The following is a 70,257-nucleotide window of genomic DNA, read 5'->3' as shown; positions in this document are numbered from 1 at the left end:
TCTCAGGCTCCTTAAAAATCTTAACTATATTACATATTTTATAAAACTGTCCAAAGGAGAACACAGGATTGAGTGTCTTCTGAACTGACAAAGTCAGAGAACCCTTTCTTCACAAAGCACCTTGAGGACAGGTGCTCCGTGGAACACTTTCGGGGGCAGCCGACTCATGCTGTCACCCACGAGCAGCACTGGCAGAAGGGAAGCTTCCAGCAGTATTTTCCCGTCTCCTTTTTTAGGCAGACTTCTTGCCCCAGAGCTCACAGCCTCTCTGCTCTCCCTGCTCCAGCTGTCCCAAGTATCACAGAACGGATGCCGACTCCATCTCTTGTCCTTTTGAAGACTCTTGGAACATTGTCACTCTCCTGGAGCCTCCTCTCTCTCTCTCTCTCTCTCTCTCTCTCTCTCTCTCTGTCTGTCTCTCTCTTCCTCTGAACTGCACATCTGGGCCTTAAGCTGTGTGCTCCTAAAGAGCAGAACTGAACGTCACTTGTGTCTCCAGTGCTTGGTGACAGTAAATGGCTGTTTGATACACAGGTGAATTAAGCTGCCCCTGCTTCACATCTGTCTTGCTTCCATCTTCAGACTTCACGAGTGAGCCACACAACCACGTGTGCTGGTTCTTGAGTTATCTATGGCACCCAATCTTAAATGGCCATGCTTCCTGGGATACTGTTCATTCTCCACATCCAACAACCTTCTTACCCTCGTCCTGATGGGCACTGACGGGCACCAAAGACCTTGACATAGATTGTTCCTTCAGCCAGGATCCTTGCCACTTCCTCCCCCTCTTTCAACTCTCAGATGAAACACCGCCTCTAGAGAGGACATTTCCATACCATTCTCCAGTCACATGGCCCCTGACCTGCTTTTCATGTCTTCATTGTATTTATTGTCCTCTGCCCCACTGTTATCTAGTACTTATCTCCCGTGTCCAGCCTCTGCAGTCACTGGACTCCTGAGCTAGAGCAGTACCTCAGACCAGACACAAGACATTGGGTTAAAGGAACAACTCAGCCCAGTAATCACAGCCAAGTACATCGTTTTACCTGGGACAGCAAAGACACCCCAACACAGATCATCTGGATGTGGCTGTCACTGTTCAGACTCCCAGGGCAGAGGAAGGCTTCAAGAAGACTGGCCTTCTAACATAGGCTGATTCACGAAGGGCGTCCTCCAGCCGCCTGGCCAGATACACGCAGCAGGACTGTGAAAAGGGTCCTTGTCACTTTTTGACTGTGTGGTCATTCATTGGAGTTGGCTCTCCTGCCACAGAATTTTATATTTAAAAAAAAAAAAATACAAACCATGTTGAAACCCGCACCCAGGCACAGGTGGTGGGACAGGATGGAGGGGGGAGAGACGAATAAAGACGTCTCTTTGGAAGGGTTTGGGGGGAGATGGCAAATGACAGGAGCCAAGTTCATTTCTCTGAACCTGGGCTCAAGTACCCTTCTCTGTACTTCCTCACCGAAGTGGTCATGGTTGAGCTCTGGGAGTGTAGGAGAGGTGAGTGTGAGCAGACAGGAAGCAGCTAACAGGGGCTCAGAGGGCACAGAGCATGGTTGAAGGGGTCCAGAGATACAGAGAAAGCTATTTCTCCTTTAGGGTGTTCCAAAGCCCTGGAGTTCTTGAACTTCCCTTATAACTAAGACTTGGGGAGCGTTTGATACCCGAACATTCTACACATCTTCCACATTCCCACATTCCCTATCTCCAAGCTGCCGTTTCTTAAGGCTCATCAGCATACCCCTGAACTGTGGAACTAGCTCCCAAACCAATGGCCTGACTTCTCTGGTACTATATATTGCATTTTCTTCTATTTTTCTGGTCACAAAATGGAGAAACTGTTACTTAAACAGCTTCAATAAAGCATGGTGCTTATAGCTGAAATGTGCCTTCCTGACTGGCATCCAATCTCTCCAAGTTGGGTCCTATCTGCTGCCCCTGCAATGCCTCCCCCACATTGCCCACCTGACTCAGTGTGGTATGTGAAGTCTAGGGAGCTTGTGAGATTCTGCCCAGACCATGCTGCTTCATAGAAGGGAGACTCAGAAGCCCTGTGTGATGGAACTGTGCAATCTGGAAGGGCTTCCCAGAAGAAGTGGTAGCGGAATCAAGTCTTAGAGGAGAAGTTAGTGTTAGCAAGGCAAAACGTGAGTGGTGTTGAGGTAAAATGATTTGCTCAAGGAGTGTGTGGCTCATGAGTGAGAGAGGATGCCGGTGGATAAGACATGGGAAGACAGAGCTGAGCCTGGGATCCTGCAGCCCAAGGTCTTCATGCTTACCTGGGCTAGGAAATGATGCTTAAGAGGGTACAAGCTAACGGGCTCCCATCAAGACATTTAAATAAGTCCAGGACACATGAGTGTGCAGCCTCAGAGCAAGACCAGAGGATGACACACCACAGCTAGTGGCAAGAAGAAATGACAGTGTCAATCTGTCTCCACCTATGTGAGATTTGGACCAAAAAAAACAAAAAACAAACTGTCATACACTTGTAATCCCAACACTCAGGAGTCTGAGGCAGAAGGATTACCATGAGTTGAGGGCTATTGTGGGATATGTGATGAGCTCCAATTCAGCCTAGGATACAAAGCAAGGTTCTATCTCAACATGCACACGCTAAAAAGAAACCTACAAGGAGTAAGCAAATTCCATGCTTCTTCACGTGGGGTTTGACCAAAGTGTTCATGGCCTCTGAGGTCTCAAAATCTTAAGGAATTATCAAAACGAGTTGCCCAAATTAGCATCATATCTAGCAGGGACCATAGAGGAGCTAGTACAAATTTATCCTGAACAGATGTTCCCAAACTCAGGCTACAAGGAATTTCCACAAGACCACACAGAGTCTTGCCAACCAGAGCTGGTTTTTGAAGACTGATAAACAAGGAAACAACCCAGCATGAGGGGAGGGAAGACAGAGTCATGAGGACATCGGCGAGCAGAGCACCAGTCTACAAGAGCTACGGGAGCAAATACCGGAACGCTGCCCAACACATTAGAGCAGGTGCCATGAAGAAAAGAATAGAGGGATCGGAAAGAGAACTTCAGGGGTTGACCAGTATCCCCTGAACTCATGGCCACTGGGAACTTCGGATGTGATCCCAATTGGAGAACTAAGTTCTTTGCAGACAGATGGAAGGAAGCTGGAGATGAAAGCAGGGGTTGCAATGCTGTGGCTGTAAGCAGAAGCTCCAAAAGGAGGACTGATCAGGGCACCTGGAGCTCCCAGAGAAAGCATAGCCTACCAATACTTTGATTTCAGATTGTATGTGTCGCCCTTTCTCCCCCCTTCTTCTCTCCTTCCATCTTTCCCTCCCCCTCCTTCTTCTCTCTCCCTATATACAGGTATGTTTATGTGGATGTGTATTCACACATGTCAGCCTATGTGTGGAAACCAGAGGTCAACCTCAGATGTTGTGTCAGGAATCATCCACCTTGTTTTCTGAGACTGGGCCTCCCACTGGTGGGCTGGGCTGGTTGGTCAGTGAGCCCCAAGTACTCACCTATCCCTGCCTCCCCAGTTCTAGGACTGCAAGCCTGAATCAACACACGGAGCTTTTCTACATAGGTTCTGGGGACTGAACACAGGTCCTCATGATTGCAGGGCAAGCAGTTTACTGAATGATATCCCCCGTCCCTCATACTTTCTTGGGAGCATCTCATTACCATAACATGTGATCCTCCTGCTTCAGTCTTCCCAGTAACATGTTCTACTACACCCAAATGTTTCTGAGGTTTCTAAGTCACTGACTTTGTGGTAATTTGTTGCTGCCATCCTAGAAAAGTAAGGACACTTTCTAGAGGTAAAATGTGTATTTGCTATATTAAAAAAAATACTTTATAGGTCGAATGTTACTCAATTAATTCTTCATTTTTTTTCCTCTTTTTAATTTTCATAGCCTTGGAAGTTTGTAGTTATAGATAAGGACTGAGCTATACTGGGTCTCCATCGATAATGGCATAACATAAAGCCGATGTTTGTTCATGATCTGAGGCCAGACCACACCTCGATATGAGATGTGGGGTAAGACAAGCCCATGACAAACTAAGGGTCCTGGGTGGGGTGAGTAACTTGATTGGGTTACTCACAGGGTTCACTGATACCAAACCATGGGGTCCAGATTACTCTAGAGCCACTTAGATCTCAGAAGCTTCCAAGCAGGTGTTTGGGTGTAAACACACTGACACACTCAAATCTTCACTGACACTGACATCTTCCACAGGCCCTGGACACCAGAGCTCTTTCCTCCCTTCTCTAGGGCCATAGCCTGTCCTTGAGGACAAAGTAGTTGGACCCTTCCCAGAATGTTCCTGGCTCCTGAAGGAGTGTTGTCCATGCCAGGAAGCCCTCTTCAAGGGCCTGCATGTATGTGCCTGTGTGATGTCCTTTATGGTGTGTGGGGTCCTTTATGGTCACCACTGTTTGGGAGGTTATAAACCATTTTTCTGTCTGATTCCCAGCCACAAGCTGGGCTAGACAAGCAGAGAGGCGAGGAATGGTCCACAACGCAGTCGCTTGTACCCTTGCAGTGAAGAGGCACACATTCATTCCTCACAGGTCCCTGAGGAGTCACCACGCTCGGGTCAGGAGGCTCCCAGGTAATGGTCCCATCCCAGACACATCTCATGAGGTTGGTATGTGTTCATTTCACAAAGACCCTATGTCTTTATATTTTCCTAAGCCTCACTGAAGCAACCCCAGATGCCTGCTTCCCTGACTTTGAAGGCTGGTGAGAAATTCCACCTCCCTCCCCTCTGCTTTAGCACAAGAATGCTGAGAAATAGGCTCAGTGTGGGTGCCTCTAAGACCTTCATTGTCCAAGGCTATGACGTGATTCATGACGGCAGCCGCTCCGCACCCTCTCTGCATGGTGGCAGTGAAGGGTCATTTGTCATAACTCCAAAGCCAAGATCCAGTCCTTTCACTAAATCCACACTTATTGCAACCGTCTTGTCATAGAGGAAGTGAAGCTAGACCCGGAGGAGAAGGATCACTTGTCAAGAGTCGTGGTGTGTTTATCCAATAATTCACCTAAGGCTTCCCACTTCCCGGACCATCGGCATTTCCACCAGGCACACCCTACTTACCACCACTACAGAAGCAACATGCTCAGGCCACATTTATGTCACACTCCCTACCCCCTCTCCCCCGTAGATCGTGGATCAAATCTACCCAAGAAGGTCACGTCACTGCTGAGTGAGTCAGATCTCCATTTACAACACGGTGCTGACAGAGCTCCCCTGGGCCAGTCCGGGAGCCCTCACCTTCTTCCCACACCTTCTAGACGCTCTGAGTCTTAAGATCCAGCTCAGCTGGGTGACTTATCTTCCAACAAACTCAATGCCCTTTCAGAAGGGAGAGATAGCAAACAAAAACCCAGAGCAAGTGAGAGGCAGATCTTGGACCCGTGGCTGGGTCTAGGGCTGGGTGCAGGGCTTGATCTATCAGCAAGTCCATGACCAGCTATGGCTGCTCAGTGCCTGGGTCTATAGCTAGATCTAGGGCTGAGACCATGACTAAGTCTGTGGTTGACTCTGTAGCTGGGTTAGGGCTGGTATTAGGGATGGTCCATGACTGAACCCATATCATAGGATGGTTATAGCTATGTTTATGGCTTGGTTCAAGACTAGGTCCATGGCTGGAACTGGAACTGAGACCAGTGATCAGTCTACATCCGAGTCCAGGGTCAGATACACAACTAGACCCATGCTGTGTTCATGACTGAGTACCATACTGGATATGGCTGGGTCTGTGCCTGTGTCCACGGGTTGCTTCTGAGAAACTCTAGTCTGAGTCTACAGCTGGCCTCTGGATAGGCTTGAGGCTAGATCTGTGGCTGATAGCCAGACCCCCTGTTCCTGTAGCCACAGTAACCCTTCTATCTGTCCTTCTAGCCAAGTGGCCTCGGAACCCCACTCTGGGCCTTCTGTTGTTATTGTGAGCAGAGTCAGGTCTGTTCTGCAGTCCCACTTCTCCCACAGCTAATCCTGTGAGCTCCAACCAGCCTTGGTCCTCATCTAAGTCCTAATCTTTCTACCTGTGAAACGATCAGACATTGTGGCTTACAAGCTGTGTCTTATGGGGCCCTAAGTTCTTTGCATACTCCTTCCAAGGCCAAGACAGAGTTTGCAAGTTGAAATGTTGGCCTCACTCACTGTCTTCTCTCATGGGATCAAGCTGGTATAAATCAAGCCTTCACACAGGAAGGCTGAAACAACCCAGCTGTTCCTCTTTACAGTCTAGTTAACACGTGATATTACGGCCACAAAGGGACTACTCTACAGTTGGAAACATGAAGATGCTAAAAGAATGTAAGTATCTGATCAAGATACTCGAGCATTTTATTTGCGCTTTAATAATTTCACAATGTCTAGAGGAAAAAAGAGAAACTAAGACGCTTTCTCCTCCCCCTCTTCCTGAGACAGGGTTTCTCTGTGTAGCCTTGGTTGTCCTGGACTCGCTTTGTAGACCAGGCTAGCCTCTAATTCACCAAGATTCTCCTGTCTCTGCCTCCCCGAGTGCTGGGATTACAGATGTGCACCACCATGCCCAGCTCCAAGATGCTTTCTTAATGCTAATAATATGTTTAACCACAAAGCAAAACCACAGAACAATATATTGTATGTAATTTATTACATAGTAAAATAAAGTAATGAAATGAAAGTAAACATATCAGCACATTCCCAATTTGTACATCAAAACCCTGTGAGGATTTGTTTGTTAGAGACAGAGTCTCCTTATGTAGTCTTGGCTGGCCTAGAACTTACTACATAGACCAGGCTGGCCTACATCCGCAAGATCTGTCTTCCTCTGCCTCTTAATACTGAGATTAAAGGCATGTACCACCAAACAAACCTGGCCATTCAGGGGCACAAGTGCATCTTGCTATGAGGTGAGAGGGGGTGGTGAAAAAAAGGGCCAATGAAATCCAGGTGAAAGTGAGATTTATATATACACCAATATATCTATAGCTCTCTATATACATATACCACTTTATAGAATTTAACATGTGAGCCATGTAAATACACTACTCTTTTTAAAGGCTTGTTTTGAACTGGATAGTTAGTTGAGGATGATCTTGAACTTCTCAGCCCTCCACCTCCAGAATGCTGGAGTTATTAACTTATACCAACATGCCGAGCTTGTGTAGTGTTGGGGCTCAAATCAGGACCTCGTGGTGCATGCTGTGGATACAGCTCTGCCAACTGAACTGTATCCCCACCTTTTCTAATTAAAATTTAAATAAAAAAAATAATAATACACTAGGTCCAAAAAACGGGAGGGGGGGAGTTGTTAGGAAAAAAAAAAACAGTTGAAACCAGCTGACTGGTTTCTAGACTGTCTTGCAGCCTTGATGAACAGCTGGTAGAGGGAATAAAAGAACCTCAGGAAGAGCCGCAAATGCCTGTCACCAAAGGCAGAGGGGGGAGGGAAAGCCTGGGGTTCAGGAATGCTACCTGTGAAGACTCCGGGACCTGCCTCAGCCCTTCTGTACACACCGGCCATGCAGCAATCCTGGTGCCCTAGCCCCGAGAGCTCCTTCTCATCCCCAGCCACCCTCACCCTCCTAGGCTCCGGAGGGTGGAGGCTGGTGGCTGCCTTTCTTCAACCAGCAGGCCAGAAGCAGCCCCACCCACCCGCCAGCAGGATGCAGGCCTGTCTCCAGCAGACGCCAGCTACAGACTGTGGCCTGAGCGGAGTCCAGGACAGAGCCCAGGGCACAGATGTTCCTTTTCTCCCGCTCCCCGAAGAGCTTCTTGAAAAAAGCTTGGAGCCAGCCTTCCTCAATCCACCTTTGAGTGGAGAGAAGAGGGGCCCTTCTCTCCTGCGGCTGTGGGCACCTGGCTGCCCGCCCTCGGGGGCCAGCCACAGGCTGCAGGTCCATGCTACCCTTGTCTGCACTGCTGGCTGTTGGCCGAAATCCCTGCAGAGAGGCAGTGACTGAGAAAGGGCAACACAGATTCCAGTTGGCCTCTGTCTGAAGGTCTCTGGCTGCCTCACACTGGGAGGTTTCTGGCTGAAGTGAGGGGCAGACTTGCAAAAATCCCCCAAGTCCCCTGAACTTGGTCCTACAGCCAGATCAGGACACAGGCCTCCCTCCGGTCTCAGAGAGGAGGGGAAAACTCAGTGTCCACCGAGGTACTCCTCTTACAAGCCAAGCATAACAGAGCACAGGACAACCTAAAAAGCAAGGCTCTGGGTGTTGGAGGTGGGAGTAGGGTTGGGACTAGCTTAGTCTTTAAAGAGCCCTCTGTACAAGCAAGGAGAAGGACCTGAGTTCCATTCCTAGCACCCACATTAAAAAAAAAAAAAAAAAAAAAAGTTAGCGATTGCTGGCGGGGAGGCTCCCTGGCACACGACACGGTGAAGGCACTTGTAACCAAGCCTGATGAACCGAGTTCAAGCCCCAGGACCCACACGGTGGCAGAGCACTGACTCCGCACATTGTCCTCTGACTTCTACACATACACCGTGACATGCATGCCCATAACGCACACATATGCACACACAATAAATGTAATTTTTGAATTCTATTTAATAATAGTAAAAAGTTAAAAAAAACAAAAACAAAACAAAACAAAACAAAAAACCAACAAAGCTTGGAACAGTGAAAGTGCCTATAATCCCAACGCCGAGGAGGCAGAGACAGGAGGTCCCCAGGGCTTACAATGGATCCAGCAAAAGTGGTAGACTTCAGCTTCAGTGAAAGATCCTGCCTCAAAAAATAAGGTGGAGAGACACTCAAGGTCTTCCTCTAGCCACACATACACACACACACAGTAATTACACTTATAAACAAATTAATAAAATCCAGGCTCTGTCATGAGCCGTGTAATCTGGGTTAGGCAGCATGACATAAAGCTCTGAGCCCCAGTTTCATCATCCATCAAGTAGGGTGATAATAACAACATTCCTGAAGATGACGTAGAGATGAGAAAGTCATCTAGTCAGACAGCTGGTGCTGAAAAAAAAAAAAAAAAAGAGAGATTACCCCTCTGCCGCCGGGGTAGAAGGAGCAAGGTTAGCACCAAGTGAGGTTTAAGATTCGGAAGCCAATCACCCTGTTTCAGATTCTAGCAAGCTTTGTCATCTTGGTCAAGTTATTTACATTTTCTATGACTGTGAAAATAGGGATCATGAGTACACGGTACACAGGACTGCTGGGAGGAAAACAACCGTGTTTAGGGCACTGTTAATGCCCTCTTCTGCTCCTGGCTGCCTGGTTCACCCCAGACTTTTCTGGGTCTACTTCTAACCAGAGCAGGGCAGCGGTGGGACCGTCGATCCAAGCTTTCTCCTCAGGATGAGACGCAGGGCCTCTCTTCATCCTCTCCAACCAGCAACTTGTTTTCATGTCTTTAACTCTATGCCTTAGGCAACAAAACCCTCCAAACCACCCATTGTGGGATGGGCAGGTCCTGGGCCTCCTGCTCCCTTCCATCCCTAAGGCCCTCACTACCTCTCCACGCCTCTGTGGAGGGAGGCTGCTTCCTTTTGTACCCTCTGTGGTGTCTGCCCCTCTGGCTTCTGGTTGGCACAACTATCAGCCACATGCCATCCTCCAGCCTGCCAGATGACTGCCGTGGTCGAGCGCATGCTGTGCCAGGAGCCTGGGACCCACTGGTAAAGAACTGTGTGGCCACCAATAGCACAGCTGCTGTCTGTCTGGGGCTGCTCTCCACAGGAGCTCCTTAAAGAAATTGTTTGGGCTGAGGATATAGCTCTGTTGGTGGAGTGCTTGCCTGTCTTGCAAAAAGCTCCGGGCTCCTTCCTCAGCACTGGGCACAGCAGCACACAGAGGTCACTACTCTACTACAGGTGAGCTCAAGGCAAGCCTGAGCTACAGGAGAACTTGTGTCAACAAAATAAGTAAGAATTAAAAAAGAAAAAAAATGCTATGTGATTCTTTCTGATGCGTCGGGAGGAGGGAAAGACTTCTAGAGCATTCTGTGTCTGGACCCCGGTAGAGGCTGGCAGGATCCATGTCTCTTTATCAATCCCCATTGTTTCCCCCTATTCCCTTGGCTCTGCCTTCTCTCCATAGCTGACTCAGTTTAAGAATCACTTTTCATACCACCCAAAATGTACCATTTCTTAGGCAAATGAAGGGGAGCAGCCCCGTTACCCTTTTTGTAGGAAGAATTGCTTTTGCACTGAAACAAGCCCTGATATGATAAGTACGTTGCCCTGGTCCCACATGGAACAGAATGCAGACACTGACGCTCATTTCCAAGCAAAATGTGCCACGAACACTAGAACCTAGATGCCCCAGAGCCCAGGTTTGGTCTGTTTTGTTTATGAATATTCTTAGACACTGCCCACTCTCCCCTCTAACCTTTCTCTCTTACCTAGAGTTAGGGAGTTGGGAGGAATAAGGGTGATGTAGCAAGGTAGAAAAAGAAAAAAAAAAGAACCCAATAAAGCAGCCAAAATTTGTCTGCACAGATGCTGAGAACAGGAATCAGCGCCTGAGGGGGAAGAGGAGAGAACGCAGCGACCCCAGGCTTCTCTGGGGAAACAGCGGCTTCGAGAGGACAGAGAGATACAACCACGAGAGGAGAGGACCCCAGGCTCACCAAACACGGGTGGACAGTGGTACCTACTGTTTGGAGACTTCAGTCCAACAGGACATCCAAATATTGACCCAAGCTTCCAAAGGGGAAAACACTTTTTAATGCCTGACACATGCTCAGCCATGAATCACGATGACAGCAGATTGAGTCTGCTATGTAAATAGTGGGGTGTGTCTGCTTGTTATCAGCCTGCGTACGAGGTCCAGCTCTTTTAGATCAAAATAGGAAGCCAAATAAAAACAACAACAGAAAAAGTAATTGCAGAGCGATCCTTTGCTACAGGCTCAAAGCCATCACTACTGCTTTCGGAAGTTGTTTTATTTTGTTTTGTTGGGATGAGGTCTCATGTAGCCCAGGCTGGTCCCAAAATCACTATATCGCTGAGGCTGGCCTTGAGCCTCTGATCCTCCTGCCTCCACCTCCCAGGTACAGGTATTTCAGGCATGCATTACTATGTCTTGTTCCTTCTTGCTTTCTTCATCAATCCATTTCTGTGAGGAACAGGTTACATCTCCCCTAAGTGCTCTTTGTTTGTTGCTGAGATCCCAAGTTTTCAATAACTATCTGCTGTCAGTGGTTAGTTATGTGCAGCGAAGATAATAATGTTCCTTTTGCTTTGGGACTGCCCTGCTTTATACAGCCACGTGTTTAGGTATGGATATGTTCCTGTTTGTTATTTCCTCTTGCTCTGTTTCTTTCATCAATTTATAAAATGCTTATATTTGCCACCTAAAATTATTTGGTCAGAATTTCAGCTTGTAACCTAGGCCTTATTTGCTTTAATCTTGATGAATATATCTTTCTCCATATTGCTGTTTGCTTGTTTCCTAATGCACCAAAACTCTCTTCTTATTTTTTTATTTTTCTGAGACAGAGTCTTGCTTTGTAGTCCTGGCTAACCCAGAACTTGCTGTATAAACCAGGCTGGCCTCAGACTTGTATTGATCCTCCTACAAGTGCCTCCTGAGTGCCCCCAGGTACTCCTGTGCCCAACTATGGAAATAACTAACATCGACAGCTTTTTTAAAGAAAACGTTTTCATTTTCTTGCTACTCAAAATGATAAAGTAGTCGCTGTAAATAAAAAGACATTTGAGGCATGACAAGATGGCTTAGCGGTTAAGGAGACTTGCTCTTCTTGCAGAGACCTAGAGTTTGGTTCCCAGCATCCAGGTTGGGTGGCCCATAACGGCCTGCAACTCCAGACCCCATGTCTTTGTCATGGGTACCTTCATGGGTACCCACAGATGTGCACATCCACACACAGACGTTTAAATTTTTAAATAAATGTGATATAAAACTGACCCATCAGTTGAAAAGATACATATCCAGCCGGGCAGTGATGATGCACTCCTTTAATTCCAGCACTCAGGAGGCAGAGGCAGGTAAATCTCTGAATTGGAGGCCAACCTGGTCTACAGAGTTGAGTTCAAGGACAGCCAGGGATACACAGAGAAACCCTATCTTGGGAGGGTTTACACATCCAAAAACTTCATGCTGACTGATTCAAGTCCCTTTATTTGTCATTCAACAATTACTTTTCTGTTCTTACTGTTCCCCTATGAAAATTTCTCGGAGGGTTATTTCCTTAAATTCGGTCCCCTCAGTGGTATTCTGAAAAGTGCTCTCCCAAAATATAGCTGCACAAATCCCTGGGACCTGTGAACCTCCTTTGTTTTGAGAGAAGCCCCGTTTGAGATAGGCCTTGATGTGAGGACATGCTCCTGGTTGCCTGTACGGCCTCTGATGTCATTTCAACTCTCATAGGAGAGAGGCAGGAGAAGATCTTCCGCTGTTATCACAAACACAAGGAAGGTCATGAGAAGACTGAGGCAGAGATGCTAGCGATGCTCACAGGCCGAGGGACACATGGAATGCTAGCTGCCACCATAAAGGGAACAAACAAAGCAAAGAAGAGCTCTTCCTGTATTACTTCTTTCTTTTTTTTTTTGTTAGCTGTGACAGGACAGTATAAAAGACTGGAGATTTGCTTTGGCTCATGGTTCCCGTGGGTTCCACATGTGGCTGGTTGCCCCTCTATTCTTCGACAGAACACCGTGGCAGCCGGAATGTTTGGTAGAGAAGGTTCCTCACTTTTTGGTGACCGGGAAGTAGACGGAGAGGAAGGAACTGGGGGCAGATACAACCTTCAAAGACACAGCTTTTTGTCTTCAGCTAGGACCCATCTCCCAGCATGGTACCAGCTGGAGTGTAAGCCTGTGAGCCATCAGGGAAACTTCCAGACTCAACTCGCCACACCCCCAGACCCTTCGAGGGGAAGCAGCTCTTGCCTTCAGACTTCCAACTTCCAGCACTGAGGGAATAAACTTTTATTGTTGTAAGCCCTCAGGGTTGTGGCAGTTTGTTACAATAGTCCCAAGGGGAGGTAAGGAGAATATAGCCCTATAGCTCAACACCAGGACCCAACTGACTTCCCACCAGGGAATTTGTAATTCCTCCACTTCTCCAGACCATAATCCAAGATAGCCACATCCCCACAGCATCCCACTACTCACTTGGTACACTTGGGACTGTCCTCTTTTTCCCATCCCATGTCTTCATCCATGCTCTGTCCCATCACCTACACTCGCGGCCTGAACTTCAGTGGTCCTCTCAGAACGGCATTGCTTCTCAGCTGCTATATAAAAAATGCAACTGAGGGATGCGTAGTAGGGGCAGGCCTTTGTCGCCGAGCCTGACAACCTAAGATGCTCATGGTGGAAGGAGGGAACCAACTCCCAGGACTCTGACCTCTACATACGTGTTCCCACACACATATGCCCACATAAACAAACAAACAGATACATAAATGTATCAAAACTCTCGTTATATATCTGACACACAGAGATGTTTGTCACATTTGTCACCTGAGAAAGTAAACATTATTAGTGTTGAAGTCACCCTTGTGACTCCTAAACTCCACTCAAATACCTTCATTACGACGGCATACTAAATTTTGTTTTTCTATAAACTTAACCCCTGAGCAATTTTTAAAAGAAACTAAAACAATATAACAAATCTCATCACAGCAAACAGTGGCCCAACTCCCATCACCTACAGAAGCCGCCGTTCTGTGGTGAGCATTTTCAGCGTACATAACTCTTTCTTCTGGTGATCACCTCTATTTTCTAAATAGCACCCACATGTTGGGTATTTCCTGTCTGGAAAATCACTGACTCCCTGTGAATAGGTGTGCGTGCACGCATTCCCCACATCCTCCTAAAATAGTTACATCATTTGGGAGTCAGGGCACTAAATCAACATTTAACATTTGTGATATTATTATGTGAAAATACTACTTACTATTCTTGCACAGTTTTTTGTTTCTTGGTTTGAATAACTATCTCTCTCTTTTTTTTTTAAACAGTGTTTTCAATGTGCCCATAATTGGTTCGGTTCCAACCAACCAACTCTCTCCTTTTGGAATGATTCCCTTCTCTATTTCACAAGATCCAGAGCTCCTGACAGCTTCCTGTGCTCTGTGTTGGCTCCTCTCTGGGCTCGGCACATACAGCTTGTTTTTGGAGGTGGCCCTTCCTGTTTCACCTAGGAACACCTTTCACCTGTCTCTCAGACAGCTACATTCCTCATTTTCTCCTTTTGTTTGTGTGAAGCACAGCCCCAACCCCCAATAGCTTTTTTTAAAAAGGATTCTGAAAAGTAAGTATTTGGAAGTACAGATATATATATATATATATATATGTATATATATATATATACATATATATATATATATATATATATATATATATTGTGCTGGTTGGTCTGGTGCTCAATATGAAGCTTAGACTTGCCTTTAACTCACAGCAATTCTCCTGCCTTAGCCTCTGGAGTGCTGGGATTATAGGCATGAACTATGTCTTAGTCAGGGTTTCTATTGCTGTGATGAAACACTGTGACCAAAAAGCAAGTTGGGGAGGAAAGGGTTTATTTGACTTACACTTCCACAGCACTGCTCATCACTGAAGGAAGTCAGGACAGGAACTCACACAGGGCAGAAACCTGGAGGCAGGACCTGATGCAGAGGCCAGGGATGGGTGCTGCTCACTGGCTTGCTCCTCATGGCTTGCTCAGCCTGCTTTCTTATAGAACCCAGGACCACCAGCCCAGGGGTGGCCCCACCCACAATAGGTTGTGCCCTCCCCCATCAATTGCTAATTTAGAAGATGCCTTACAGCTGGATCTCACAGTGGCATTTTCTCTATTGAGGTTCCCTCCTTTCAGAGAACGTTAGCTGTGTTGTCTCCATTTTCTCTCAGATACTGACTTCCTAGTTGGATCCTTTATAACTTTTCTCATCTATTCTGTTCTCTCTCTCCCCCCCCCTCTCTGGAAGATATATATGACTTGATACTTTTGGTACAGAATTTAAAATTACTGCTATATTTTTGATTGTAAAGTGTTTTGGTTTTTTTTTTTTTTAGACAGGGTTTCTCTGTGTAGCCTTAGCTGTCCTGAACTCACTTTGTAGACCAGTTGTAGACCAGGCTGTCCTTGAGCTCACAGAGATCTGCCTGCCTCTGCCTCCCTGAGTGCTGGTATTTCAAGCATGCACTACCATGCCAGGCTGTAAATAGTATTTTTATTGTTAAAAATATTTGTGCAAAACCTCTGGAGTATATTAGTTATAGTTTCCATACCCCCCTTTTCTTTTTTAGTTTTCTTCCCACATCCCATCTATTCTTTATCTATCCTCCCCTTCTGTTTGTCTGACTGTGAATGTCACATCCTGTGCCGACCAGTCACACTGAAGAGTGATGCCTTACAAGTCGGCTGCCTTCCTGGTGCAATGGCCTTGACAGCTGGGTCACTGGGCAGTGTTTCAGTTGCTTCCCACTGCTGTGGGGAATATGGAGAGGAAAGTCTTATCTGGGCTAACTGCATGGTCTCAGACCATGACTGCTTGGTCCTGTTACTCAGAGCCTGTGACGAGGCAGCGCATGTCATGCTGGAGAGTGTGTGGCAGAGCAGCACTTCATGGTGGCTGAAAAGCAGAGAGAGACAGAAGAAAGGGGCCAGGGTCTCCAAGGGTCTCCCTCTAGCTAGCGAACCAAATCCCTTCATTAGACCCCATCTCCTAACGTTTCCACAACCTCCTAGTAGCATCCCAGGCTGAGGACCAAGCCTTCAATAAGGAGCCTTTGGGGAAAACTTAAGATTCCAAACTACAACCAGAATCCTAGGCAGCAATTTATCTGTAGGTCGTTGCCTTGGCTTGGCCAGCTCCCTGAGAGAAATCCTTCAGTCTCACAGCAGGGAGAAGACATAGAGACACATTCAGTGGGTGTAGCATGGAGAATCAATCCTACGGTCAAGAGAGAGCTCCCTCTCAGAATGCTACACTGTCCCCCAGACTTAGCCCCTGACGACGACAAAACTAATTTCAGTTGAGAGCTGTATCATTTCAAGGCATTTCAATTAGATGGAACCATACAGTGTCTACCTGTTGGGACTGAGTCTTCACTTGCCATAATTCTCTGGAATTGCATGCTATGGACAGAGTATAGTTTATCTAAACATTTCCTCCTCCAGAACACCCAGTTGCTTCCACCTGGGGAGTATTACGACAAGGACTGCTAGACACACTTGTGTTCAGGCTCTCATTGCAAACGCTCACTTTTGTTTCTCTAAGATAAAAGCCCAGGATCGCAATTGCACGCGTATTCTGACTAGAGGTTAAGGGTTAAGGACGGCAGGATGTGCTGTCTCAGAGGAGCAGCTGACCACACCCGGTGCGACTCCTTCCCTGCGGTCTCCCACTCAGAGCAAGCCCTGCTGCATGTTTGCTCGTAGCCTCCCTTTGGGCGTTGACAGAGCCCAGCATGTACAGTGCTGTCCCTGACCCTGACCCTAGCCCTCAGAGGAATGTCATCCATCATCCTCCAGCTACGGCTCAAGAACCAGAGAGGGGACAGATTCTGTTCAGAGTCACCCAGGCAAGAAACAAACCAGCCCAACCCAGTCTGTGGGCTTGCCGCCTGGCAGGATGTGCCCTTTTCTCTGCTGCGCCCTTGTGCCGGAGGTATGCCAGTCTGTAATGCACAGTCCCAGCCATTCCATGTCCCTTGCAGGAAAGATGCTAACTCCACAGAAAGAATGCTTATCCCTTCACCCCCAGATCTTCTACCAGACATAGGTGTGGGGTGGGGTTTCAGGCAAGCAGAGCTGTTCCAGGCTCCAGAGTGGAAACTGAGTCTAGCCTCAACTATAGAGAATGGGACAGCAGAGGGGCTGGGACCTCCAGCTTACAATCATGGCTTTAGACTTTGTTCCCGAGGGCCTCCCTGGAGCAGAGGCCTCCAGGTTCTGCCACGAAACACATGTGGCTTGAAAGGGAAAGTGCTGGGGCTGGGCCAATGCCCCTGCCTTTTCCTCCAGCTTTCTCATCCCACAGCAGGAAAAGCATATGTTCTTTCCATATAGAGGAGAAATTGTTCCGAGGGTGAGTAAGTCTCCTGGCCATGAAGCTGGCACAGCTCACAGAGCCCTGGGCAGGAAGCTGGGCAGCGCTGGTTCCCATTCTTGGAAGCCGGAGCAGGCTGAGTTGGCTGACACCCTCCAAGAGGATGAGATGATGCGGGGGTGCTGGGTTGGGGTGCCTAGGTCGTTCGTTGACCTTTTCAGGGTAGGAGCCCAGGGCGATGCTGAGGGTCTCTTTTATGGATGGGGAGGGGGAACGCCTTTCCCACTCAGCTGCTGGGCTGGAGAAGAAAAGAACCAGGGGTTTGCCAGCGGCAGGCGACCTACAGTCTGGGTCTGAGTCAGGGGTGACTAAGGTGTGTGCTCAACCAGGCAGGGTCATTTCTAGACTGTTGTTTCCAATACTTCCCCGAATTTTCCTCTAAGCTTCAGGGCTGGGTGGCAGGGGGTGACTCAGCTTCAGTGCCAAATATCCTTTCACCAGCCCTGGACAGATAGATGAACAGATACTTCTCTTTCCTGACTGGGCCAGGTCCAAATTGTTATTCCAATTTCCCCCAATTGATTAAAGACCCTACTATGTGTGGGGTCTGAGGAAGGCGGGAGGGTGGGCTTGGTACAGGGTATATAGACTGTTGGACTGGTCAGGGGGTCACAGTGAAAATGTTAAAGAAGTGTGGGACGTAGTCTAGAAAGTCAGGGACTTGGGGCAGAAGAATGAGACGGGAAATCATCCGGAGATGAGACAAGTATGAGACATGGTCCTAAGCATGATCTGAAAGGGTCCACCTAGGGATCTTCTGTTTAAGGAGTCATTTTAAAGTCATCAGACCACTTCAGGCTCAGGATAGACAGCTCCAGGTGAATAAGGGGGCTGGCATCAGCTAGGAGGCAGTACGCAGCCTAGAGAGCACACTGGTAGCCTTCTGGGCCTGAAGTTGTACACACTGGCCAGTCTTTCTTTGTAGCCACAGCCATGCTCACTCTAGCGGGGTGAGCACCCCAGTTCTCCATGGCTAGGCTTGCTCCTGGGGCATTTCCATCTAGGTCAGAGCAGACGCTGGCCTGGCGTCCTTCTCTTTCCCCAAGTCTTGCCCTGAGGGTCCCTTCAGGACAGCTGAGAACAAGAAGCAGGCACCTGGCAAGATTCAAGCTCTTCCCATAGGGGTTTGTGCCCTTGGGTAACAGCGAGGCTCCAGGGCATCCAAATGTCCCTTTCCGATAGGCTAGGATCAGACAGTAAGGGGAGGAGGACTTCCGCTATCAGTGGACTAGGGAAGGGACATAGGGGAGGAAGCGGAAGGGAGGGTGGGACCAGGAGGAGATGAGGGGGCTACAACCAGGATACAAAATGAATGCATTGTAAAATAAATAATAATAATAATGATTTTTTTTTTTTTAAGGAATCCAGGTTTGTCCTGCCTTTCAAGAGAACTTGAAGCCACAGAAAGAACAGTGGGCTGCAAGTTGAAGAGCCTGGGGCCATCTTAGACCTGGGCCACGTCTTAGCTCCTTTTGGAGACTAAGCCCCTGACCGACCAGCACTTAAACTGTTTAAGTTTCCTCACAGCTCATCTCAAGGCAGCCTGTTAGGCAGATGGTCCGTGACTGCCACCTAGTGGTTAGTGGCAGCCAGACAGGGTAAATGCCGACAGAGTTTTGGAGGTTCATAGAAAACAGGAGTAGCAATCATGGGGGCAGAGGGAGGAGGAGTGAACACCCAGACAATGAAAACTGCACTTTCCCATCCTGGGAGAGGGTCCCGAAGTTCTTGGACTTCAGTAGCACAGATGCCAGGCATCGCCACTGTAAAGCACCTCAGGTTTGTGGTGAAGTAAGAGCAGACCTGAAGCCCTCAGATCCTAACCTTACCTGTTGCATTGTGTTTTGTGCTGTGTTGAGACGGGGTCTCAAGTAGACTATGCTAGTCTCAAATGTGCTGTGTAGCCAGTGGTGGCCTTGAACTTCTGATCTTCCTGCCTCAGCCTTCCGGGTGCTGAGATTCCAGGTGTACAGCAGCATGCCTGGTTTCCGTGGTGCTAAGGACAGACCCCAGGGCTTTTCCAATGTCAGGTGAACACCCTAACAAATCAGCCACATCCTCAGCCTTCTTACTGTGAGCTCCCAGTCTGCAAAGCGGGGCTACCTATGACCCAGCCCGTAGGGCCTCAGACCTTCCTCTGTATAAGCGCTCCAGAGAGAAGAGGCTGGAAAGGTGACCAAGCCCTCCACTACCTAGGCCAACTGTCAACTATAGCTGCACGTTGCATTCACCTGTCACTCAAGCAGTACTTTTCAGAGCCGGGATCCCGGCTGAGTGTGTGGTGAATCAGGCTCAGCTTGCTGTTCTCAGCTGTACCAGTGTCACACTGCAGAGCCAAGAACTAGGCTACCTGTAGTAGGGTCGAGGGGTCTGTTTTGTTGTTGTTTGAGCTTTGTGCGTGATCCTGGTCCTCTGCAGTTTGAAGCCAGGAGGTGCTTTCTGAGGAACCCCAGGACTTGACTGTCCCATGCTCAAACTCAATGTACATCAGGGACTGATGGACCCCCGTAGCTTCTGTTGGTCCGGGCTGAAGCCTCTGTTAGGTAGCTAGATATTAGCAGGCTTGGAAAACTTAGGTGCTCAGCCCTCCCTCCCTCATTGTCTGCAGTCTATAAAACAAAGGACAGGGACTTCTGGGTATCGGTGCTCACCAGGTTGGGACCTGAGGCACTTTTCTTGCTGTGGGAGGGAAAGTGACCTCCTAGGCTAATGTGACCCCCTGGCAGCCTGAAGTAACTGTCTGAATCGGGTCCCGTGGAGTCCTGAAGTTCAGGAAAAAAGGGAGCCATCTAATAAAGAATAAAACACATAGTCCACAACACACATCACTTATCCTCCTCCCTGAAGCCAGAGAAAACCAGTCCAAAGAGGTCTATCACCTTGCAATAGAACAAGGGCCTCAAAGGAATGCTGCTGTTTTGTTCTGGGGGTTACAGAAATCATATCAAGCCTGTCTGGTGGGTAGGCCTAGGCACTGGTGTCTTTGGTCTGCCGTCCCCCTTGCTGGCGCTTGTTTTGCAATAAATTCTGTTTTTCTACATTGCGCTCTCTGGATCGTATCCGAGTTCTTCCACTGGAAATCACAAGGGCTAGAGATGGGAGTCCAGATGGAAATCCTGACAACCACCCAAGAAATGATGGGAGTTGCTGACACTTTGCACGCGCTTACCAAAAGGCGGGGACGGTGCTAAGGGTTGCAGAAGACAGTTTGTAATGCCCAGTGAGTTGTTAGGATGTCCAGTTGTACAGCACAGGAAAGTCAGATGACTTGTTGTGGGTCACACAAATGCTACAGGGCAAAGCCAGCCTCCTGACCTAGCTCCCTCATACTCCAGGCTTCCGAATTTTACCAATAAGGGAAGGCGGTGGCTCCACACGCTTCCGGCATCTCTAGTCTCAAGATGAGGCGGGTAGACCCCAGAGCAGGAAGCCCAGGAAACAATGCCCCCCTGTAAATGCAACAGGAACAGGGGGTCACATGTTACTCAGATTCCAAAGTGGCTTCCTTGGATGTACAGGACTCAAGATACTAAGAAAGGCTAGGGTGAGGCAGGGGGATCGCAAGTTCAAGGTTAACCTGGACAACTTAGTGAGGACCCTTTTCAATGTAAAAAAAAAATGTGGGGTGAATGGGGTGAGGTAGGGTAGCCCAGTGATAGAGTACTTATCGAACTTGTACAAGACCTTGGTTTCAATCCTCGGAACTAAAAAAGGGGAGAAAGAAGGGAGGAAGGGAGACAGGGTGGGGCAAGATGGATCAGCAGATAAAGGCACTTGTCACTAAGCTTGATGACCTGATTCTGTTCCTTGGCACCCATGTGACAGAAGCAGAGGACTGACTCCCAAGGTCTGTGCTCTGAGCTCCATGCCTGGGCCATGGCATGGGCACGCATGCACATGCACAAAGAATGGAGGGAGAAAGGGAGGAAGGAGGGGAGAGATAGAGGGAAGGAGAGAAAAAAAAGGAAAGGAGGGAGGGGAGAGGGAAGAGAAAGAAAGGCAGAAAGGGGGGAAAGGAAAGAGAGAAGAGGAAGAAAAAGGGAGAGCCGATAGAATGAAAAAGGACTATGTCCTGGCATAAACATGTCATGAAGGAGGATATAAAGCTAATTGTTTTTCTAATGCTCACTGTGCCATGGATTTTTGGTTTTAATGGTGGACAGCATATGAACATATATTGTGAGGGTATAAAATCTGATATGCTGCTCCACAGCTTTTGTTCCGGGTGGCTACTCTAACTGTATAGATGTTTGAGTTCTTTGAATCTGGTTGACTTGGATGTGTGACTTTTTTCATCTTTTTTATAAGAAATGTTAAAATTAAAAAAACTAATAGTAATCAGTGGCAAATATACAGAGAGAGGGCTGGGAAGTGGCTCAATGGTAGAACACTTGCCTAGCGTACATAAAATGCCCTAGTTCCAATCTCCAAAACAGAAATCAAGAGCAAAAGTCTACGTTTGTAAGCTGCTGTGGTCACACACCTACAATGCTAGCACTCGGGAGGCTGACTCTGGGCAGCCATGAGTTTAGATGGGCCTCACAAAGAATAAAAAAAATAAAAAATAAAAAAGCAAGTTCTCCTATTACTGTGATGTCCAGTGCTCTCTTTGCTATGTGCTAAATAAACCCATGGGTGGGAGAGGGAGGAAGGAAAACAGAGAGAGAAACGAAGGAGAAAGGAGTGAATGAAAAGGCACTTGCCCGCTTTCTGGGCATAAATCTCCATTCTCTGTCACCCTCGTGCACACTGGGTCCTGACCACCGCTAGCCCATCTCAGAGAAAAGAAAGACAAAAGAGATCCCAGTGAATGATTAGACAAAATCAGAGCCATTTATTACCAAAGATTTTTTCCCCCAAAGCAAAAGAATTGCTGTAATGGGGGAGCAGTCTTGGTTTGGGTTTTGTTGACGTCAGGAACAGGTCTCGTCTTTTTGGAGTGTAAGCCTCTGATCCTTTGACAAGGATGAAGTTCAGTTCCATGCCCCAAGGCGGGACAGCCCTTGCTGCTGCGCTCTGGCTCTGAGTTGCTGAGAGATTTTGTAGAGCTCCATTGTGGCCCTGGCATCTTCCACAGAGCTGTGGCCCTGCCAGTTGTTCTGCAGACACAGGGAGAGTGGGAGCTGAGGAGGCTGCCTCTGCAGTCCTGGCCCAGCAGGTGAGCGTATCCCTGAGAGCCCTGACAGGGTGTCAGTGGGTGGCTGGAGCTGGGCATGGCAGGGCAGACAGAGCAGCACACAAGAGGAAGTAGGGAACTCCAGTGAGAGGTGGGAAAGCAAGGCTGCTCAGGTGCAGAAAGGGCACCCAGCAAGTGGAGATCATCAATACTGGCCATTCCTATATAGAGGGTAAGATGGGAGGAGGTCAGGGCCTGGCTAGCTGGGTCCTCCATGCCCAAAGAGGCTTGCCAGTACCTGGGAAACAGGAGAAGGGTGAGCCACTAACAGAGAAGCTCTTTGAAGAGGGGGCCAGGCCATGGGGTAGAACTGGGTTCTATATATTTTCCAGTGAAGAAGAAATGGCTGCCACCTGCCACCCCTGTGCTAATCACTTGGCCCGTGGAACCTGCCTAGACTCCAGGAGCTACATCTGATCATCCCCAGTTTTAGTGGTGGTCAAAACTGAGGCTCAAACACTGCAAATATTATGGAGCAGGGGCTTATATCCAAGAGCCAGGCCAACTCCTTGCAGCATCTTTTACTTCCTGTGATTTCCAGGCCTGGCCTGAAGCCTTGCCTGCAACTGTAGGGGGCCCAACAGGCTACTCAGGCCTGTTTCCCTGATGTCTCTCTGCCAGGGTGGCCTGCTGTTCCTCCCAGGGGCTCCTTCCCCACCACCGTCCAGACTGGGTGCTGGGAAGTCCCAGCTCAGGCAGACTGCACTATCCCATCCTGTGTTGTTAATAAGCAGGTGGCTGCAGTGTCTCCTACAGCTCAAGTGCTACTTGTCCTGGGTGCCTCAAAAGACTTGTCCTATCACCACCATCATTTGACAGGTGAGGAAACTGAGGACAGGTTTCTGAACTCTATTGCTTTGCTATCTGAGGCAGAAGCAGCAGGTAGCTGGAAGACCCTCTTTCAGTCAGCCTGGAGAAGCAGACAGTTCTGGCCTTGGTTTTAGTCCCCTCCTGGGGCCTCAGGCTCTACCTCTTTTCCTCATCTATAAAATGATCCTGGGCACGCCTGCCTCACAAGGCATGAAAATATATCAGATCCCAGTATGCGCAAGGGCCTAGTACAGAGAGCCTTTCCTTCCCTGTTGGGACTCATGCCCTTGAGGGGAGGGATCAGCCTGTGACAACCCTGATCAGTAGGGTCACTGCCCTCAGGCAGGAGCTGGAAGCCAGGGGACATCAGTGCAGGTGGGAGCTGGTGAGGAGGGTAAACTGAGTCCCTGGAATAACTACAGATAAGGACAGAGCCTAAGGGTCCTACAGACCAGATTCAAAGCCCCCCGCCCCAGGACAAGGCCAGAGCTGAGGGCCAGGGGACAGATACACAAATATCCGTAGGGCTCCTGACCCATCAAGCATGCCCCAAGGGTACAGGAAAAGCCAGGACCATTATCATGGGTCAGGAGACTAATAACAGTAGCCAGCCAGGTTCAGGCCCACTCCTGCTCCCAACGCAATTCCTGCAGGTGTGGGATGGGGCTTCAGGCCACTAGCTGCTTACCTAGTGAAGTGATCTCCATGCTACAGGCCCCGGCTCATGTACCCCCTCCAACCCTCTCCTCCCTCTCTCCAGACCTCTATGACTGGCCCTGCAAATGGTGCTGGCCTTTTTTCTCCCCATCCCATCCCCCGCTCCTTACATTCCAGGTTAGCCTCAAACTTACTACGTGGCTGAGGATGACCATAAACTTCTGATCTTCCTGTTCTACCTCCCAAGGGCTAGAATTTCCATGCTCGGTGTACGTGGTGCTGGGGATTGAACATGGGGCTTTGCACATGCTAGGAAAGCATTCTACCAACAGCTCTGTGCCCATTGCCCTCCCTTTTATCCAACAATGCCTATGGTCTGCCTCCATTCTACCAAGACCTCCTCCCAGACAGGGGTGTGGCACGCTCACCTCCAGCGTCTGACACACAGTAAGTGTTCAGTGAAGAGCTAGTGTAGCTGGCCATATACTCAATACCAGCATTCAGAAGGCTGAGGCGGAAGGATTGGGAATATAAGGCTATGTAGCCAAACCCTGGATAAGAAAACAAAGGCTGACTGGGATGTAGTTCACAGCAGAGCACTTACTCGGCTTATGTTCAAGGTGCTGGGTCTGATCCCCAATGCTGAAAAAAAATTAAACAAAACAACAACAAGGCAAACAAACAAACAAAAAACGTTGAGCAGTGGTTGCTCACACCATTAATCCCAGCACTCGGGAGGCAGAGGCAGGTAGATCTCTGTAAATCTGAAGCCAGCCTGGTTTATAGAGAGAGTTCTAGGACAGCCAGGGCTACACAGAGAAACCTTGCCTCAAAAAACAAAAACAAAACTGTTGACGAGGAGGGCTCTTGGGTAGTGTTTGGCTGTTGATGTTTGTCCGCCGTCCGTAGCTCTTACTTGGGTGAGGGTGAGTCCTCCCCCCACATACCGAGGAGGTAGCACCTTGGAGCAACACTGACTGATACACGACAGGAACGTCCAGCTTTCAGGTCCCGTTATGGCACGCCAGAGGTGCAGGCTGCCTACTACTTCTCTGGGGCTGCAGTACCACAGGCTTCATGATGCACGGGGTATAAACTAAGAAGCCCGTACCAAGGGCTTTCCCCTGTTCTTCCCTACCAGTGCTCCTGTCATCACCTAGCAAAGAGGCTTTCTGCATTCCCTTCCTGGTCTCTGGGAGCCAAAGACACCCCCACCTACAACATCCAGTCTCTGGGGAACAGAGAAAAAAAGTCTTAGGGTCACATGCCTGCACGGGGGTTCCTAAAGTGCTGGTGTGGAGTCCTGCAGGAGGATGCCTAGACCCAGCCAGCTGCAGAGGCTCCTTACCTGAAACCAGCTTAGGTATGTGGCACTGATCTGCCTTGGGAGGAGGGGAGTGATGGGGAGGAGAAAGAGGAAGATCCTCACTTTTTAGGAGCAAGGGAGGACAGGAGGACTAAGCGACAAAGTATGAGTCCACCTTGCTTGGAGGAGAGGAAGGAGGAGGAGGAAGAGCAGGGGGAGGAGGAAGATGAAAGAGACAGAAGGGTGGGTATTGGCCACGGTGGAGGTTCCTTACCTGGATTCTCTTGTGTAGCAGGCGCTCAGCTAGCACCCGCAGGGATACACGCTTGTAGTGGTCCAGCCTGGCCTCATGCCACAGCAGCTTGTCTGTGAACGTGTCATAGATGGTATATTTGGTCATGTCCTCCTTTAATGCATCAAAATCGTGCTTCAGGTCATGGCCCACCACCAGCTTGCCTTTCAGAAGCTGCAGGATCTGTCCGGGAAGACAGGTGGCTTCATACATGTCCATCCTGGGTGCTCCAGGTGGGGTGCCCCGCTTCCCCATAGCCATGGGGCTGGGTGGGGAGGAGTCGCCACTCCTGGAGTTGCTATGTGACCTTGGGCAAATCACCCTCCCTCACTGGAGGGAAGTGAGGTCCAGAGCCCTTCTCAGAGCAGTCTGAGTCTGTGAGGAGCCCTACCCTGGACTGTTGCTGTGGCTCATGGGAAGGGCCTGTATGGACAAACAGCACATACATTATATTCTTTATTCTTCTCGGCAACTGTGCTGGAGCCGGGCAAGGAATGAGTTCCCAGGGTTGTCCATACCCCTTTCAGGAGAATCTGTGAATACATACCTGGAAAGGGGTGGATGGCTAAGGCGCATGTGGAGTTTAAGTTGTTAGTGGAAGGATGATGTTAAAATAGGGAACTTGTTGGCTGGGACTGTAGCTCAGTGGGAAAGTTAGGAGACGCAATCCCTATCACTGGGCATAGGGAAAAAGAGAGTTCCAGAAAAGATCCCCATTACCAAGGGCCTTTATTTTTGAAAGCCAGGGATTCTTTGGTTTGGCTTTGGTTTTGGCTTTGGCTTTGGTTTTGGTTTTGGTTTTGGTTTTGGTTTTTTTCAAGACAGGGTTTCTCTGTGTAGTGCTGTCCTAGAATCACTTTGTAAACCAGGCTGGCCTCAAACTTAGAGAGATCTGCCTGACTCTCCCTCCCTGAGTGCTGGGATCACAGGTACCCACCACCGTGCCAGGGATTCTTAATGAGGAGACTTTGTGGGCTCTTGGTAGTTTTGACTATAGAGGAAGGACCAAGGCCAAGATGTCCTAGTCTCCTGAAGCTGGGAAAGGAGCCTGAGAAGCCAGCTTTGCAGACTCCTTAACTTTAGTCCCATAAGGCCCAGGTTGGACTTCTGAAATGAAGAACATTAAGATAATAAGTTCATATTGTCTTAAAGCATTAAGTTGATGGCTCTGTTCAGCAGGTACAAAAACTAGCTCTGTTAGGAGGGAGGCCAGGGCTTAATAGAGTTTTACAAAAGAGAACAATGGAAGCACAGAGGAGTGAATTCCCCAAAGTGTATCTGACCATATGAGATGTCTGCCAATTCCTCCATAGTCCTCTTTAAAAAATAATAATTAAGGCTAGGGTGTGGGTCAGCTGGTAGAGCACTAAAGTGCCTAGCATTTGAGGATCTAGGTTCTATCCCATACAAATCTGGCATGACGGCACATGCCTGTAATCCCAGAATCTGGGGGAGGTAAAGGCAGGAGGCTCATCAGTTCATAGAGAGATCAGAGCCAGCCTGAGGTACACGGGACCCAATCTTAACAGCAAGTAAACAAAGGAGGAGAGATGGAATTCCCCCTGGCTGGGAAATTCTTCAGGGCTGGGAAAGCCCTGAAGAAAGGTCATACACAGAGAGAAACTGAGAAAATCCAGTACAGCAGGCAAGTAAACTTACACAGAAACTCCTGATCATTGGCCCTAACACTGCCCCTACTACTTAGGCCTGCCAGACCGCAGACACACAAGCATGGCAAACGCTACCAGTGTTTGGGCCCTTTGGGGGGGGGGGTATTTTGCTAAGCACCATCACAGTACTGAGATTTCTTCACAGAAGGGTAGAGGCAGAGCCTGGCTGCTTGTCACACAGCGGGATGAGCAAGCCTGATTCAGCCTGCTGGGTCAGCTTGCATCTAGCACCCCAGTGGGAGAATGGGCAGCCGTTAGGGCACTCAGCCCCTGCCCTACATGGACTTACAAGCCTCCCCTTGGCCTCCCTCCCACACCCTGGCACACAGAACATCAGCATTCTTTGACTTGGTTAGAAAAAGGCATCTGGAAACAAAATAGTGTCTCCCTAGCCTGGGCTTCAAGGCAACTCTCCCTGCCTTCATCTTTCTCTGTATATGATCAGCAGGTTTGTCCCATTATTTGACTAACTGGTGCCCAGGTGCAGAGAAGGGCCCACGTCTTGAGGCAGGAAAAAAGGTGCTGCTCCTTTCTATCTGCATCCTGGGTCCTAGCATTTCCCAGATGAGTCTGATTCATAGCACTGGGACCCACTGCAGAGGCACAGGATCAAAGTGCCAGGAGCGGGCCCTTGGCAACCCTCCCCCTGGTTCTACTTCACTGGTCAGTTTGGGAAGTCTTCCTGGATCCTGTCAGCTTCTGGGAGCCTGCTACAGTGTCGCTTTCCCACACTCTCAATCCTCCACTGGTTCCTGTATCTGACCAGTCACTGCTGGCCATCAGCAGAGGTGGATGAAAGTAAGAGGCTAAGAGGACTGGAGAGGACCGTGTGCCGTGTCATCTTCAGGAGTGGCCCCTGTGTCCCCTCTTTCCTCTTGCCAGGTTCACGGGCCACTCTGCTTTTAGCTCACACTGCTGTCCTGGGTTACTAGAAGAATGAAGTTGCCTCCCCCACCTGGCAGGTCCCTCCCTACCTGGCTGAGGTCTGCAGGGACCTTGCCAGGTGGCAGAGCCCCAGCAGCACACAGTGGCCCCAGCAAAGCCACGGGGCAGGTTCCAGCTGACTCCACTCCCTGACCACAAACAACCTCCTTCTGACAAAAGCAAGAGAGTAGCCTGTTAGATTTCCCAGAAGTAGAAGGACATGAACCTGTCAGGAAGGAGCCCTGCACCTGATGGCGGACAGTTAGCTCACCCGCTTGTGTCTTTCGACAAGCCACTGCCCTTCTTTGGCCCCCTGTTTCTGATTTGTAGGAGTCTCCAGAGACCAGTGTTTCTCCCCTAGAGCACTGTTGGCATTTGAAGCCAACACCTGTTGTGTCTTTGCTGTGTAACAGGATAGGGGAGGAGGCTATTAACAGCAAGCCCTACCTTTCTTTACATGCTCCCAACCTCAGTGACAGCCAGCAATGTCTCTGGCAAGGGAGGGATGTGCATGCACAAAGTCTCATCCCATTTAGAACCAGTGTTCCAGACGTTTGGCAGACCTGGTGTTGCGAGAAGATCCATGACAAAGGCTTTACACTGTAAAAGCAGTAGCATCACACTACAAAGTGATAAAGGGGGCAAAAAACAAGAAGAGGGCGCACCTGTGAGCCCAGCACTCAGGAAGTAGAGACAGGAGGAGCAGAAGTTCAAGGCTATCCTGGCTTACCCAGTGAGTTTGAGGCCAGCTTGGGCTATGTGAGGCCCTGTCTTGTGTAGAGCTGGGTCTCAATGCCCTATGGTGCTGGGCAGACCCAGGGGACTCAGGAAACCCCCAGAGCCCTCCTGACTACCACAGGTTGGCCTCCTGCATGCATGAGTTGGGCCTATGCACTGTTCCTGCTGGAAGCCTGTGGTTGAAGAGCTCTGGAGAGATAACCTGCCCAGATTCCAGACCTGGCGAACCTTAGATGCTCCTGAAAGGTGCCACTTCCTGTGAGTCCCATAAAGAGCTGGCAGCTTCTCTCATCTGGGGGTCCCCAGTACATTTTGGGGCCCATGAGTATGATCTGTCTTAGGTTTAAAACATTATAGCTGGGGATGAGGAAAACCGCTCAGTAAACGGCCTGATGTACAAGCGTAACGATCTGAGACTGGATCCTCAGAAGCTACTTAGGAACTGGACACGTGCACGTCTATGACCCCAGTGCTGGGGGCTAGGTAAAGACAAGGGGATCCCTAAACTTCATTGGCGAGCCATCCTTCCCAAACCAATGCGCTTCAGGTTCAGTAAGACCCTATCTCAAAGATAAGGTGAGAGGAGACCAAGACACCTCACGTTGACCTCAGTCTCCACACACATCGCATCATCTCTACATGCGCGTGCACACACAAACAAGTACACACAGACCACACACACAAAAGCACGAACAATGGGTTTGGTAGCACATGTCTGTACCCCCAGCTACTCGGGAAGCTGGGTCAGGAGGTTCAAAAGGTCAAAGCCTGCCTGCTTAGAGTGAGTTCAAGGTCAGCCTGGGAAACTTGGTGAAATTGTATCTCAAAAAGTACATGGAAAGCTGGGTTGTAGCTCAGTGGTCCAGTGGTGTGCACAGGGCCCTGCTTCAATCCCCAGAATCACAGAAGAAAAAAATAATTCATGGCTGATGAGTGAGATCTAGCTGTATGGAGAACATCTAAACTCCCTTCCCCCGCCTTGCCCACTGACTATGTCCAAAATGACAGGCTGGTCTCAGTTCTCGCTGGAAGGTAAATAAAATGATTGCTGGTGGATAAGTCAATGCTCCCACAGAGCATTCTTCAGGAACTCACGAGAAGGGTTTCTGTCTTCCAACAGGATCCACTTCCATTATTTTCCCATGCCTCTAGCAAAGGGGACTTACGGCTCTTTATTAAGATACACCTGTAACTGCATACCAAAGCCAATGCTAACCTCCAAGTTCCTCCAATCCCTACCAAAATGTACCTACAGTGCATACCAAAGCTACTGGGCCAAACTTCTTTCTGCCTGAACCCCACAGATAGCCTTGGCAACTTGAATAATTGTTCTCCTTCACCCACGGAGCAGTTCAGTGTTTCCACTGTGCCTTCCTTTACAGTAGTCATGACATGAGTACTGCCATGTCAAGGCTACAAATGTTCAGACTCATGGAAACAGAGAGGCTTTGCACAGGTCTGACTCAGAAGACTGGCAAGACCTCCCTCATTCAACAGATGTTGATAAATAATTTACCTTTAGCTAAAAAAACAGTATGTACAGAAATGGTTAGAGTGAGTCCTCCTGCTGGGTGACTGTAGCCTGAGACTGATCCCCTACAGAGACACCCTACCAACAACATGCCTCATTGTTTGTGGGCTAATGGAGCATCTCCATCGGAGTCCAGGGTCCACCCCCCCACCCCTTTTCTGTTTGTGTGTCTTCTGCATTCCCCATTAATCCAGCCAGGTCAACCCCAAAGCCATGCAAGTCATAGCACAGCTGCTTTGGGGGTGTTGGTTGGCCTCATGTTCCTGAACGCCACGGGCAGCTTGATGCTTGGGTTCCTAGTGTGTATTCGACCTCCTAAAGGTCTTGGGTGGGGCAGGGGCCAAGTTGCACTAGGATGAGGTGGAGTGGGGCAAGGGGACATAAAATGGGGCACCCGGCCCCTGTTCTAGAAGGCTGGGCAAGGAGGTCAAGCTCAGGGCTGGAGTTAGCTTCAGTTGAGAGGTGAGTCTCTAGCCTGGGCTGCGATGGATGGATGGATAGTTCACTGTGCTGGGCACTGTCGCTTACACTGGACACTGATACTGAATGGTGGAAGAGAACATTACAGCTCCAGCCCTGAGTCCTGTGGTCTCTCTCTGAAAAGCAGGAGTGAAGAGACTAGCTCACTCCTTCTCGCTACTGCCAGAGTGAAGAAAGTGGGGTGATACTGCTTAGAGTAGTATCTCGAGCATGGCACTAGACACATGTGTACTGGTGTACATTCCTTATCACAGGGCCTTGATGAGGGAGCTCAGAGAGGGGGAGCATCGAGCCTGAGGACACAGAGCAGGCAGGTGGCAGAGTTGGGAATGGATCACAAGACAACATAACACGCTTACTCTAGCCCTTCCCTGGGCTGCCGGGGCAATTCACAAAGGGGTGGACTCTGGCTAGAGGCAACTAGAACACAGGTGAGTTCACTGCTAAACATCAGCTCTGCTCTTCTCCCACAGACATCCCCAGGGTAACTTCCAAGACCCAAGTGGTATGTCCTTGTTAGGTATGGATGGAATGTCTGGTTGGAGCTGTTTCATGGGCAGCAGGGAACTGGGACAATGAGTGCCTGCTTCCCAGTGAGGCAGTTAATTCCTGAGGACCACCTGGGCTGCGCTAAGGTAGAAATGAGCTCAGGGAGAGTGAATGAGCACGGGTGGGAAGGAATGAAGGAGGGAGAGAAAGAGGGAGTGAGGCGAGAGAGGGACAGAGGGAGAATATACCTCAGTACCTATTAAATGGTAGTAGCACTGTTGGGATTTTGTGTCCCCACCCTCCAGCGCCCTGGTACACACACATGTCGGGGCATGTCTACGGAGACCAGCCTCAGTTCTTATAAATGTGAACTTCCCCAAGCTCCTGCTGAATCTGCCCAGAGGTGAAAGGCCTAGGGGAAGTTTCCACTTGAGTTTTGCTTTCCCTTTAATCACACAAAGAAACAGAAAGTTACACCTGGAAGACATGATCACCCTCTAAAGGGTAGGAACCTTGGGCTTCAAGCTGAGCAGGGAGCCTGCTAGAGCCCACAGCACTTAGTTGGGGAATAGTATCTCCTTCAGCCCAGGAGCCTCAGGCCTCCGACACAGAACTAGCTTAGCTGCAGAACCTTATCTCACAGGCTCACCAGAGCAGTGTGATAGGTGGGGCTTAGTTTATCCATCACAGGACCAGAAAGTTAGACCAAAGAGATGCCCTGAAAACAGCTCCAGATGGTGGGAAACTATCTCATTGGTGGCTGTGATAGGGAAGCCCAGGGTTCTTTCCTCAGAAACATGAGGAATTTCTCATGGTACAGTCACAGACCCGGGAACCTAGGGAAGGGGCTGAAGAGGAAGGACAATGTTCCGCAACCCCTGCTGGTGGACTCCTGGTCTTTCACTTACCTCCAGCCTGGCTTCGCCAAATGGTGTAGCTCTCACCATGTGTTGAGGCATGATCCCGCTGACTCGGGTTCTATAATCCGTGATCTCTCCCTCAGGCCGGATGTATTTGTCATACAGGATTGTGCCATAGAAATTCACGATGCTGCAGCGGGCAAGGCCACTCACCCTTTGAGGACCTAGCCCTACCATCTCGCAGTCCATAGCCACCACCTCTAGGCTGCATGCCATGCTCCTTGGTATCCCTCAGAAAGTCCTGAAGGATTGGGGGAGGGGGAAAAGGGGAACCAGGGTTTCATTCAAGAACCAACAAGCCTCCGGGCATCCTGGGCCACCGTTCTGCCAGACTACACCTAAGCCCTACCCTCTATCTCCAATGCCACCTGGCAACAGGGGAAGCTGGCCTCTTGCCACCCTTCAGCTTCTTGGTAGGTCCCAGAGCTCGCTGGTCCTTGTCTGGCTGTCGTACCACCAAGAAACCCCCCTCCTCCTGCCTCCCAGGCTGGGCAGCTATGTGGTACCTGCTCTCCTGTCTGTTTCAGTGCCCTGGATTGTCTTCTGCCTCTCTGTTGCCACTTCTCAAGCTACTTCAGTCACTTTGAGAAGTGACTCATCTCTGAACTTGAGCCTGTTTTAGTTTCAGTTTCTGGTTTGTTATCAAGGGAAGTTGGTGGTGGGGGGAGCAGGCCACGGAAGCTGGGCTGCTTCATCTCTTTGAGGCGGGCAGGTAGGTGGGGGACTGGCAGGCTGAGTCGGGGCTGGCTGTGTCAGGGTGCCCTCCTCTGGCCCTGCCCTCCTCCCTTTCAGATGACGTGTCTGACTCGGATGGAGTGGATTGCAACATCTTTCTTTGCCTTTTCACCCTCCACCAGGAGAATAAACATCTCTGGGATTGGAGCCTGGGGAATGTCCCACAACTCTGGGATCTGCTGTCAGTGTGATATTCTGTGAGGTCTTCTGAGGGCAAAGCAGGCTGTTCTTCAGACACTGGGGCCATTCACTGGAAAGGGCAGAAGGGGTTTGGATGGGAAGGGTCTAGTCCCTGGCCTCTGCCCCAGTGAGGGCAAAGAAGACTGCAGGGAACCGTTGGTGGCTTCTACCAGTTCAGTAGTGCCTCAGTGGGCCAAGACTACCTGGGTGAATCTGACAAACAGCAGCAGATCTTGAGATGGCCTCAAGCCAGACCACTCTCCCTACCGAGCTATAGTCTCCTGGGCTAGAACTTAGAATTCTTAGAGTGGTACCCATTATTAGGTCCAAAAGGAAAAAAATCTCAAGCACCCCCCAAAAAAAGGACAGGGCCACTGACTTTGTCCAGAATGACAGTCTAGGCTCAGCTCAAGTTGGACTACAGCATTTCCGGCGTACAAATCAAAGTTTGCACACAGCATTCCTCAGAAACCTGTCAGGTTTCTGCCTGCTAGAATACACCTGTGTTTACATGACAGCCCATGCTAGCCTCCAGACTCCTTCAGTACCTACTCACATGTACTTGTTCTGCACTTCAGCATTTCAAAGACATGCTTGCCCTTCTCACCTCCAACTCCTCCACCATGCTAGCTCCCAGGCTGTTCCAGCTTACCCCCTCCCCACTTTGTCTAAAGCCAACAATGCTCCCCACTCCCTCCCCGTTTCTCTTGCTATTCTCTTCTCTCCCTTCTCCCTCCTACTTTCTCTGCTCCCAAGAGATGGCCATGGCCAGTCTGCTTCTTTCCCCCTCTGCTCTGGTCTTTTCTGGATGCCTCTGGTTGTTCTCTCATAGCTATTATAAGAATCCTCCCTTTAACCATGGAGCCATCACTTCAGTGGTTTCTTTCCTGAGCCTGTTGCTTACACCTATCACAGAGGGAATGCTCAGAATTCTTTTTGATAACCAAATTAGGTACACCTGGATCAGAAACAGACTCAGCTTTCTGGGAGGAGTGCTTCTGAAGTACATGCCAGGGTTGAGAGTCAAAGGATGGAGCCAGGCTTGCCTTACTGCCCAGGTTTATACAGATTAACAGTCCTCAGCCCAAAGTGACGTCACAAAGACTTGCGGTTTGGAAAAGAACTTCCCAGGTCTGTGGTTTCCTTGCCAGACCAGATGTCTGACTTTAACAGATTGCAAAAATCAAATGTTGGTGTTGAGAGTGTGGTTCAACTTGCTAGTGTGTTTAGCATGCAAGAACCCCCAGGCTTGATGCCCAGCACTGCATTAACCAGGTGTGGTGGTTTAGCATGTAATCCCAACACCAGCAGAAGCAGACAGAAAGGTCAAGAGTTCAAAGTCATCCTTAGTTCAAGAGTTCAAAGTCACACAGCAAGTTCAAGACTATTCTGGACTAGCTTGAGACCATTTTTAAAAACAACTCCTAGACAGCTTTCATCTGTCCCTTTTGCCCCTTCCAGTCTCTTTTAATCCTCTCTGAAGTGTGCCCTCTTCTAGTTTAAACCTAAGCCCTGGCCTTGCTCTGGGTCTTTATTTGGTGACTCCCCAGGCCCACTAGTCTCCACGCCTCCTTCAGATGATGTCACCATCTCCCCAGTGTCAAGACCAGTGACTAGACTCCAGTGGTTCTCAACCTTCCTAACGCTGTGACCCGTAATACAGTTTTTCATGTTGTGGTGACCCCCAACCATAAAATCATTTCTGTTGCTACTTCATAACTAATTTTGCTGTTCTGAGTAGTAATGTAAATATCTGTTATGCAGGATATCTGCTATGTGACCCCTGGGAAAGGGTTGGTCATTATGACCCACAGGCTGAGAAACGCTGGACTAGAGGAGCCACTAAGGTTCCTGCTCTAGGTTGGAGTCCTACAGCAGCACTATGAAGGCATCTTCCTGCATGTTCATGTCTCAGAGTTTGGCGTTTGCTGCTGTTTCAAGAGCTGCTTTTCTGGGAGAAGAGGGACCTCCTTAGAAGGTCCCAACAAGCCAAAAAACAATTCCACCAGAGTACAACTTGGGGATCACTGAATTTATTGGGCTTACTTATGGAGCATGGGTGAGAGGTTACTCACAGGAGATGTTAAAACACACACACCGGTAAGTCTTCACCCCTGTGTGGATGGCATCCCTGTAGCTGCCTACCTGGCGTGCCAATCTTCCTCAGCTCATATACTTCACTACTGCCTGAGCTCCCAGACCCCATGCAATTAGGGAAGAATTGCATACAAATGGTTGGGGAGCAGCTGAACTCTCAGATGAGGGCCCAGTGACCCTTCCTAGGCCCTCCCACTGGGAGGGACTACCAATATAGTCAACAAGCATAATTGTAGGCAGGCACAGCTGATCCATGAAGATAGAGGCTATTTTGTCTGAAAGGGTTCTGCACCTGCCCAACATTCTGGAAAATGCCTTCCCTACATCATCTGCTTGGCAGTACCCCCTCTAGGCCTCTCTGTGTAAGTGACCTCCTGTCCTCTTCTAAATTCATTCATTGATAAGGTGGTCCCCAGCCCTACTCTTTTCTATAGAACGTGCATGATAATGAATGCTCTGCATTCTATTTGCTCTCTTATGGTTTCCCACAGAGCTGGGCCTCAGATCCTAGAACCCTGCCTAAATTATGCTGAACTTTTGTCAAGTGTACAGTGTGTCCTGCTGGACTCAGGTACTGGTGATGAACAGCCCCGAAGGAGAAAGCCCTGATCCCAGCCTGTAAGGGGGTTTCCTGTTTCCAGCTTCACCTGACAACATCAAAGGGTAAGCCAAGCCCACAAGCCTTGATCAGGTGATGGCAGGAGTGAGTCACTCGGAGCAAACTTGTCAGCCTTCCAAGGACACATCCCATGGGCTGCTCACTCATAGCTATAGCTGACCAGAGGCTGCTGGATGGATCTCTAAACTCCACTGAGCCCCGATAATGCACTAAATGGACAACTCATGCTACGCCTCTGGTATGACTTAGTGTTTCCCAAGGGTCTTCATCTAAAGGCTCAGTTCAGTGTGGTTGAATCTTGAAGTGTGGACTGGCAGGAGTAATGTGAGAGTGAGTGATAAACAACCCCTCCATGAATGGATTACCACCGTCTCTTGGAAGTTCTGGCCCTTTGTGACCTGTATTTGGCACTGCCCAAGCCCTCTCCCACTCGTGGTCCTTTCCACATGTGCTTCCACTATTACATCATCCACCATAGGGTCCTCAGCAGAGCCCTGCAGACCAACACCACGCTTTCCAATTTCCATGGCTCTGATGTCTTTTGTTTTTTGAGAGTGTTTCTTTGTGTAGCTTTGGCTGTCCTGGACTTGCTTTACAGACCAGGCTGGCCTCCAACTCCAGATCACCTGCCTTTGCCTCCCTGAGTGCTGGGATTACAGACATGTGCCAATGCGCCTGGCTTTGTGATTTATGTCTTAATCAAGTACCACAGCATCAGGTGTTTCGTTATAGAATACAAAACAGACTGAGACAGTTAACAGCGGCAGAGGCAGCTCTCCTTAGAAGCAACCTGCCCTACATGCTCCACTGTCTCAAACTGAGGCTGAGGCAGGAAGAGCACAAGTTCCAAGTCATCCTAGGTCAAAAGGTGAGACACTTCCTCAGAGTAAAACAACTGACGTCCTTATGAACCGTTGATGGGAATGCAAAATGAGGCAGCTACTGTGGAAAACTGACAGTTGCCTGGCGTGGACAGTATGGTTACCTCTGCTGCTTGCACATTTCTACCGCAGACCACAATTCCCCAGCATCCTTTTACTTTCATCTTTGGTGATTTCCAGTTTTGGGTGTTTCCTTATCCATTTTTCCTTTGAGAAATTTTATATGGGCTTTGGTAGAAGATGTGAACAAACGCAATGTCAATCTCTCTAAACAAAATAATTCTTTGAAAAAGTCTCCACTACTGTGGAATCATACAGTACAATAACTCTGCCTACTCTTACACAAGAATCTCCCTTGTGTTTATTTGTACCAAGAATAGAGAAGTTAAAGATTAACTGAAAGATGGTTCCAGGAACTCTTAGGCACTTACACCTGGTGCCAAGGATGAATGAACACAGTTAGGAGAAACAATGGGCCTGGACCCAGAGCCTGAGGCCTTGGCAGGTGAGGGCAAAAGTTCAGTTGTTAAGTATAATGTGCTCAGGACTGATTTCCTGGATATGTGACTTGCAGGCTGAATGGCAAGATCTGGTAAGCCACAGGAAACGCAGATTCTATTAAGAAGTTAGAGCCCCCTCTATATACAGGAGCATACACTGAAGGAATTAGGATAGTGTAGCATAATGGAAAAAGAGGAAGAGATCAGGACCTTTATGAGAACAGGGCCATGCCATAAGACTGAGGCACAAAGGAAGGCAATTAGGAAACAGCTCACTGCTTATTGTGCCACACGATACAAACACTGCTGCCCCTTGAGGAACGACAACTGCTCTCACGGGCACCTCTTGACCACAAAGGCTGAGAGTGTGCTGACAGCACGCTGGAGGAAGCGTAACGGGGGACCTGGTGGGCTTGCTAAGCCTTAGAAAGTAATGGGGACTTAGATGCTTGCTGAACTTACCGCTTTTGCTTCAAAGTAAAATACTGTAATTAAGTTTACTACCTCTTATTTTGGACGTTGGAAACTAGAACTAACGTGGGTTAAAACAATCTGAAAAGATCATACATTTCTTGGAATCATTAAGTCTGCTTTCAACATTACCTGTGACTGTGCAAATATAAACTCTAAAAGGTGGAGCTATTTTTTCAATAAACACCCAGCTACCCTCAGATGGTGTTCATCTCCTCTCTAGACTCCACACCTCCTCTTTGGGACCTGAACCCCGCTGGAGCTTGACTCTGGAAGTTGCCCAAACAATTAAACACAAAATTATCACATGATCCAGCAATTCTGCTACTGGGAATCTATAAGCAGAATAACAGAAATATCTGCATGCCCCTGTTTATGGCTACTTTATTCACAATAGCCAAGAGGGGATGAGGATTACGCAAGGACAGGTGGACTAATGTTATATATGCACAAAGGGCTCTTATTCCTAAAGGGCAAAGCCTAACAGGAATGGCAATTCATGCTTATAATGCCAGCACTGACTGGGTGGGCTGGAGCAGGAGGATCACCTGAGTTCCGTAAGGCGTTACATGCAGCTGGGCTTTATCATGAGATTCTGTTTCAACAGCAAGCAAAAATCTCCCAAACTTTTTGATGTGAGAACTTAGCTTTGGGAAGAGAGCGAATGAAACAGTGTGTTGTACAGTAAGGAACCCACTCTAACAGGAAGTCAGAAACTGCTGTAGAGCTAACGTGCACCATGTCGAAAGATACCTCAAGACCAGCAGGCAAGCAAGGCCCAGTGCCTTAGGCCTCCTCAGTCGTCAAACACCCTTCAGCCCAGGTTGAGCGCTCAGAAAGGACCACGTCACCCACTTTTCCAGGTGAGCTTTTTATTCCTGCATAAATGGTCTGGCACCATGAGCAAGCTGATCTCTCACAGTCCTTGTCTCCTGGCTAACAGTTTTACCACCCTTCAACCCGCAAATGAAGCCATTGAACTACTGCCCAGCAGCAAGGCTGGCACTAACTGCTGCTTTTTAAGGAAATGAGAGCTTGACCCTGGCACCAAGCCAGAAGCGGTGGTGGTGATGATTCGGCCAGCTTCCTCTTCCCCTGGCAATCGTGACTAAGGCTTTCTGCGATGTGGACCTCAGCTGACAGTGGGAAGTCTGTCTCAGTAGTGTCTCTTTTGGACCCTGTCTGGGTCACTGTTGTCACTTTCCAAAATACAGTGGCAGGATGCTGATGTGAAGCCAGAAGCTGGCAGCAAGACCTACAGAGAACTCTTAACTCCTCTACAATGCCCTTGCCCTGGCCCCCACCCCGTCTGCTGGAAAAGCCAACCAAGTCCTGCTGAGCCACGGCTGCTCAGGAATCAGGCACAGACCAGAACAGAACCCATGCACTGTTCATCACTAGGGTGCACTCAAAGCACCTAAACACCCCATGAGGTAGGTTTCACTACTCTCCACACTTTCCAGGGTTAACAGGCTCAGAGGGGAAGCCGCAGGCTTGTCTTAATGTAATGCGGCAGTGATGATGTGTCCTGAGTCCTTTCCCTAAAGTTAGCCCTTCTCAACCTTCCTAATGCTGAGACCCCTTCATAGAGTTCCTCCTGCTGTGGTGAGCCCAACCAGAAAATTATTTTTGTTGCTACTTGTAACTGTAACTTTGCTGTTATGAACTGTAATGTTAAATTCCTGTGTTTTGTGATGGCCTTAGCTGACCCCTGTGAAAGGATCATTAGAAACCACAGAGGAGTCATGTCCCACAGGTTGGGAACCTCTGCCTTAGGACCCAGGACATCTAAGAAAGCAAGAGATGGGAAATGGGGAATAAGTGTCTTCTTTAAAGGCCGTAACTCTTTAAGTTACTCTGATACTGAAAATGTCTGTACGAGAGGTGGCCACAGCAACTGAACTTCACCTGCCAGAGTGCGAGAGGGAGTTCTAGGCATTGATTGCCACCCAACACTCTCGGGGAGGGAAGCTTCATCTCCCTCCCTGAGAGGAGCACAGCACAGTGACTCCAGAAGCTTTGGCTATGGTGGCCAGTGGCAGCCTTGGACAGTCCTATGGCACTTTCCCTGTATCTGCTGGACTGCAGGACAAGGTCTGCCCAATGTCATTAGCAAAACCACAGGAACGGAGGAAAATCACCCCCTAGGTTTAGGAGGCAATGCTGTGAACCAGCATTCGGACCCTGTCTACCAGGATATCTTTTACCCTGTCTGACAAGGGAGGACCATTCCTGGCTCCCTGCCTCCTGGCTCCCGCTCGCCTGCTCCTTCCTTTCACTCCTTTCCATCCTGGGCCTCTCTTGTTTTGCCATTGGTACTCTGGGCCAGGTCATCAGGCCAGTACTGGTCTTCCATGTATTGTTCCACATCAGTGCTGCTGTCAGGTCCCCTGTCCTCAGGATGGGCCTTGGCATTGATGGCCTCTTGCTGTTCCCACTGCACTTCTACCAGCTTGTAGAGCTCCATGGCTGCCATGGCATCTTCCACAGATGAGTGTCCCTGGTGACCAACCTGTGGACAAGAGCCAAAACATCACTACGTGGTAAAGAAATGTGCCTGACCACACCCCAGAGGTGAAGCCAGCCTCATGAGCCTCGTGAGAAGTCATGAGCACATATCCCTGAATGGAGGCTGATACAATTTAGATATGAAATATACCCCCAAAGGCCTGTATTGTGGACTTGTTCTCCAGCTGACAATACTGTTTGGAAAGGTACTAGAAACTCTGAGGTGAGACTTGGCCTAAGGAAATAGATTGCCAGGGAAAGGTGCTCAGGAATATTCTGTCTCTGTTCTTTTGTCTGCTTCATATTCACTATGGGGTGTGTAGCTCCCCATGAGCCCACCACTCTGATGTTCTGCCTAAGCACCTATATAATTATGAACCAAAACAAGCCTCCCTTTATGATGGGGCTAGAGAGAATGCACAGTGGTTAAGGGTACTGGCCTGCTGCTCTTCCCCAGGACCCAGGCTACACAGCAGCTCACAACTGTGTATGACTCCAGTCCCAAAGGATCTATTCTGCCCTGTTCTGGACCCCCAGAGCGTGTCGTGCATGTGACACAGACATACAAGCACACCAAACACATGTAAAAAAATTCCTGAAGTGGGGGGGGCACTCCTTTAATCCCAGCACTCAGAAGGCAGAGGCAGGCGGATCTCTGAGTATAAGGCCCCCGCCTGGTCTACAGAGTGACTTCCGGGACAGCCAGGGCTACACAGAGAAATCCTGTCTCGAAAAACAAAACAAAGCACAAACAACAACAACAAAACCAAAATTCCTGCTCCAGAAGTTAGAAGGTGGACACAAAAGACAGCAGAGGAGGAGTCACAGGCCCCTTGATCTGAGCCTCTAGAGCTTGTGAGTCAGAACACATCCTATGGGGATATAGGAGGAGACAGCCAGGAGTTAGGTAGGCAAAGACCTGCAGAGATGCGCCTAAAAGAATTTGACTGTCACTGGGAATTCACACAGAGAATGAGGTGGCCACACCAGTGCTGCCTGTGTGTGAGCAACAGTTCACAGTCCTATCCCCACCCAACTCAGCAGCAATGGAAGTCAGAGGGGCCTCCCTCTCTCCCAAGAGATTCCAAACCACAGACCTGGATCTTCTTGTGCAGCAGGTTCAGTGCCAGGTCCTTAAGAGAGACCCGAGCTCGGGTGAGGGAGTAGGGCTGGCTGAGCAGGTTTGGGACGTAAGTGGTATCCCGGGTCTGGCTCCGAGGGTGGACATACTTGAGGGCCTGGAAGTCATTGTGCAGTGCGTGTCCCACCACCACCTTGCCCTTCAGCAGCTTAAGGATCTGTGAGTGGAGAGAGGAGGCAGGAGACACACCTGAGGTCGCTTACCACCGGTGCATGGACCCCTCTGGAGGGAGCCAGCGGTGGGGAAGGGAGGAGAGAGTCTATGAGCCCCAGTCAACCATGATGCCCCCAGTTTGAATACAAATTCATCTCAGCACCTGCAAAAGGGATACTATCTATACCATTCCATGGCACAACTGTGAGGGTCAAAGGAAGGCATGGATGTAAGCCATGTTTTCAAGTTAAGAGCAGCTATGCACAGGCACAGACACTTCTTGGCTGAAGACCTGCTCAGCTCCCAGTGCCATTCAGGTCTCTGCTCCTCAGCCTTCTTGGGGGGCCTCCTATGACCCTCATCTACCTGGGAGCCTGGTCCTTCTTTCAAGCCATCCATACTAAGTATGAACTTGAATTTTACAAGCTTTACACATGTAGCTTGTGGTACGCTCTAGTTTCTCTCCTGCACAGTAGGCTCCATTTGAACAGTGATGTTCACCCAGAACAAAGCACTTACTGATTTGCTTGTTTGTTGGGCTGGTTCTTTTGAGACAAGGCTCACTCTGCAGTCCAGGCTAGAACTTACATCAATCCTTCTACCTCAGCCTCCCAACCAACTTATTATTTTCTGATCAATAAAGACCTGCTGAATGAAGCCAACAGAACTGTGCCCGGCGCTGGTTGACACCAGGTTAAGTAGAAGCCCTTGTGAGTTCTAAAGGGACAGTTCCTGCTCCTGTGTGCACTGACTCCTCCCTTCCTACCCTAGAAACCTGTTCTGCAGCCATATGGGCACATCTTGCTCCTCCCTGCCCAGCACCTCCCTCATGCTCAGGGAAAACAGGGCTAAAGGCCTGCTAACTCCTGATCATCAGCTACTGGCCTGCCACAGCCTACCTCTCCTAGCATGGGACCCAGTTTTTGTGGCATGAATAAGATACATGTAGACCTTTGACTGGGATCACCTCATACCCCTGCTGCAATCAAGTGGGGAAGAGATCAGACCTATCCCACACTAGCCCAAGTGAGTAGAAAGAAAGTGAGGCTGCTCCAAGACTCACCACCAACCACAAATATGGATGGGAGGGGTCAGCATTGAATGGCTCCCCACAGATTTACCTTCCTACTGCTTCTACTCATGATCAGGCTGTCTATTGCTGTGATGAACACCATGACAGAAGGGTTTATTTTCAGCTCCACATCACAGTCCATCACTGAGGGAATTAAGGAAATGAACTCAAACAGGGCTGGAAGCTAGAGGCAGGAGCTGATGCAGAGGCCATGGAGGAGTGCTGCTTACTGGCTTGCTCAGTCTGCTTTCTTATAGCACCCAAGACCACAGGCCCAGGGTTAGCGCTAGGCCCTCCCACATTAATCATCAATCAAGAAAATTCATCACAGGCCAATCTGGGGTGTGGGGGGGTATTTTCTCAATTTTAGTTTCTGCTTCTCAAATGACTTTAGCTTTACATCAAGCTGATAAAACTTGCCAACACACTAGATGAGGTTTATCCATTTCCTAAACCTTCCTGAATATCCCAGTAACCCAGAAACATTAAAAGCAGTTGTTCTAATGCTTGTTTTGAAAAAGCTAGTTTGTTCCACTATAACATGTGAATTTTACCTTTGTTTCTGCATGTTACATCTGAAGAAATACTACATGAGTGTAGAAAACTGCTGACAGCTGAACAGAACAGAAGCAAGAGCATACAACACTACACATCTCAAACATCTGCCAGCAGATTTTTGTCTGCCTGGGTGCTGAGCCACACCAGTCTAATAGTGTCAGACTCAGAGAAATGCCACCCTCACTGCATATAGGCCCCTTTGTGTGAAGGGCATCCTCCTGCCCTTGTTGCCATAAGCAGTCCCAGGCTCTTCTGAGTCACAGGCCTGACTGCTGGTGTCCCTTGCATTTCCTAACCGTAGGCCAAACTGTAATGCCATCTTTCATAAGTTCTCTGTTTCTGTGGCAGCACCATGTCTTCCGAGTGTTGTGTCCAAACACCATTTCCTTATAAAAGCCCCATGGCACAGAGCAGAGGTAGAGGGCCAGAAGGAGTCAGTGTACAGATGAGCAAGGGGACAGAGTCCTGAGGATGGGGACCACAACCCCTGATAAGAGCTTCCCCTTGTCAACACTAGGCATGGTTCTGTTGATTGTACCCAACAGGTAATTAATTAACCTTGTGGGGCAAGCTTGCTTAGCCATCATTTTTAGACAATCATGTCAGAGCCCTAGAAGTCTATGGGACAGTCTTCAGGGAATACCCTAGGGCAAGGATCCTCGTCCATTTATAAGGCTTTAACTGTTTCCTATGGTCAAATGACTTTGAGATCCCCACTACTAAGCATTTTCCCAAGCACTGAAAAACCAAAGAGATGAGCTAACACAACAGCCCTTGAATGTGACAAGACTGCAGGCAAATCTTATAGATTACAAAGGTTGTGTAAATTGTTATGCCCTTACCTTTCACACAGCCTTTCTACAAGCAGCCCACTGTGCAATCATTCAGAGTGGCAGCCCCCGGATTTATGTTAACCCATTCTCTGGAAAAGGAACTACATGTTTGGAGAAGTACAGTGGCTTCTCAAGGCCCCTCACTCCCCAGTGACAAAGTGGCCACCCAAACCACTCCCCAACCTGCATTTAGGCCAAATAAAACCCATGGTCCTCACCTCCTTCTGGGCCACCTGAAAAGGGATAGCCTTGTGCAGGTGCTGGCGGGTAATGCCACTCCAGCGGGTGCGGTAGTCCACAATGGGCATTTCAGGCCGGATGTACTTGTCATAGAGAACGTCACCGCTGTAACTCACCACGGAGCATCGGGCCAGCTCACTCACCCGCCCTAGGGGCCCTGTACCCACCATCTCACAGTCAATGGCCACACACTTGCTGGGCCCAGGCCCTGGGCCTTCTCTGGGAGCAGGCCTTTTGCTGCATGGGTCACCACTGCCAGACCTGGCCTTGGGACGATGTCTCTTGCTGCCTGACACCTCTGTGCCTACTGTTGTTTGTGATGAAGGGGCCAGAGGGCAGGATACTGGGACCATGCTCAACAGCTCCTGCTCCTGCAGCAAGGCCTTGCGGGCTAGGAACCGCTGGTGTTGCCGGCTTCTTCTTTTGTGTCTTCTCCGAACCACATCCATGGTATTCAGGCTGGTGAGGGATGGATACTGCGCATACTCGGGGGCTTCCCGGGGCACCATGCCAGCCAGCTCACAGCTAGGAGCAACAGCAGACCTGGATGCTATCTTCCAATGGGGCTGTGTACTGGAGAGAGAGCACATAGGAAGAAGGGCTGGGAGGAGAATGCCAGGCCACCCTGCCTCTCCATGCTATTTTAACTCTGCAGCTCAAGCACCTGACTGAAACTCAAACACCTTTACTAAGAATTACACTCGACCACCACGCCTTCCATACGTGTCTCCTGCACACCCCCGCTGCAGGGATTACATGGAATCAGTCCACCTCCCCACTGACACCACAAAGTCTCATCACCTCACTTAACAGAAAAGAAATGAGGCTGGGATGCTGAGTAACTTGGGATAAAGGCTGACAGGAAGCCAGAGACTCCATGCTCTGAACCTCATGCTCACTTCTCAAAGCTGTAGCTTTCAAGACTGTTAGAAGCATGGAGACAGGGTAGCAAAGGTTACAATTACAGATAGAGTCCAGCTGAACATCCCTCAACAAAGATCTCAAAATCTGAAACAGGCAGAGCAAGGTTTTCCCTAGGACTTTTACAAACTGCTGCATTCCTATGTCTGTCTGTCTATTTGTCTATCTCTCTCACACACTCATACACACACCTCGGATATAGTAAGGCTCAACAGCTCTCTGCCTCCTTTCTCCAGGGAGGCCGATTCTCTTCCCTACATCAGCCAGCCAGTTATGCTTCGGTCAGAGCTGCCTCTGTCTGGACTCAATGCCCTTCCCAAACTACACCCCTCCAGCTCCTTCAGACCCAGCTCTGTACCACCAAATGCTGTTCTGGAATCCATGCATCTCCCTAGTGTTACAAAGAGGTTCTCTGGGGTCCCCACTGTGCCAGATGCTGGGGCGGGTACAAAGATGGATCCTAAACAGAGAAATCTGGTTTGACCACAGACACAGAACTGCAGCAGACGGTGTGCTGAAAACCGGTTAGAAGTTCGAGGAGGAAAAGCAGACAAAGGGCCTGCAGAGGATTCCTAGAAGTCATTTCCGTGTAAAAAGGAACAGTAAACCTACAGGGATGAGGAGTGGGCAGTGGAAACACCAGGGACAAGGGCCTGACATGGGAAAAACCTGGTGCTGAGGCAGAGGGGCCACCAGCAACCTGAGGTCGCCAGCTATAAAGTATGAGATGGATTACAGCTGGGGAGACTGCTTCTTCCTACTACCACCAACTTTAGTGGTCCTTCCACAACCACAAGCCACCCTTACCTCAGCCTGGTGTCTGCTGGCCAAGCGAGGAAAACCCAAGGACCCAGGTGGGCTAGTAAAATGTGGATCGGTAGCACTGACCCTGAACATTAATTGTCCATCAGAGGAGCAAAGAAATTCACCATGCTTATTGTAACACATCAGAATTTTCACTCCTCGGTCAACAGGCAGTTTTCCCCAGATCTCCCTCAAATCAGCAAGCCACAGACAGAGCCTGCTGTGTCTGTTGTCCCTCTCTCGTGGTAGACTCTCGCTTCGGAAGCCCAAGCTGGGCCTCCAGTGGCAGGCCTGGAGGATACTACAAAGATGAGGTTAGACTAGGAGCCTGGGCATAAATATCACAAGGGTAAGTAGCAGAGCAGAGGGGAGTAAAGAGGTAGAGTCCTGTGTTTGCTGATGCCAGCATCTGCATGAGGAGTAATGGCTCAGCGACCCACTCTGACTCACCCACTATCAACTTGCTCATCTGGTCTCCAAAGAGTACCGCCTCTTTTAAAAAGTGGTTGTCAGAACTTCCTCATATCTACAAACCGCATCTCAAAACTAACAAATTCGGAATCTCAGCAATTGGGGGAAAAACCTGGCCTAGAAGATCTTTTCTGGCCTTGCTTGATCATGGACTTTGGGGGTTGGGAAAGGGCAGGACGGACTTTGCTGTCCCTGCTGGCCAGGTCTGAAAGAAGCTAAAATTAGATTCCCTCGAGAAAAGGTCTCTGTGGCCTCGTATTTGAAGAGATGAAAGCAGTCATTTCCCACAGTCCCCGGCCCCGTGGACACGTCAGCACCAACAATTACCAAGGGGACCCACTTCCACAGATTGCAGCCCTGAACGGAGCTCAATTTGGCTGGAGAGAAGCATTCAGAACAAAGCCCTTTCAGCAAGGCCAAGTGCAAATTGTTATCGTCTTAACTCTGGTCAGTATGGCAGGCACTCGGCCTTCCGGTGAAGGTCCCCAGCCCAAGAGGGCTCCAGACGGGAGGGCCCCCAAGAAACTGCAAAGCCAGTGGCCTAAAGGACACGTGCTGCTGGCAGACCAGGTCTCCGTTAGTTCTAGCAAGAAATAGCCAGATGTCATCAGGAAGTCACTGTCCCTTAACCATCCACCGCAGGCTTTGAACAGGTAGACGGCAGAGTCTGGAGACAGGACCCGAAACCACACCTTCAAGTCGGATCGTGACAATCATCCTAGCTGGAGCGATAGGGACCCAGATGCTACACAAAAGCTTACCAGACCGAGGAAAACCACAAAAAGCACGAGGAGAGCCCGGCGGCCCTCACCGGCGGCAGCGGCGTCTGGCTGACGCTCATCCTCGGCGCCGCCACCTCAGGCCCACCGGCCCCGAGCCGGACCGGGACCGCGCGAGGCCGCGCCCCGGCCTGGCTGCACACCCTCCCTGCCCCGACTGGCGACCGGACCCGGCGGCCTGGGACTAACGGGGCCGTCCCCAGCTTACCTGAAGACCCGGCCGAGCTTTCCCGGCCTACACGTGGGTTCCCCGCCGGCCGTGGCGGCAGCTTGCCCGGACTAGCCCGGCTGCGGCTGTCTATTGGTTCGCTGTGGCTGAGCGCCCGCCCAAGGCCTCTTCTGATTGGTTGGTTCTGCTCCGCCCCAGAAGGGGCGGGGCTACAGCGGGAGGGCGCGGCCTGGGCCGGGAGAGGGCGGTGTTTAGGAGGTTAGAAACTGAATGAAATGTGCTCTTCCGCTGGGATTGCCAAAGCCGGCGTCCGGTCTCTGATCTCACCCCCGGTGAACTTCAACCTTCGAAGCACGGTGCACACCAGCATCTGCCAAGGGAGGATTGCAGCCCCTGCCGCCTGAGGGTTCGGAGAACCTGGCTAAATAATAGTATACTATAAACTTGAAAGAATCAGGTTTGCCTCTTCTGCACTGAGTTCTCAACATTGATTTTATTTTATTTATTTATTTATTTGAGACAAGGATCTCATAGAGCCCAGACTGTCCTCTCACTTTCTCTTTCTTTTTTTTTTTTCTTGTCTTGTAATGTGCTCGCATTTTCTGTATAGCTGAGAATAAATTTGAACTTCTGATCCTCTTGCCTCCAACATCCCCGTGCTGGAATGACGTTTTGCCACTACATCCAGTTTAAGTATTCTTTTGTGATACTTCACTCAAATACTCCTTTCCCTATGAAAAGTTTAAAAATTAGGGTGGGAAAGTTGACTGGGGAGATAAAAGGTGCTTGCTCTGTAAGCCTAACCACCTGAGTTTGATCCCTGAACCTCCTTACAAAGCTAGCAGCGGCCAGGGGGTGTGGTGGTGGCACACACCTTTAATCCTAGCACCCGGGAGGTAGGTAAAGGCAGGCAGATCCCTGAGTTCAAGGCCAGCCAGGTTTACAGAGCCAAGATAGCCAAGGGTACACAGAGAGGGGTTGGGGGTGGGGGAAGTAAGGAAAAAAGAAAGCCAGATACAGTGGTGCATATCTGTAATCCCAGTACTCCTACAGCGAGACGGTAGATGGAGACAGAAAAACTAACTGAAGCTCTCTGGACAGCTAGCATTGGAGGGTAGAGGCAGAAACCAGATACTCCAGTCAACAAGAAACTCCCTCAACTTGTCTTCTGGTCTGCACGGGTGTGCTTGCTCCCTCACCCAAAATAGGTTTTTAAAGGTAAATTTAAAAAAGGAAAGCTAGAGGAGCTCATAGACCCCAGAGGCAAACCTACTATTATTTTGCTAATCTGACAGTGCCAAACTGCCCTTAAAATTTGTACATTCATATGTTAGGTTGGTGCGACTCCAGACCTCATTAGTAAAGTTTCTTTGTGCAGTGGACTGCTCTGAATGCAAAAAATTCACAACTAATCAAGATGCAAATAAGCGTCTGTAGAGCTCTCAGCCGTAAATGAGACAGCTATGTCATACCCCTTCTCTCCAGGAAGACAGTCTAGGGACCGTGTAGGGAGAGGTGGGAGACATACTGTAAGAGCCAGAGGATACAGAGGAGTGACAGGCCTGCTGCACTCGACCTCCCAGCAGCTGTGCCTGCCTGCCAAAGATCAGCACAGTCACCTCTGCATAGCATGCAGCCTGGAGTGGCTCACCGGCCCTCCCCATCCCTGGGCGCCGAGAGCTGGTGGTTGCTGGGGGAGGGAAAGGGTTTCCTCTAAGGATGAGGTCGTTGGTTGGTAAGTCGACCATGCTCTGGTGGATGGTGCCACATCCATGCAAATATGGGCGGCACCAACCAAATCGGTGGATTGTAAAAGAAAAGGAACATACAGGTTGGAAGGGCAGGGGTGGGCAGTAGATCTAGGAAGAATGCGAATGGACATGATTAAAAATGCATTGTATGGGGATGGAGAGATGGCTCGGCAGTTAAGAGCGTGGGCTGCTCTTCCAGAGGTCCTGAGTTCAATTCTCAGCATCCACATGGTGGCTCACAACCAATTATAATGAGATCTGATGCCCTCTTCTGGCCTGCAGGTGTACATGAAGACAGAGCATTATTCATACAATTATATATTTACACAGGCACACACACACACACGTAGGTAAAATTTTAAACATGCATTGTATGTTTATATGCAATTCTCAAAGAATTATTAAATATATTAAAAATAAAGTTGGCACTCAAAAGATGGCTCTGCTCAGCCATTAGAGGGTAGACTTACAACCAAAAAAAAAAAAAAGCCAGAATATAAATTTTTAAAGGAAAGCTAAATTAATGGGTAGTATTTATACAAAACAATGGGCTTCACGATGCATTCATACCTGGCAGATCAGAGGATGCTTTTTCTTCTGGAGTCAGTCTACCCCCAGAAGGGTGGTTTGGAAGAAAACTAGGCTGCTCAGGTTGAGGATGGGCCAAAGTTCCAGGACTTTAGAGAGGAACAAAACCAACGTTTAATTAACAAGCAATTTGTTGCAGTTGATCTATGGGACAGGGGAAGTGGATCACCAAGGCATCAAAGGATGAGTGTGAAGAGGTCTTCTCTCTTGTCAGAAGCCAGAATTCGAAATCCATGAATTTTAGCTCATTACATGGGAAGAGATGTTTCTTTATGGAAAGCCATTTCCAGAACTCAAAAAGATGAGAGCTCCCCCCCCTTTTTGTTTTACTTTGTTTTGTTTTTTGAAACAAGGTTTTTCTGCATAGCCTTGGCTGTCCTGTACTAACTTTATAGACCAGGCTGGCCTCGAACTCACAGAGATCTGCCTGCCTCTGCCCCTCTGAGTACTGGGATTGCAGGCGTGTGCCACTGTGCCTGGCTTGTGGGACTAGTTTTCTTAGAGCCCTGTGACGGGGTAAAAGTCAACTTAGTCTGTTCTAAGAGCCTTTTGGTGTACTCTTAAAAACCAATAATGTGATGGTCATCGTAACCAGGGCTACACAGCAAGGCCCCATCTAAAAAGGAAAGAAAGAAAGAAAATGTGCTGAGCAGCAGTAGCACATGCCTGTAATCCCAGCGCTTGGGAGGTGAGGGGTACAAAGCCATCCTTGGCTACATAGCAAGTTGGAGGCCACCTGGGTTACAAGTGACCCGCCTCTAAAACAAAATAAAAAAACAATGGGTGAAGTGAAAATAAAAATGGCTAGGCGATGGAGATCTGGTTGCATTCACTTGGCAGTTGGGTTTTGTTGCTTTGGGAATGTTGTTGACCTTTGTTGTTGAATACATGTATTTTGTATATGTGCAGGTATACACAGGCCATGGAGCGGGTGTAGGAGTCAGAGGACAACTTGTAGTTCTCTCCTTCCTCCATGTGGGTTCTGGGGATCCTACTCATGCCATCAGCCTTGGCAGCAAGCTCCTTTACCTCCTGAGCCATCACACCAGCCTGTGTCTTGAAGAGTCTCGTATAACTCATGTTGGCCTCCAACTTGCTTTGTAGCCAAGGATGACCTGGAACTTCTCATCTCCACCTTCCAAGGTTATAGACTTGTGCTACCACACTCGTGTATAAGGTACAGTGTAAAAGGATCTTTTATTCGCCTGATTTAATTTAATCTAATTAATTGTCATCTCCGAGGCTTTCTGCCTCCATCTGTGAACCTAGGCTTCATCCTGGAAGCTTCTAACCTTTGTACAATCTAATCAGGCCCTAGAATGTTTTCAGCTTCTGAGTCTTACTGCTGAATAAACTCACCCTTTCTGGCACTTTCCGAGCTCCGGGCTGGCTGGTTCAACTCTGCTGTTCTGGCTCAAACTCTTCTCCAGGCTCACTGATTCAAACTGACTTTTCTCACCTTCTGGGTGAATTGTTCTGCTTGGCCTCATACTAACTTTCGAAATATCTTCTAATCTTTTTGTTTTTTCTCATTCTTTGGCTCCTTTCGTTCTCACCTGCTTCACCAGCTATTCAACCTGACTCTATAAAACTCTCCTGATAAAATCTGAAGCTGGGTGCAGTGGCGCATGCCTGTAATACCAACGCTTGGGGAGGCAGAGACAAGTAAGTGGATCTCTGTGAGTTTGAAGCCAGTCTGGTCTACAAAGCAAGTCCAGGACAGCCAAGGCTACACAGAGAAACTGTCTCAAAAAAATAAAAATAAAAATGAACAGGGCTGGAGAGATGGCTCAGAGATTAAGAGCACTGTCTGCTCTTCCAGAGGTCCTGAGTTCACTTCCCAGCAACCACATGGTGGCCCACAACCATCTATACTGGGATCTAGTGCCCTCTTCTGGCATTCTGGTATACATGCAGATAGAGCACTCATGTAAAATAAATCTTTAAAAACAATAAACAAACCTGCCTTCAAATTCCATGAACTGAAACACCATGAACTCAACTCCATTGCACTGCCTCTCAACTCACTGACAACCCACCTGCCTGAACCAAACTGAGATCTGTATACCTCTGTCTCCTAAATGCTGGGATTAAGGGCGTGTAGTACCACAACCGGACCTAAGCTTTTCTTTACCTGAAACTTGCTCTACACCAGGCTGACCTTGAACTCAGGGATCTGCTTGCCCTGTCTCCTGGGATTAAAGACTTGTCTGTATTCCAGCCAGAGTAGCCATGCTGCTCTATTAAAATTTCCCTACAGTACAGATGGAACTCATGGTTTCCTGTGTGCAAGCACACTACCAAGCCAGCTTTATCACTCATGTATTCTATGGTGTGTGTGTGTGTGTGTGTTGTAAGATAACTCAAAGGAGTGTGTCTCTCTCTCTACCATGAGAGTCCTAGGTGTTGAACTCAGGTCATCAGGTACGGCAGCAAGCACATTTCCCAGCTGAGCCGTCTCACTGGCCTAAACGTAAAATTTAAGATTCCCCTATTTCTGGTATATCTTTTGTGACTACTTGGATTTGTGACAGAAATATTAGCAAATAAAAAAAAAATGGGAAGGTCCCAGAGTTCATGACAGTTGACATTTTGACGGCGGATGGTGGCACCTGTCCTTGCTTCTTAAGGGGAGCCACTGAGCTCACTTTCCCAACCCTGGAGTGAAAAAAAACATCTCTGTCCTTCCAGAAGGATTGGCGGTGCGGTACCTTAACAGACACTTAGTAAGCTTTGGCCCCGCTCAAGCCCCACCTCTGGGGACCCCTCTCTCTCCATCTTTTCAATCAGGAAGCACAGTTTGATCTCAGCACCACCTAAACCAGCTGAGTTTGGAGTGCTGTTGGAAGGGGAAGCTGTGAGCAAAGCGAGTAAATGATTTATACCGGGTCCTTCCAGGACCTCTAACAGCAGCTCTTGAACTCATCCCTGCTTCTGGATTGCCGCTATCACAGCACTCGGAAGGTGGAGGCAGGAGGGTCAGAAGTTCTTTACCTTTAGCTACACGGCAAGTGGAGAAGGGAAGCATTAGGGACACGTGGTTTGACGTTTTGCTTTTGCATAATAATGCTCCATGCGCTGTCCTACTTGCTGTGTGTACCCGTTCTGAGGACAGCTGGGGGTGCTGTGGGCCTGGGGGCTGGGCTGGGTGCAGATCTGAAAGGGATGTTTGTCTGGTCGGCATGACATTACCTAGTTGGACTCACTGAATGAAGAACGAGGTGGGACCTAGCAACTTGGTGTGTGTTGCTGGGGATAGAACGCAGGGCCTTAGCGCACACTAGGCAAGCCCTCTGCCACTGAGCCACACGCCCAGCCCAGCAATCTGTCTACAGGCTGATGAGGTGCTCAGCAGTGATCCAGAGGCAGGACCGAGTTCAAGATCCGCTGTGTTGGAGGGTGTGGAGGGACCGCATGTCAGTCATTTACTCACTTTATTCACACAACTGCCCCTTCCAACAGCACTCCAAACCTGACGGTGGCTGGACTTCTCCCAGCTTCTGAGCGTGTGCAGTACTCTTAGGCCCCGGACTAGCATCACACATTTTTGTTTTGTTTGTTTTTAAGTCATGTAAGACTGGGGTAATTCTATCTGGAAAAATGTCTCACTGTTGCTTCTTCTGTTCTAGCCACGTCTTCTTCACCTATCAAATTAAGCCTTAAATCAGTGGTCCTCATTTTTTGCTGGTTCTGAAGCGCTTGAAATACTACCGACATTTGGGTCACAGCCCAAGAGTCTGACGGTTCACAGAGACACCAGTAGAGGGCGCTGCGGCCCTGCGTATTACGGGAAACCTGCTGCTCCGTAGGCCGCCGCGGGACCCTGGAGTCGTTCAGAGAGATGTAGAGGGAGCCCAGATGACCCGACCCTTGGGTCAACAGGGCCCCTTTGTGTCCTAGAACTCCTAGAACATCTCCTTACCTTAGAAAGTAAAGAACTGCCCGTTTTGCCACGTAACTTGGAGGCAAGTTGCAACCTGTCTAAACCTTGGTTTGTGTCTTTAAATGAGAGGTTTAACCAATCTCCCTTTAAAAAGTATATGTTGATCGGCTTGAAATAGACAAGGTGCTGCTCCGGGGGAAAGGGATGGTTAGTATTTAAACGGGCTGATAAAACTACAGGAGAAGGGAGGCCAGCAGAAAGACGGAGTTCTCACTTACTCTGGCCTCGAAGTAAAACGCGGTGACCGAGGCTGATGACAATGCCATCGCGTGTGATAACACCTGGCCCTTTCCTAATTATCGTTAACAACCTAGCGGGGAGATGAGACCGGTTAGGAGTCTCAGCTGAGGCATCTGATGCCAAGAGACGCCAAAGGGTGTCGCGCAGCGTGAAAGCAAAGAAAGAAGGGGCCAAACTGATGTGACTGCTTCAGAGCCAGGACTCTGCTCCGCACACAGGGGTGGTGTTTTCCAGCTCTCAGAACAGAGGCAGGCCTCCCTGCGCTTCCCCTTCCTAGATTTTGGCTTCGTGAACGCCAAGTCTTCCCATCCCCGTGTCACCCCTAGAGACCACAGAGGGCAGCTGAGGAGAGAGGTTTCAGCCGCCTTCACTCCTCCAGTCAGCTCTGCGCATCCGCTCTCCTCCTGCACACGTGATTCCGCGCACATACACACCCACACCGCTTGCAGGTCCAACACCTGCTGAGTGACCCAATTTGTAGACTTCTCAAGTGTGAATGAGATTTTTCAATAGGACTGGCTGCCTACTGGCCGTGTTGGAGCAAGCAGAAACTCAGGAGGCTGGAAATTGGAAAGAGCCATTTGTAGGAGGGGAGGTGACTTGGAAGAGATGAAGCAGTTTGGTTCAAAGAGGCTAAAGCGTTTTGCCCACAGGTCACACAGCTTACAGGTGTCAGTCACTGTCCCTCAGAGGGAGGTCAAAGGTTACATTTTCATGGTTTCTAAAAGTGTGTGGTCCCCGAGCCAATCTAAGTGTAAGATGCTCTGCTATGTGGGCTGGGGAGGACAGTGGGTCTCAGCTTGGGAAGAAACAGAAAAAGCTCTTGAGTTTGTTGCTGAGAAACTCACTTCTACCAAGAGTGTCAGCATCAGGACTTGGTGCCCACCCCCCAGGCAGGGAAGAATTGGGGACAGCATCACTTAGCATGCACAAAACCCTAGGTTCTATTTCCTATCTACAAAAGAAAGAAAGTCAGGGAGGAGGCCTGGTAGGTGGGAAGAGGCAGAGAGTGGAGAAAGAGTTAAGGAAAAGAAGAGAAAACAAAGCAAAAGGGCTGAAGGGCTCAAATGGAGAGCGTTCGCTTCTCTGGTGTGGAGTCCTGGGTTTGGTTCCCAGCATTGCAGAAAACAAGTATGGTTGCTTGTGCCTGTAATTCCAGCACTCAGGGGATGGAAGCAGGAGGATCGTGAGTTCAAGATCACCCTTGGTTACATAAAGAACTTAAGTCCAGATTGGGCTACATGACACACAGAAAAAGGATAGAGGGAGGGATAGAAAGTGTTTCCTTCTTCATCTATCTGTCTGTCTGTCTGTCTACCTATCTATATTTATCTATTTTTCATTTTGAGGCAGAGGTTTACTATCTAGACCAGGCTGGCCTTGAACTCACAGAAATCTACCTTCCCCTGCCTTTCTGGGTGCTAGAACTACAAGACATGTGCCTCTACATTTTGGGGAGATGAATACTTTTGCCATCAAGGTAGCCTCCAAGCCCAGGCTGTAGGGACAGGGCTTCCAAAATTCTGTTTATCCGCACTGAGGACTTTCTATCTCTAGCCTCACTCCCCCGAGGCAGGCACAGACACTTTGGGCCAGCTAGGATCAGGTGACGCACTTTTATCTGGACCCCGAGGTTAGGAGCACAGTCCTGGGCTGGTACGCACTGTCATCCGCCCTCTGTGTGTCCTGTGTATTGGCCTCTCACCAAGGAGGAGATTGCAGGGTGAATGAGTGAGTCCGAAGGAGGGTTTGTGGAAGCATCACCCCTCCCGGAGAACAGGTATCCTGTCCCCCATCCCACTCTAGAGCCAATGTTCTTGTTTCTGGTAGAGGTTCCTCTGTGGCATTCTTAGCCGAGATGAGAGAGAGATGGATATTCTGGGAGTGTCTGGAGGTGTTTGCTAGAAAACATAGAAGGCAGAGAGAACATTCCAGAAATGGAGCTGCCCCACTTTCCGCAGCCGCCGAGGTGACCAGCACCGTGTGGCAGACTGGGACTTGTTGTTGGATATAGAGACACAACAACAAAATCACTAGTCTTCCAGACGGGGCTGGCCTGTCCATGGCCTTGCTCACAGCCTCCTCCAGGCCTTGGCCCACCACCTGTCATCAGCTGGACACTCCTGTAGGGGAGGCCAGCTTCTGTGCCCACTCCCATTGCTTGTCCTATATTCTCCATCACACCGGCCCCCCGCAAACCTGCACACACCTAAGAATTCCCTAGAGCCGCTGCTCAAAATGGGGGAGAAGTAATTTTCTTACTTTTTCCCCCTCCCGGGGTGTTCTATTTTTCTACACTGAACACACTTCCTTTAATCATAGGGAAATCTTATTTCTCACGGGAAGCAGGTGGGCAGCTCATTTCTCTACATTTTCTTCAGGCATCATAAAACCCATACTATCACAGAGTAAAAATTTTTTTTTAAAGCATGCCAGGTAATGCCCATCCAGGCCTCTTCTCCCCTTCCCAAGGGTACCCAGGGTCCCCAGAGTCCAAGATGAACATCTTCCCCAGGCTCATGAATCAATTCAGAGTCAAGTGGGACTAGTGGGCAGGGGATGTAGGCTATATGGTTAATTGCAGATAGAAGGTAGGCAAGGCCCCCACTGCCTGGGCCAGCCTCTAATTGCACGGGCAGGGCACATCCGCTCCTTAATTAGGGAAAGCCACAATATCCTGGCAGCTCCGAGAGCGCATGGCCCTAATTGTATTTCTGCAGCAGCTGAAGGATAATTACTCTTCCCAATCGGTGCTTTTAATTCTTCTGCTTTTTAATTGCCAGCTCTTCCTCTTTGCCCTACCCCTCCCCTCCATCCTTTGATGTGTTCTGTTCATCTAGACTGGGGAAAGGGGCTTGTCTGGACATGGAGAAATTTAGAGACAGATGAGGAGGGTCCCTGGGATGGGGCACAGTTCTACACAGGCCTGACTTAACTCCAAGGAGTTCTTTGTGGAGGATGCAGTTCATAGCGCTCACCAGTCCTAACCCTGGACCACTCAGGTTCAGAGACCTCAGTGCATACTAAAATAAATAAAGAAGTCTGACTGAGCTGTGAGTTTTAAGTGTGTGGTAGGAGAGGTTGATACTTAGGGTATTTCTGTGGAAAACGGGACTTTCTTAGTGACCTTCCAGATGGCCTTCAGGTGACATGCTAATGGACATGACAAGATTTCAGAAAGAATCCCAGAAGTGATCTTTCTGCTACTTTGCAGACCTGGATTTGAGCGCCTCTGAGTCAAAAGCCACTAAACTGAGTCATATGCTAAGCTCCTCGAGGGAGTGGGGGCTCTTACTAATTAGCCTGACCAAGAGGTAGCAAAAAGGTAAGAGTCCCGAAGACAGAGTAGCACTGCACGGTGTAAATGGGACCAACTCACTTCCATTGGTTTTCTCCTTAGAGATCCAGTGAGGATGCTTTTGACCTGACGGTGGTTCGGGTTCTCTGAATTTCTTAAACTCCAGCCTCTCTTGAGTTGGAGGAAGATGCAAGATGCCCAAAACCATTGCTATAGTTCAGAGGGTAGAATAGTGGAAAAGCGGCCTGCCCGTGAGCCTACTAAGTGTTATTCCCCACTTCTCATTTCTTTCCTCTTAATTTAGAGCTGTCCCCTTAGCAACCCTGGTTTCCATGGTTTCCTCCATGACAACGATCCCCAAACCCCTCCTCTCTTTTTACCTCATGACAGTAATGGGTGATAGGAATCCTCAGTATGGCCACTCCACGTAACCATGGTAACAATTAATTGAGCCTTCATGTATCTTTTGTGAAGCGGGCTAGAGAATATGAAGCTTTGGATATGGAGAGAGAGCCCGGGTGGGGGTGGGCGCAGGACCTGAGCTATCATTCTCATCGAGAAGTTAAGGGGCTTTTACTGATGCCCTCCGGGAAGATTCAGTCTTGAGCCTCTGCTTCAAGCATGGCTAACCTCTGGGGAATCAGAGTCCCTAATACAGAAGTGTAGTATAGTCTTGCACTGGAGCCTAGGGTCCCAACTGAGTTCAACACAGGGTGGGAGGTGGGGAAAGGAGGTGGCGCTCGGTGGCAGCATCCTGGTCAGGTGTCTGTCTACTCCCAAGATTCAGGGAGAGACAGCCCAAGAGGACTGTACTCACATTCAGGCATCCTCCAGGCTGTCATCAGACTGTCCAAGATGAAGAGGATCTTCAATTGACTCCCTTCTCCCCCTTTTTCCCCCTGAGGAGTGGAAATCCACATCAGTATTTCATGACTTTGAGTGGAGAGAAAGAAAATGAGCCAAGATACAAGTACATTTCCAGGGACCCTCAGCACCTACCAGCCGGTAGCCTTCCTAGGAAGTGATCAGTCTGCCTTTCTACTTACTGTATTAGGGTCTCTGTCACTGTCCATCCTGGTTTTCACACCGAAGGGTAGCTGCCAATACTCAAAGTGTAAAAGCGAAACCACCCCAGAGCACCAAAGCTGAACAGAGTGAGTCCAAAACACAGAGATGCCTGCTCATCAGAGGCATCTCCCTCTTCTACTGCTCCATCATGCTCTCTCTAAAGTTTCACAACTTTAGAAGCATTAAAAGGCCAACTCTTTATTTCTAGAGATCTCAGATCTCTGCACCCTGGTGTACTGGTACCAAAAAATAACCTGTTCTGAAATATATGTATGGTACATCATAAAATGGGAAAATACAGAACTATGTATTCTGTGGATATGCTCAGGTGAGCTACAAACAGCTAGGCAGAAAAGTTAATTGATGTACATCTGAATCAACTAAAGCAAAACCTTGATCATGGGTTCCAGAATTCAGAACCTATACTTTGCTACTGGAGAAAACTAAGGCAGATTCAATCATTCTGGGTACCCTGCTCTCTCAGCTACTCAGTAAAGGATAAATGGCATTCTCTTATTGGTTGACAAGGCAATACATACCAACCAATGAGAAGCTGGCTTTTTCTTTCTGGCCAATAAGGTCTCAGTTATCTTCTTGAAAGGAAAGTAAACCCTTTGTCCATAAAGAAATGAGCAAAAATAGGAATAATAATTTTTTTAAGAAAAAAAAAAAGGATTATTTTTGCTATGGGGTACTACTGATATGCTCAGTGATAGCTGGTCCAGAGAATTAGTAAAGAAAAGCATTTCTCTGAGCAGAAAACTAAAAAGAGCAGACCAGCTGTCCGGTTTGGCATAAATGAAGTTTCTATAGTAACATGTAAAAGAACCCCATCTAAACAGGCTTTTGGGGGAAGGAGGACTTTAACACAGATTGAAATTATAATGTTTTTTTTAATAAAACTGTATTAGTAATATATGGAGAGAAAGGCTGAAGGAATGGGAATATGATTGCATTTGTTGACGCGAGGCATCCTCATAATACCGCCTGAATCAGGAGGTTTTCCCTCTCTGTGCCATCAGGTGACAGCTGTGAAACCCTGCTTTGTTTTGGAAGTAGCAAATTCTTGGCTCTTAGTGAGAGCTCTCCTGGATGATAAGCGCATAACACAGGTTGCTCTGGCAACTTCCTAGGCATTTCCCTTTCCCTTTGCCCATGAGGAGGCTATAGTCACCTCTGAAAAGATGTAGGTACAAAGATTTCCCACCCATGTATTACAAAGGAATACTGACAAGCGAGGCTGATGGGTAGAAAGTAGAGTCACTGCTTGTCAATCCAGGGAAAGGGGAAAAGGCCAGAGGACTGAACCTCCAAGTCCTGGCTTTGTAAGGCAGCCAATGCAGAGGAAGAAAAAGACTTTTGAAGAATCCCAGTGCTGCTGGATTGCATATCTACCTAGCTTCATTCTGTGAAGTACCAGGGGTAAGGTAGGACAGAATCCAGACCCATCTCCCATGTGAAGAATGGGAGCGGGCTGCTGAACCAATTGTATCTACAGCAGACATGCTTGAACAATATCCTTGTATCTCTCTTGTTCGTCATTTAAAGGGCAAAGAATGTGTGTGTGGGGGGGGGTGCGGGTGTAGAGGAAATCAGCTCCTCGTATAAAAAGATAAATGAAAGGACCCTGATCTGCAAGTTCCCCCCCACACTCCCAAAAGACTGGGCAGGTTGTTATTATATCTCTAAAGTGGGCTGGGTATGGGTGGGAAGGATTTTAGGGGCCTCACCTCCTTGGCTTAAAGGGGGGGATCACCTTCTAGGGTGTCCCCATCGGTAACGCAAGTATTACACGGGAATGGCGGTGACTCACACGCAGCCCAGACTGGGGCAGGGGCTACGAGGAGATATTTGATTTAGAGAATCAAGGTGCTCGCAGATAAACAGTGGTCAAAACCCCTCCATTCACTGTTACCAAGGCAACAGGAAGCAGGGGCTGCGGGTGGTTGCCTGGTAACCACACTAGAGCTGGCGTCCTGTCCGCTCTGCTCTCCTCCTCCCCCACCTCCATTAGCCCTTTTGCGGCAGCTTTCTCCCCCTCCCTGGCTTTTTCCTCCCTGCCAAAACAATCATCCGGGGGAAAAAATTAATCCGTGCTTCCCTACAAAGGCTCTTAGGGCTTCTTCAGATTAAAACAAAACAAAACAAAACAAAAAAACAAAAACAAAAACAATGTGTACCTGGATGCTCACTTTGGGCAGACTCCATCTACTCCCAAAGGTCGGCACCTAGACACAATGTACCACTTCTTACCACAGCCTCAGTATCTCTTCTCTCCTTCCTTCATTTACTCCCAGTAAGGTTTGGGGCGATCCCCCCTCTGATAGTGAAGGCGACATAGAATGCTCTAGACACCCGAACCCCTGGAGAAATGAGAAACCTGGAGCCCCCCCCCCCACACACACACCGTCTACAAACCGCATCTCACCTCCTGGACTCGTCTGAATGGAGTCTGCGGGATTGAGGGCATGGGCCTGGCAAAGTGAGCAGAGCGTGGGAATTGACCTCCCTCCCCCCCTCCCCCCCTTCTCCCTTGCTAGGCGGGCCAGGTGCTGTCCAGCTTCTGGTGCTGAATGAATGGCGCTGAAGCTGGATTCCTCCGGGTGCTGCTCCAGGAACTTTAAGTAGAGGGATCCTGACCTCCAGGCAGCGACCCAGCGGGTGGAAAGGGGGGCCTGGGATGTATCTGCCCTGTTCGCACCTTTTCATCACAGTCCCCTGAGCCTCTCTCTCTTCCCTTCCCCGCCCCCCCAACCCCACCCCCGGGGGCGGCTAGTGGGGCCACCGGCTAAAGTGGCAGAGGGCAGGAAGAAGGGCTGGTTTCCCCGGGACGGTTACCCGCTGCTTTTCCCGGCACTGTGTACGTTTTCCTTCCGTGGACGCTGGGCTCCCGGGGTGTTCGCGGAATCGCGGCTGACTGTTGCGTGGACTCCGGGCGCTCGGATCTTGTGGGACACTTTTCCTGTAGGCGCCCGATCTGCTATCCCGGAGTCTGGGTGAAAGGCACCGAAGACCCGGCAGCAGCGCGGGGGCTTCTCCCGCATGCAACCCTATTACTCCAGCTGGCAGGAGAGCTCAGTGCCAGCTCCAGAGCCGCTTTCCCAGCCCTCCGGTTGGAGCAAGGGCAATGAACACCGCACCTGTGGCTATGCAGTCCCCTTCCCTCCCTCTTCCAGGGCAGCCCGGGGCTGCCTGTCGGGATTTGGGGTTGGCAGCCCTTCCAAGACGAGCCCTTGATCAGGGGAAGGGTCTGGGATGAGAAGCGCTAGTTGGGCTTGAGAGAGCCGCGGAGGAAAGGCTCTGCGCTCTGCTTCCTTCTGGAAGAAATCCCCCTGGCCCCAGAGCCACAGCGTGGGCGCTGGGACTGGGTTGGTGATGGAGGATGCTCTATTGGGGGAGACCTCCGTGGTTACCTGTCTGTCTCCAGTCGTCTGTCCTGTCCACGGTGGAAGGGTAGGTATGTCTGGAGTCCCGGTGGACACGGTGGCCTGGACACTTCGGGAGGACAGGGACACAGCTGCTTTAAAGCCTAGACCAGCCTACAGGTGGCCTGTCAGGGACGCGGACGTCTGTGACGTCATCCTGAAGGCGAGGGGTGGGGGAGGGAGAGGAGGGGGTCATCGCGTTTCACATCAAAAGTCCCTTGTGGCCATGGCAACCGCTCCCAAGGAGAGGCGGAGGGGTCCAGCACCCTCCCGAAGCCTCCCTCTCCCTCCCGAGGGCTTCCGCCTGCAGCCACAGGAGTCCTGAAACTAGCCTTGCCCGAACCTGGCTGGCGTGGCAACTAGTTGCAGGGTCCTGTCCTTGCCCCAGGCAGGCGACAGCCTGAGATTGGCCGCCCTCAGACTCTCAGAGAGCGACCTTGCAGGTTCCTGCAATTCGTTAGGACACTTCTAGCCTCCCACCCCATCCTTCCCCAGCCGGTGAGATCCAGGTCACTTGACCATACACACACAAGTTTTTTCTTGAATTCAGGGTCCTGAAAGCTCAAGGTTCCCACTCACTCTTCACCGACCATCGCGCCCCAGCTGCCCCCACGAGGCGGCGCCCACGCAGAGCCACCTGTTTATACCTGCTTGGAAGCTCGCCTAGGGCTCCAGAAGCAATCCACCTAACCAGGAAATAGCAAGCCCTCCTAAGGATCTTGGGCTTCAAACTCAAACTCCATAGTCACAGAGCATTTACTGGCCAGAACGATTGAAGAATGACACATGAAAATCTGGGTTTTCTTCAATGGGAGAGCCGATGCTTCTCGTGTTGAATGGCCGGGGGCTCACGGCTGCCTCTCCTTTTTGTCGGTGTTTTCAAGGCTGTTTTATCGCATGTATTTATTTCCAGTTGTAGTAAATGGGAGGTGACTTTTGTCCTCGCTGTGTCACTTCACCATGTCACTGGTGGGGTCTTATAGGCGTGTGGATTTTCTGTCCCACGCTGCTCAGAGGCTAGTGGTAGCCTCTCTCGGAAGCAATTCCCACCGGACCAGCACACAGCATCCCAGGTAACTCCAAACCAACCGCACAAGCAGCGGGATGGGTCCTGCTAAGTATGTTTGTATGTGCGGGTCCCTTCCTTTTTCTAGTTTCACATTTTACAATATTGTAAACCAGGCCTGGCTCTGTCTGCCTGTTATCCCAGCACTCATGATATGGAGGGGGTAGGACCGTAAGTTCAAGGTCAGAATGTCCAAGTGTTGGGAAACACTTAAGAATTGTACGTTTCAGGGAGGGATTGGGAGGGAATGAGGGATCGGGACACGGCTGGGATACAGAGTTAATAAAATGTAACTGATAAAAAAAAATAAAAAAATAAAAAAATTAAAAAAAAAGAATTGTACGTTTCACTTATCGCTGAGGCATTTGATCACGTAGAACATTCTTTTGTAGTGCTGGGGATTGAAAGAGAGTTTTAAGAAAGAACATTCTCAACATTGTTCATTTTTAGAAATGATACCTCATTCCTAAATAGATGAAAAACTAGGAAAAGGAAGGTGATTTTGCTCTAGATCAGCTCCCATGTGGAGTCTTCGTAGCTTGTCCTCAGATGGCTGGATCTTCGTAGTTCTCTGGTGGTAAGCAGAGTCTCTTGGCTCTTTTGTTTAGTTTGCCCCTTAACATAGCACTGGTTTTATGGCAGCATTACACTATGAGTCTGAGGATACCCCTGCTAGAAACTGGCAACTCACAAACAAGCCCCCCAAACAACAACAAAACCCCCAAAGCCCCACTTTATTTAAAATAGAAATTCCCACATACTGAGTTTAAATTTGTACTTAATTTACCTCCCAAACTGGAGAGGACATGGTGAAATGTCCATTCAGACCTTGTGGGTTTGTAAACTGGTTAGTTGAATTCATTTGGAAAATAATTTTACAATTTGTATCAAAAACTATAAATTCACCACTCCTACTCAAAAGACGTTCCACCATACCACAAGGACCCTTGCTCAGCCTTAGTCATAGCAGCTTTATTCATAATAGCCAGAGATTGGAAACAGCCTAGATGTTTCTCAACCAAAGAATGGATAATGGAAATGTGGTACATTTACACAACGGACTACTACTCAGCTATGAAAAACAGAGACAGTACACACTTTGCAGGTAAATGGATAGAAGTAGAAAAGATCATCCTGAATGAGGTAACCCAGACCCAGAAACACAGGCATGGTATGTGCTCACTTGTAAGTGGACGTTAGACATAAAGTACAGGATAACCATGCTACATCCCACAGACCCAAAGGAGCCAAGGAGGGCCCCAAAGAGGATGATTGTTTCCTCTTCTGGGGAGTGAACTGTGTGAGAGGGATGAGGGAGGGGGTTACCATCAGGATATAAAGTGAATCAATTATTAAAAATTAAAATATATTAAAAAACAAAAGAACCACGAACCAAGATAAATTTCTCCTCCTTCAGAAACTTTTCTCAGGCATTTTCTCACAGCAACTAACACATATACTTTCATGTGCTTATCATGTTCTGCATTTAACGTTGTATTTCTAGAATATTCAGAACTCGCTCAGAGGGTGTGAGTGAATTGACAGGTGTTGTCTGCTTGTTTGTTTGTTTTATATAATCACTTTAGAGCCTGGTCCCAGCCCCCCTTCCTCTCCTCCCAGTACCACCCACACAAACCCCTCCCTCATTCTCTCCTTTTCCTCAGAGAAGGGGAGGCCCCCAAAGGGTGCCAACACCTCAAGTCACAGTAGGAATAAGTGCATCCTCTCTCACTGAGGCCTGGCAAGACAAACCAGCTAGAGAAAAGAGAACCAGAGGCAGGCAATAGAGTCAGAGGCAGCTCCTACTCCTATTGTCAGGGGACCCATATGTTGACCAAGCTGCACATCTGTTACATATGTATAGGGTGTCTAGGTCCAGCCCAAACTTGTGCTTTGGTTATTGGTTCAGTCTCTGTGAGCACCCATGGGCCCAGTAGTTTACTCTGTAGCTCTTCTTGTGCTGTCTTTGACCCCCTCTGGCTCCCTCTATCCTTCCTCCCACTCTTTCACAAAACTCTCTGAGCTCTGCCGATTGTTTGGCTCTGGGTCTCCGTATCTGCTTCCATCAGCTGCTGGATGAAGCCTCTCAGAAGACAGTTATGGTAGACTCCTGTCCGCAAGCAGAGTCCCACTCTGCCTCCCTCTCCCTCCCCAGTCTCCCTCCCCTAGTCCACTGAAAAGGGAGGGGGTTCTCCTCCCTTACTATCTGACCCTAGCCTATCAAGTCTCATCAGGACTGCCTGGATCCTCTTCCTCTGTAGGGTTAAATGTCCTCTGAAAGACTCCACCCAGCAGGGGATTGAAGCAGATGCAGAGACTCAGCCAAACTTTGGAAAGAGCACAGGGAGTCTTGTGGAAGAAGGGGACAGAAGGACCCAGAAGGGACAGGTGCTCCATAAGGCCATAAGGAGACCAACAAAGCAAAAACAAACAAACAAAACAAAAAACAAAAAAAACCAAAGCAAAACAAAACAAAAACTGGGTTGGGAGGTGGGGGGCTGAAGAGAGTGATGAGCCAACCAGGGTCCTAGACCCCCTGCTCAGATGTAGCTGATAGGCAGCTCAGACTCCGTGTGGGCACCCTAGTAAGGGGAGCAGGGGCTGTCTCTGACATGGACCCAGTTGCCTGCTCTTTGAGAACTTCTCCCTGGCAGGGCAACCTTGGCTCTCAGTTCTAAGGTATGGTCCATCGTGGTGGGAAAGGCAGGACAGCAGGAACTGGAGGCAGCTGGTCATACTGCATGCACAGCCTGGAAGCAGAGAGAGATGGATACTGATGCTCAGCTCACTTTCTTCTTACTCAGTTCAGAACCTCAGTCTGTGGAAAACTGCTACCACATTCAGCGTGGATCTACTCACCTCCGTTAATCCAACTTAGACACTGCCTGGCAGATCTGCCCAGAGATCAGCCTCCTTGATGATGCTGGACTTGCAAAGTTGAAAATCAAAATTAAGCATCACGCTGTACCTTGTAGCACTGCTTAATGATTTTAAGAGTGGAAGCAGCCTAAATAGCCAACACTCAGGGATGCTACACCAGTGCTTGAATTGATGGACTAATCCACCAACTCTAAAATCTAGCTTTAGGACTGGCAAGATGGCTCAGTGAATAAAGGTAGTTGCTGCTAAGCTTGGAAACCTAAATTTTGTCCCCAGGACCCATGTGATAGAAGAGAACCAGTACCTGTACGTTGTCCTCTGATCTTAACATCGGTGCTGTGCGAAAACATCTCCCTTCCCAGCACCCTGCTCCCAAATAAACAAATACATGTAACAAATTCAGGTTTTTATTGAAATTACTAGATAAAAATATTCATGCTAGAATGCCTGCGGAAGGAAATGAGTAAAATGTAGACTTGCTTGCTCAGCAATAGTTAAAGTTCTGTTTTGCATGTGTGGTGCTGGAAATATTGAACCAAGAGCCTTGCACATGCTAGGTGAATGTCCTACCTCTGGTCTACACGTGAAGCCCCGGTGGACTCAAAATAAACAAGATGACATTAAACTGCACACATAGGGCTGCTTCATGTTAACCAGTGAGTCCTGGCTGCAGCATTTAAAAACAGCACGCGTACCTAAAGCAGTAGAAAAGAGTCACATCGCACAGGGACCGTTCATACGACAGGGAAAAGATCCGCTTTTACACTTGTTTTTCTTTCTTTTTATCATGTTTCCCACCTTTTCTGAAGCATGACTGTGCAGTCTCTATAGTGAAAATGTACTATGACAGAAAGAGGGGAGGGGGTAGCATTCATTCTGTAGCCAGCACTTATCCAGCCCTGGTCTAGATGGGCATAATTGGGACAGGTGTAGGGACCTGTGTAGGTTGTTTCAGATATTGCCTGGGGTGTTCGGTGACCATGACACAGCCTGGGTTTATCAGAAAAAAGGCTGATAAGGGACATTTGGTCATTAGTTAGCTCAGATACATCACCCACCCAGCTGGCCTCTGCCTCTTCTTCAATAAGCTTGTTTCTGCTTCTGACCACACTTCCCCCCAGACCTGAAATAGTAAGGATGGGGTGTCTCCCTTGCTGTTTTGAAAACAGGGCCCATTGGTTACTTTCCTCATGTCTGTGACAAAACACCCAACAAAGGTAACTTAAAGAAGGAAATACAAGTGAAAACCTAGATGGCCTTGGATATGGTAATGACTTTTTAAAAACCAAGTGTGTGTGTGTGTGTGTGTGTGTGTGTGTGTGTGTGGTGTGGTGTGTGCATGTGCACACATGTGAGTGAGAGTGCGCAAGTGCTATGGTGTGTGTGTAAGCTGGAGAACAACTTTCGAGAGTTGGTGACATCTGGGGATAGAATTCAGGCTGTCAGACTTGCTCAGGAAAAGCCTTTAGCCCCTGAGCCAGGTCTCTGGCCTGGTGGTGATTTTTTAAATACAACATTAAAGGCACAACTCATGAAAAAAAAAAATTACAGATAAACTAAACTTGATGAGATTTATAAATTTCTGCACTATCTAATTCAGGGAAGAGAAGGAGAAGAGAAGCTGCAAACTGGGAGATACACACACAAAAGATGTATTGATAGAGACCTGTTTTAAAAAAAACAACTTACAATGAACTCTTTAAACCTCAACAAAGAGAAAACGGCCTAATTCTACACTGAGACAAAGACCTGAAGAGACACCTCACCAAAGCTGAGATGTGAAAAGTCAATGGGCTTCATACCAACTAAGACAACAAGGTGCCACAGCGGGCCTAGTCGAGTCCCAACATCTGAACACTGGAAACACCATGTGTGGGTAAGGATGGGCACTGGAAGCAGCTTGTTGCTGGTGGAAATGCAGAATGACACAGTTTGGAAGAAGGTTCACAGGTTTTCCACAAAACTGAACACATCCTTCTATATTACTTCTCTCCTGCTGTGACATGTAACTGAGGAGAGCAACTTAAGGCGGAAGAGTTGATTTGGGCTTACAGTTTGAGGGTATAGCCCGTCGTGGTGTCAGGAGTGTGCCAGTCAGTCACGTTGCTTTTGCAGTCTGGAGATGAGCTGAGATGGGTGCTGCTGACGAGCTAGGTTTCTCCATTCTGTTTAGCCCAGGACCCCAGCCTATGAGATAATGTTTTCCACATTCAGAGTGGGTCTTCCCTGCTCTGTTAAATCTTTCTGCAGTCATCTAAGGCCTATCCAGAAGTGTGTTTCCGTGATGATTCTAAATCCAGTCAAGCTGACAAGCCCATACCCCTCACACTTAAAGCATGACCCTGTAGTCACGTTCCAGAGTCCACACAGAGCCCGTACACATGTTTATAACAGTTAGTCAGTGGCTTAGCAATGCATGGAGGTCACAGCCTCAGAGCCTAGAGCAACAAGTCATATTTTACAGAAAGAAGATGTTATTTCAGAATGCAATCCTGGTCAAGGCAGGTGGAGTGGTGAGACACCTCCCTATAAGGAGAAAGGCTCTTGGAGCACTCGTCTAGTTTCTCCTTGAAGACCGGAAAATGTTGGTTTTACTGAGATTTTCCCCACCCAGGAACCAGTTTCCTCCAGACAGGCTGAGGACATCTGATAAATGCTTAGGACCAAAAGCATGATGGGGCGTGGCCATGGGATCCCTTGGTTTTCTTCAGAAGGGCAAGCAACACTGAACTGCTTAGAGGAGATTCCCGTGCCCTCCTTGTTTCAGGAATGTCGATAGCTCACCCTCATCCTTTCCGGAATGATTTACCTCAGCGCTGCTCCTACCAACTGCTTTGAGCCGCCGCCTCTATCCTTTTCTAGGAAAAGACTCCTGTGATGGACAGTGCCATGAGCTGCTGGGAATGATTTATGCGGGCGCTCATCCCTGGGCAGGCAGCTTTTATCTGCACTATTGGTACACCCTGGGGAACAGAAAAGAATATTAAGTTCCTTCTTTTCTCTATAACCTAATTCAAAATTAGAATGATTGTGGTTATAAATCTCAGATTGAGTTGTCTGCTCATTATGGCTTTGCCATTTCATTTCATGTGATAACAATAGCATCATGCATCAGGCAGAATTTATGGCCTTCCAGTTCTCTCTCTCCCTCTCTCCATATTTGATTGTCCCCAAAGCCTGTTACATAGAAAATGATGAAGGAGCCACCGTTCCTTTCTGAGTGAAGAGAAGAGAAACTGTAAGACCAAGGAGAAAGGACTCCCCAAGACCAAACAGCAATTTCTATCACCAAACAATCTTGTGCAGGGATCACACCTGCTTTTTAAAAAATGAGTTGGTAGGGCTGGAGAGGCGGCTCGGCAGGTAAAGGTACCTGCCACCAAGCCTGATGACCGGGGTTTGATCTGCGGGACCCTCATGGTGGAAGGAGAGAACTGGGAGTCCCGCAAGCTGTCTTCTAACCTTGGCATAAATAACAAAGACTAAAAATAAAACAAATTGCTAAGACTTTTGAAGATCTTTAAAGTAGCTAAAATAGGTGCTGAGACTATGCTTTGACTGAAACAGGACTTACCTGGCAGAGAGCAACCAGGTGAGTGAGTCTAATCCTAGTGCTTGAAAGATGCAGACAGGAGGCTCCAAACTGAAGGTCCTTCTCAGCCACACGGTGGATTTCAGGCCAGCCTTAGATAACCGAGACCCTGTCTCAAAACAAAACAAAACAAACAAACAAACTAACTAAAAAGGCACCTGTGTATACCGCTCTGCTCTCTCTCTCAGGAACTCATGAAGTTTCAGCCATTTTGCCCTCTTCTGGACTGAGGGCTCCAGGCACACACATGGTACACAGGCATGGATGCAGGCAGAAACACCCAGAGAGACAAATTGAAACCATCTTGCATTCAATTAAATGTTTTTAAATGAAAAGGGTTTATTATTTAAAAAACACCCCCCAAGACGATTTTCTGGCAAGCCAGGAAATGGTACCAGGCGGCTCATTCTTGGCCCGTTTTGGTGGCATCGGGATGCCGAGGCGCCCGGATTTGCCTTACATAGACAAGGGAAACCGCATTTGCGTAAGTGCTGCTGCTAATAGGATTGTTTTCTTCACAATAGGTCCCATCAGTTACCAAGTGGAGAAAGGTGATCCCCAAACAATGTTTTGGACATATTGTTTGCCTGTGGATCAATACAGCTTAAAATAAAATTAAAAAAAAGCGGCACTGATGTGTGCTGGAATCATCAAGATCTGAACCCATGAAGGCAAAGCATGTCAGAAAAAAACCAAAAACCCTCATTTTTATTTCCAAGTATAAGTACTGTTGCAGTTAGCAGGCACCACATGCTTTCCTATGAAGTCACACTTTCTTAACATGGAAGAGGGTTGAGGAGACGAACATAGGCTCTTCCAACTCACTGTATGACCAAAAGCAACATGTTTATAAGGAAACATACTGTTTTGTGTTGTTGTAAGCATACTGTAGTGATGTTTGCTTAATATATGTGAATAGGTATTTTTTTAGCATTATTTTTACTGTTTCCAACCAAATGTGCTAGATATTTGTCTAATTTATGGTGATGACCCGCTCATGGAAATCATTAGGACAAGGTAGGGGCATGTATCATGTTAACTGGTTTATTCTTAAACACTGACAATGCGACTTGAACACAACAGAGCCTCCTGTCCCCCCATTTCTCAGGACAGAATGCAGCTTAGCCCCACTGATTTGGTCATAGAGCAAATCTCCTCATAACTGGATGATGGAAGACAAGAAGTAATGAGACTCTTTTAAAATAAAATGTTACTTTAAAAAAAAGGGGGGGGGGAGGTTA

The 70,257-nt window shown here is 48.8% G+C and overlaps 2 protein-coding genes across 4 annotated transcripts; both read right to left on the bottom strand.

Annotated features, from left to right (window-relative positions):
* Positions 1-21,851: 21,851 nt before the first annotated feature.
* Isg20 (interferon stimulated exonuclease gene 20) lies at positions 21,852-32,788 on the bottom strand. Of its 2 annotated transcripts, none has more exons than XM_060367393.1 (4): positions 32,540-32,788; positions 32,022-32,274; positions 25,264-25,395; positions 21,852-22,139 (listed from the first exon to the last, which is right to left on the bottom strand). In XM_060367393.1, exons 2-4 carry the CDS (start codon positions 32,247-32,249, stop codon positions 22,014-22,016), a joined length of 486 nt encoding a protein of 161 aa, XP_060223376.1. In that variant the 5' UTR covers positions 32,250-32,274; positions 32,540-32,788; the 3' UTR covers positions 21,852-22,013. The 2 variants fall into 2 exon arrangements, with proteins under 2 accessions (XP_060223376.1, XP_021499416.1); XM_021643741.2 differs by having other exon boundaries at positions 25,264-25,464; positions 32,540-32,781.
* A 5,583-nt stretch (positions 32,789-38,371) lies between these two features.
* Positions 38,372-47,307, bottom strand: Aen (apoptosis enhancing nuclease). Of its 2 annotated transcripts, none has more exons than XM_021643746.2 (4): positions 47,205-47,307; positions 44,000-44,594; positions 41,122-41,322; positions 38,372-40,028 (listed from the first exon to the last, which is right to left on the bottom strand). In XM_021643746.2, exons 2-4 carry the CDS (start codon positions 44,528-44,530, stop codon positions 39,792-39,794), a joined length of 969 nt encoding a protein of 322 aa, XP_021499421.1. In that variant the 5' UTR covers positions 44,531-44,594; positions 47,205-47,307; the 3' UTR covers positions 38,372-39,791. The 2 variants fall into 2 exon arrangements, with proteins under 2 accessions (XP_021499421.1, XP_021499420.1); XM_021643745.2 differs by lacking the exon at positions 47,205-47,307 and adding an exon at positions 46,979-47,172.
* Positions 47,308-70,257: the final 22,950 nt, after the last annotated feature.

Source organism: Meriones unguiculatus, chromosome 14, assembly GCF_030254825.1.
Source record: "Meriones unguiculatus strain TT.TT164.6M chromosome 14, Bangor_MerUng_6.1, whole genome shotgun sequence".
NCBI lineage: Eukaryota > Metazoa > Chordata > Mammalia > Rodentia > Muridae > Meriones > Meriones unguiculatus.
This window is presented reverse-complemented; position numbering and strand designations above follow the sequence as displayed.

What these genes read in the sequence shown, in the direction of transcription:
- Isg20 (XM_021643741.2), bottom strand. Translation starts at nt 32,249, where the DNA reads ATGGCATGCAGCCTAGAGGTGGTGGCTATGGACTGCGAGATGGTAGGG. An exon ending in TTGGCGAAGCCAGGCTGGAG is followed by an intron (nt 25,465 to 32,021) that starts GTAAGTGAAAGA and finishes CTTCCCGGACAG; the next exon opens with ATCCTGCAGCTTCTGAAAGG. An exon ending in TGCTACACAAGAGAATCCAG is followed by an intron (nt 22,140 to 25,263) that starts GTAAGGAACCTC and finishes CTGTGTCTGCAG; the next exon opens with AACAACTGGCAGGGCCACAG.
- Aen (XM_021643745.2), bottom strand. Translation starts at nt 47,058, where the DNA reads ATGAGCGTCAGCCAGACGCCGCTGCCGCCGGTGAGGGCCGCCGGGCTC. An exon ending in TTGTGGTTTTCCTCGGTCTG is followed by an intron (nt 44,595 to 46,978) that starts GTAAGCTTTTGT and finishes CTCTCTCTCCAG; the next exon opens with TACACAGCCCCATTGGAAGA. An exon ending in TTCAGGTGGCCCAGAAGGAG is followed by an intron (nt 41,323 to 43,999) that starts GTGAGGACCATG and finishes CTCCACTCACAG; the next exon opens with ATCCTTAAGCTGCTGAAGGG.